The sequence below is a fragment of the Arvicola amphibius genome, chromosome 2 (assembly GCF_903992535.2).
Source record: "Arvicola amphibius chromosome 2, mArvAmp1.2, whole genome shotgun sequence".
In the NCBI taxonomy this organism is placed as follows: Eukaryota; Metazoa; Chordata; class Mammalia; order Rodentia; family Cricetidae; genus Arvicola; species Arvicola amphibius.
Window position 1 is genome coordinate 91,867,879 of NC_052048.2, and position 72,089 is coordinate 91,939,967.

Genomic DNA, 72,089 nt, shown 5'->3' on the forward strand with positions numbered 1-72,089 from the left:
CATTTACACAATGGAATATTACTTATCTCTTAAACAAATGAAGTCATGAAATTTGCAGATTGGAGCTAGAAAATTAAACATCCTGAATGAGGTAACCCAGACCCAAAAAGACAAATATGCTATATATTCACCTATATGTTAGTGTTACATATTAAGTCTTAAGTATCAGGATATTTATATAACCACAGAAGTTAGGTATAAAGCAAGGGACTAGGAAGAAGGGAAGGATATCCCTAGGAGAAGGCCATGTAGTAGATAGTTATAGGTGAATGGGACAGGCCAGGAGGAGACAAGAACAGAAGAATCAAATGGGAAATAGGAGTGAAGAGGAGAGTAGATGAAAGGATACAAAAGTGACAGCTAAACCTAGGAGCAATTTGGGGGTCTTATGGAAACCTACTACCATAGAAGTTTCTTAAAATATGTATTTGTATGAAAGGATATAAATAAAATCATCAGATAAAGGGGCATATGGAACCCCATTTAGATACTGTTCACTACCAAATGAAATGTCTAGTGAAATTGTTTGTATCTAATCCGGTCATTGGCCAAAGGGATTCCATGGCAACCGCCAAACAACTTGGGTATTACCAAGGTTATTGGTTGTTCCCTGAAAGCTGATGTTAAGGCCCAATTGTTGAAGACAGCACTTACACAACTCTGAACATGGAACAGTCAAATTGGTGCTTACCTACTATTTTCATCCCTACTGACCGGTGTTCAAGGTACTGGAAAGGACTCTCTGGTCCGAGCCCAAAATTTAACTATTGAAATGCATTAGAGGTGAAAATGTTTTGTCTATGTATCAGAACAACAAGTGTGTAAGTGTATGATACACATATAAACACAGTGTGTTGTCCAAACAGAAAAATGACTTTGTACTAGGATTGGGTCAGAATTTTTCTTCACTGTGAGATCCAAATTCCCCACTCTTTTATACAATGAGGAAAGAAAAGCTCAGCTTGAGAAGGTAAATCTATGAAGAATGAGTCCCTTTGTTATCCTTTCTGTTTTTGAGCTCTCGGTGTTCCTTGTCCTGTGTAAGGAGAAGCCTGTGTTGCACAGGCCACCAAGAAAGGGACTAAAAAACATTTCTGAAATAACACTTGTCCTTGTACAGTGCAAAGCTGGCAGCTTCTCAGATAATAAAAGATTTGTATGGACAAGTTTTCTACATGCTGTAGGTAAGTCTCTACTATGTGGGTATTAAGTTAGTAGAGCATTCTAGAACTCCCTAGAAATATTAGATACTATCCTATTACTTAGGCAGTAAGTTCTTCTGTTGGGAGTAGGGAGAAAAACATTTACACAATTGAGACTGAGGCTATTTAATAAGGGAGGCAGCTATATTTTTCCCAAATGAAGCATTTTAAATATTAAACAATATTTGAATAGAAAATAATTATTTTAAAAATAATTTGTACTGATGTAACTGGAATGAGCAGGCTGCTTGTTGTGCTGGCTAGCTTACACCCGAAATAATCACACAGAAATTGTATTAATTAAATCACTGCCTGGCCCATTAGCTCTAACATCTTATTGGCTAATTCTTATATCTTAATTTAACGCATCTCCATTAATCTGTGTATTGCCACATGACTGTGGCTTACCGGCAAGATTCTAACCAATAGCCATCTCAGGCAGGAGATCCATGGCATCTGCCACTCTGCTCTTCTTCCCAGCATTCAATTCTGTCTACTCTGCCTACCTAAGTTCTGCCCTATCAAAAGGCCAAGGCAGTTTCTTTATTCAACCAATGAGAGCAACACATAAACAGAAGGACCTCCTACACCATGCTGATGCCCAAGAAATCTTAAATATTAGCAAAGATGTGGTTCTTCTATGTGAATCTCCCTCCCTACTCAACAGTTATCTCGGTACCATCACTTGGGAGCATCTGGGAAGTGGACAGACAGGTGCCAGCTTGGCCTAGAATAGGAATCTGTCCTTTCTGGAGACTTTTCGGTAATCCCTATATGTGTTGAAGAACGAGAAGCACTGGTCTGTTTTAGGCTTTTGATTTTCCAGTTCTCCAGTAGACTAACAATTGGTACCAGCTGTAGCCTAGAAAAACATTATTTCTAAAGCCCTTCGAAGGTAGAGTGAGCCCATTTTTTCACACTGGAGTGAGTTGGTATTGAAAGAGGAAGGTTCACATAAATAAAATCCATAGCTTATTATTCGACTTGTTAAAATTTCCCATCTTATAAGAAATGTTATTTTATTAGGATCTTTAAAAAAGAACACTGTATTATACACACCCCCCCCAGTTCCAAGCTTACCCAAGAGGCTATACTTCTCCTATAAATTTAAGTTACGGTCATTGCAATCCCGAGTATATGTGAAACACCCTCATTCAATCTCTGCCTTGAATGTAAGAACCGAAAATGATTCATGGAAATTATGCAAGTATGAAAGAGTATAACTGGTCCCAACTTCTTCATGGGTTTAAACAGCATCAACATTAATCTCTTTGGCCCCTATGTCATAAAGAAATACATATTGAGATATTGTCTCAAAAAATCAGACTATATGCAAGCTGTGAGCATGAACCATGAATTATAGTTCCTGATGGGTATAATGCTGAATGAGATGCTTCATTTCATTGAGACTCTATGGAAATAATACCTTCTAGAAATACTATAATGATTAAACCACACAAATATACATAGTAGTAAACTTAGCTAATAATAAGTATTCCATAAGGAAGGTTAAAAAATACCACTGGTGATTATTAAATTAAAAGTGTGACTATTTATGAATTTTCCAATTTTCAGGAATTGAAGTGATAGGTAAGATATGAAAATAAAATGGCTTAGAGATATGCCTTTGGTTGCAATGTAAAGACACACCAGAGGAGTCTGACAGTCCTTCCTAACTCACTCCCTCTTTGAGCTTTGAACACTTTTTCTTCTATCCCAATATAGGTTACCCTGGGTTCCTGCAGGGCCTCCTCTGTTGCTAGCATCTGATACAAATAATGAAAATACAAATCCTAAAGGAAGAGAACTCTGAGTTTTGATTATTTTTTCTATAAGAAATCTCTACAAATGAATGAGAAAGAGAGCCTAGGTTTTGCTCTGGGACACATCCACACAAATACTGAGTTTGAAACAAGAGGTTGTGTACTTTTCTTTGCAAACACTCATTCTGTTCTTCACATATAAGCTGTTCTCCCCTTAGTATGTTTATTCTTGGCACCTGCCAGTCCAGCAGAAGGAGTTTGGGGATGGTATAATTCTGGAAAGGCAATGACAGTGTAAACCCCTCTGCGTGGGGCTTAGCTGGGTCCTTTTTGGTCTCCTCCTTCATGCCCTTAATTGATCAACAGCCATAGGATGTATCATCCTCATTCCCCCTCTCCCTCTCATGCCTCATTTAACAATGTTTTTCTTTTAAATCTCTGAACTCTTTCCTACTCTTTCCTGAGAACAGAAGAAACTTTCCCAAGATGACGATATTATATGATGTTTCAGATGAATCACGAGCTTCCCTTTCTAAAAGGAAATGGAGCTTTGAAAATTAATGAAGGAAGGAAACCTCAAACGAGCTGGAGCTGATCCCCACATTCATGCCCCGATGATCATGAGAGCTTGATATTCTCCATGTGCAGTGATGGGTGTTTGTAAAGATTCAGTGGCTTTGGAAGGATAGGAAGCTCAGAAATTTAATAGTGATTGTTGATAGGCACAGTGTGGCTCTGGCTACCTAGAAGTATTTGTGACAGTGATTTGTACATTGGAATATGAGAACTAAAAATGAAGGGCTCCTTCTATTTTTGAAGCTGTGCATAATTATGAAAAAATTTTAAATACTTAATTTTTTCTGAAAACAATAACCATGCTTAATTTCTTATAATCTTTTTTTCTAGAAAACTGGACATGGCTAGGAGACAAGGAAAGAGGGATGACTGAATATGACATATGAATTCCCTGGAGCAGCAAACTTAACAGTGGACATATCCTTACAAGGAAAAATTAGACAATGGCAGAAATAGAAATAGGTACACACATGAGTAACTAATTTTTCTAAGCTCTCAACTAGTTTTTAGAACATAAATTATTTTATAACACATGAAGGAAGGTGGGGAAGGAGAATTTGGCCTGGGAATAGAGAAGTGTGAAGGAAGCACAGGCATGAGGATTATTTATCGAGAAATTGACGGACTCTCATCCCAGAAAATACTTTATCAATCTTTTTTCCTGCTCAAAAAATATGTAAGCAGTTGCCAAGGATAAGATGTCAAGTGAGTTTCCTACAAGTGAAGAACTTTCCTAATAAATTATGCACTCGGTAAAAGGAATTGCATGTTACACGCCATGGTCTGACTTCACGGGTTTAAGATTCTTCTAATCCTGACTATATTTTCCCAGGTTTTATATGAGCTGCTGACACTGTGCACCAGTGAAACTACACTCACTTCATAGCTTTTCCATCGAGAATTCTTAGCTAGAGTGGATAGAGCAGGACTGCAAATACAGTGGTGGCTACTAATTTTATGGTTCCAAGTAAAAAATAATGATGATGTCTTGAAGCAGTTAGAGTCCCCTTTCTCATACTTCTTTAGAATTCCCTCTTCAAGGTATGAGTTTTCATTTTTTTTTAAGTGGAAGTGAGTCAGAATCACCTAGAAATTCAAAAGCAACTTTTAAAATGGATTGGAAAGCCCTTCAAGGAACCATACATGACTTGACTAAAGGCATCAGTGATGCCCAGAAAATGTTGAATATGGTGCTCAGGAATTCTAAAGCAGTTGGATGACAGATGATGCTTCCTAGGTGTTGAACACTGAGAAGATGTTTCAATTAATAAGCCCCAAAGGAAAAAGTAAATTTAGCGAGATAAATTCACTGTGGCTGTGCTGTCTCAAGGATACAAGGGTATTTTTTTCCAATATGAGCACCTAGTCACTAGGAGCCGAGAAGAAAATGAATATCTCAGACTCAAGTTCATGGCCACCATTGCTATGAGTAGATCAATCTAAGCAGCAGGAACAGGCTGAACTTTGATGGGTTCTACGATAGCCAAGCATGAAAATCAAAAGCTCACATTTAATATATCAGATGTGAAACTTTTGGGCATGATTTTGAACACCTGTTCTCTAGAATCAGTCCTCCATACTTCTTTGTGACGATGAAGGTCAAGGGCACAGAGCCAAGAAGCCCAAGTTCAGCCCTTTACTCAATTGATAAATGATTTCAAGCAAGTTTATTCCCAGTGGACCTTCTTTTCCATGTGTGGGATATAAGAGGATAAGCATGAATAATTTATAAATTCCTTCTAATTCTAAAATTACATGGCCAAAAATAATGTGTTTATCTTGAAATTCAAATCAATATGGTTCCATCTTTCCTAAGAACCAGAGTTAAAGAGTCTTTGAAAGTTAAAACTATAAAGAATCTTAGAAACATTCTAGCACAAATCCCCTCATCCTACTTGTAAAGAAACTGACCACTTGTGTTCATTGGCCTTCCTCCCAGATGCCATTGAAGTATGTTGTTGTTTCAAGTTAAGTGCAGACATGGAACTCCCTTTGAATCTGAGAAAATCCAGTTTCATGTTCTCTCACTTTGGAGTCATGTCATTTTAGTGTCAGTAAAAAATATAAATTCAAATTATAGTGGCAATAAGACATCCATGTAAAACTAAGATGGAGTTCAGCATCATAAAATTGAATAATCCCACTAATATCCCAGAGGCAGAACTTGGAGAGAAGCTAGAGTGTCTGGCTATGCACCTCATGTACAGTAGAGTACTGGTCTGTGGGATCCGTTGATACAGACATATCTGAAAAGGAATGCCAAAAGCAAAGACAGAAATAAAAAACCACAATCTGTGTTTCAAGAACAGAGCACATGAATTGGAGGACTTGGGATGGAAGGAAGAGTATGGAACAAGCAAGAACACAGCAGACAGTAAAACTGCTCCTGGAAGAAGGATGAAGGAGGCTAAGAAGCTTTTGTCCATTAATGGTTATCTGTCAGTCATTATCAGACCACCCAAAAAGGCCAAAGTAGGCATGGATGCTGCTGCTACATGTCTGCCTCCCCATCAGTCATTGTTATATTATTTATTTTTTAATTGATTTTTATTGAGCTCTACATTTTTTGCTGCTCCCCTCCCTGCCTCTCTTCTCCCCTTCAACCCTTCCCCAAGGTCTCCATGCTCCCAATTATTAATTTCTTATTGAGATTATAATTGTATCATTTCTCACTTACCTTTTCTCCCTCCCAGCATTTTTATATACCCCCTCTTGTTCTCTTCAAATTCATGGCCTCCTTTTTTTCATTAATTTTTGTAGCATTTATGTTTGTAGAAGCATGTATATCACTAAATATAACCTGCAAAGTTTGTGTAATATTACTTTAATGTTGTCAGGGCTAATCATTAGGTATTGGAAGTCTCACCAACATCACTACTGAAGCACAAACTGAATAAAGACAGCAACAACAGACACCCTAAACTGCACATGGAAACCCCATGAGACTTCAACCCGGCACAAAGAACTACACGCAATTAAGGAATGCTGAGATCAGGATAAATAGTCTTCTGCAAGGAAGAGCACACCAAGCGTTACAAGCCATTGTTTTAAATAGCTTATTTTTAGAAAGCACTCAACATAATGTCTATATTGTTGTAATATGGCTTTTAAAATATTTTATTGCCAAATAATTTTAAAGATGTTTGAGTCTTTCAGTAGCTGAAACATCAACAAGTTTGGGACGTTATTGATCATGTATCACTCAATAGGAATATATCTTGTTAAACAATAAGTGGACTCAGTGGACCATACTCAGTAATATTTTGGATCATGTTCCTGCTACGCAGTAATTATTCAGTTTAAAATAATAATACTGCCAAGCATGCTATTACAGTATTGATGTAATTTTACCACAAAAGTATACATATTTCTGATAAGTATTTTCCTTACAATCTGTAAACCCTCATAGGATTATTTTGGGGATTTGAAAGTATCAGAGATAGGTAAATATAGGATATTGAACAATTCTATACTTATCTTTATACTTATATAATATTTAGTTTAATGATATTGTTCAGATGAATAAGAAGTTTTTTCTATTTTTGTTATTTTTTAAAATTAAAGATTTTTTTATTTAACTGGTCTTCCTTTTTACATTATGATTATTTTTAATATTCTCATACATGTTTATAATATACTATGAACATATTCACCTTGTTACCCTTCCTTGTACCTCTCCAACTTTTACCAAACTTCTCCTTCTTCCCACCTAATGACCCTCCTATTTCCAAGTCTTTTTCTTTTCTACCAGTCTTCTGCAGGTAACATGACTGCTGTGTGTTCATGTTTCTATTAGCCATGTCACATCCAGCATTTTACAGAACTCCTCCCCATATTCTAGCTCTTCCAATCTTTCCATCTTCTTTTTCATGGTTTTAATTGTCTCAGAGAGTCCTGGCTAGAGATGAGAACTAAGTCATTCAGTTTTAGCATTTTAACCATCTATGAGTCACTGTATTGTTAATCACTTCAAAAAGACACTTCTCTAGGTAAAGTGGATAGTAGCGCTGATCTAAGTATATGAATGTAAATATCCAAGTTTGGATACATATCCATTTAGCTTAATATCAGTAGTATGCTCTACCTCAGAACTTGTGACACCCTCAGGTTTTGGTCCAGGTTTACAATACTAAGTATGTAATTCTTTTTTTCTTTTAGTAAAAAAGGACTGCAAATCTAATCAGAAAGCTGTTGGCTGTTGGTAGAGGCTGCTCACATTAATTAAAAACCTGCTTAGCCAATCCTTAAGCATATTGCTAGCTAGCTCTTATATTTTAAATTAGCCAATTTCTATTAGTTTATATTTTACCATGAAGTTCATGGTTTACCAGTAAAGTTCATGGGCATCTGTCTCCTTCAGCAGCTACATGGCTTCTCTTTGACTCTGGCTACCCTCTCCTCTTCTATCTGCTTGGAATTCCTGCTTTGCCCTATTCTTCTCTGCAACAGGCCCAAAGAGACTTCTTTATTAACCAATGGCATTCACAGCATACAGAGGGGAATTCCACAGCAGCTGGCTAACCCCAAACAATTGTACCATTATCTTACTAGTAGGACCATCTCCCTATTTACATACCTATTGAAATTGTGTAGCCAACTCCTGATCTATAAGACATTTTTATTCTTCAAGCTCTTCATTGAGAATTATGTGAAGAAAAATCTGATATCCTGAACAACCAAGATCCTCTACCACACCAAACATGTAGAGTGTCTGAGAAACTGCTTGATCTATTCCTTGAGGCCAACTGAGCAATAACTGCTTAAAATAGAAAGATATATTTTCTATCCTTTACGAGATGAGAGCCAGTCTCCCATTATTCATTTCTTCACCCTTCAACAATAATCTGTTACATGGTAGAAAAGATGGAATTAATTAGGGATTCAGAAAGAAGTTGGAAGTTTCATGACTTCAAGCCATTGGCATTCTAGAAGTGACACACAGATGAGTATATGATTATATATTTTTTGGTATTATCTCCAGAAACAAATATAAGTCTGTGTACTAATAGTAAAGATAGCACTGGTTGAATAAATATATAATTACAGTTGGAGTTGGAGTTGGAGGTAGTGGGCACATTTGGACAATAGGTCCAACATACATTGAGATCAAAAGAAAGTGTATTTCAGGTAAACAAACAAACAAATTGAGTTCTGCCTGATACATATATTTATACAAGTTTTATCATGAATGGGTTCAACTTGGCAATGAACATACTGTCTAGTATTTGGTGGCAATCTAAGTAAATCAAAGTAAACAAAACAACCAAAGGATAACCAAGAGGGATCCATTTCTAAAAGTAGTCTTGATAAAGCAAGGATCAAAGTAGAATACCAAGATCGCTACCATCTATTCATATTTACATTTTTCCAGTATCTCTTGTATTCTCTTATAGCATCAGACTCTTGGTGTCTCCCATATTTCTATTTTTCTCTTGCATTGAATCACAGAATTCTTGGTAGCCCAGATACTTCCTTTCTATTTGTGGATCATTCCCAGAGTTTTTTTCTAGTCTTCATTTCATATGACAGCACACTAATATCAGATTCTGATTCTGATGGCACTATCTGTTCTAGTCCACGTGAGCTGCACAGTCTGTAAGAATGTCTACTTTAGAGAAAGGGAGCACTTGATTGACAGGCCATTGATAGAGTGCATTAGAGAATACAAAAATCCCTACTTGGATATGACAGCCTAACAGAATTACAAAAGAGCACCAAACAGCAGAGGTACTAAATTTAAAAAGATAAACAAGTACCAAGAAAAGCAAAGATGAATCTACAGATTGTTTTGGCTGTAAGACATTCCTGGCCTTGGTGGAATGGATATCAGATCATGAGTATACAGATAAAATTGGCATTGGTGTCAGGTGAGAAACAAGGGGATACATGAGTGGAATCTTAGTTTTAGGCCTTAGCATATGCTCCATTTATCCCATATTTCCAACAGAACACACTGTAATTTAACCAATTCATGATTGAATAAGTTATATCCAGAGTGACATAACTTGTCAGTGTCAGGATTACCTATATGTACCATGAAATCATTTTTTCCAAGCTGCCTGGAATATTGACACATTAATTGTGTGGCCAAGAGAAAGGATACAAAGAGAACAATAAAGCAAAAATACAGGAGAACAATTCAAAGATCTTTTTCTATGCAAGTTTGAAGTGGCCACATCAAGCAAAGGAAAGATGTACCAGCAATTCCAGAGAGCATGGCTGTGCTTTCTCTGAGCTCAAGAAGAAACTATTCTGCAAATATATTAATAAATACCTATGTCTGAAAACTCATTTTCAACATTTAGTCATGTTGATATTTGCAGCACAGACATGGAGGTGAATACATAATGTACCGGTTGACATACTATTAGCACTTAAGAGCTGATGGGGAAGAAATGGTGTTTTTTTCTATTTTTTTTTTTATGTGACCACTGGTAGACTGACCCCATGCCATACAAGGCTCCAATTCCAAAACTAGCTTGGCAACACAAGCTGGAGTAAATGGGTCGAGAGGAGAAGCAATGATCTTAAAATTGGGTGGGAGAGGACATCAGCGTTGAGGGAGTAGTAAGAAGATGGGAGGGTGTTTAATGTGTTCCAAATTCTTTTTTTTCCCACACCAGGTATATATTTTTCTTTTAAAAACTTCCATTTATTCTAATGTGTTTTGTTAGAAGCCCATAGTGACCTAAATTTCTCTTGCTTGTTCCAGAAAATCCCAGGAATCCTTTGAAGGATCTCTTATAATGAACATTTAATTTGTGTTCTTTGCCTAATAACTGTTTCTACAGCCTATCTCTACCTCTGTCCCATCCTTTTGGAAAACTCTCCCGACTTACTTTCCTTCACCGTCTCTAGTTTACAAACTGTGAAACATTAAAATCAAAAGGCACCATTTTCTAAACCATAATCTTATCATGTGAGGACTTTGTTTGGAAACTTTGGAAAACTCTGGATAACATGAAGGAAATTATATTCTCTCTTAGCATGCCAGACTCCAAAGCCAGCCTTGCTGTCTTTCTTGTGATACCATCAACCTCCATTTTCATTGTTCCTCCCTGTTCCACAGATTCTTCTGCCTGCCTACCTTCTCACAACTTTGCTACTTGACTCAGCTACCATACCGCTTTCTCTGGAATTCCTATAATGTTCAAAAAAATCAGAACTATGTCAGCATAGTACACAACTTTCCATTGGAGAATTGCAATTTTAGTAGCATTATTTGGTAAATTAATGAAACCTTGCACAAACAAAACAGCCAAAGGAAATAAGAGATTAAGTGTGGGAACAACAGAAACCAAAGATTAAAAAACTAATAACAGACAAGAAATACCATAAGAAGAGGCTGACCCCAGTGGAGCTATGTTGGGAATAGTTCATGTTTCAGATGTGTGATCTGTAGACATAAACAAAACAGGCTGTGCCTTGACAAATTTTGCAATATTAAGATCTTTCTTCATGAGAAGAATTCTCTAGAAAAGTGTGAATAGTAGTTTTCAGGTAATTTTGATGATATGCAAAAAAAGATGCCCACAAAGACTGGAAAATATGCTGAACTTTTTTTTTCTATAAGAATTGGCCAATGGGCGATGACTTCATGGAAAGGGATGTAGCACTGGAGTTGAGATAAAAACAGTACAGTCCATGCACGAGACAAATTACCAGCAATTCTTCCATGACCAGGGTAACATAATTAACAACATACAACCTCCTTCACCATGGGCATTGAAGGTATTACTTTTGCCAGTGTTATAACCATTTGAGAAATATATATATTGTTAACAAGAATTCCAAGCCTTCAGCTCTCTAATGTTACTGGTTAAGGAATTTACAATCGTCATTATTTTAAATATGCATGAGTATTTGGGCACATAGACAGGTTCACTAGTGAAGTATTGGTATGTAAAGAGATGATTTAAAATCAGCACACAAAGGTGTGCATAATATACTCTCCTGTGTTCAGTATAAGTATGGTACATGCATTTCATTCAGGATGGAACACAACAGAGCTTCAAGACTGCCCAACTATTGCTTTTAAAGAGTGTTTATACTCTTATGACATAATGTTCCCTTGGCCTGTTAAACAATGAAATTCCCAGAAAGTTTTCCAATGCCACTGGTAGCTAAAATCTGAAATTTATGGGTGGTTTAATTTTAAACATTATTACTTGGTTACAAGATTACCACTGAACAGTGCCATGCTGACTTGTCCCATTTGCAATACGTTTCATTTTTTCCTTTTTCTTTGTTTAATAACTTTCAGTGTCAGTTGTACAAATAATCGGTTTAGTTATGATAGTTTCATGTATATAATATACTTTCTTAATATCCTTTCTTAAGCAAGAGAAAGCTCAGTTAGCACTCAGAAATCTGTATGTAGCTTCAGATGTATTCCACAGAAGTGCACATCCTCTGTAGTACGTATATTATGTGTAAGATACTTTTCAAAACAGTGGGTATAAGAAACAAAGAGCTTGGCTGTCCTTGTAATTATCTACATTTATATGACTTTAACACTCCGTGAGATGTAGGAATGCATGATAGAATATACTTTTTTTGGGGGGGGGAGCGTTCGAGACAGGGTTTCTCTGTGGTTTTTGGAGCCTGTCCTGGAACTAGCTCTTGTAGACAAGGCTGTCCTCGAACTCACAGAGATCTGCCTGTTTTTGCCTCTGGAGTGCTGGGATTAAAGGCGTGTGCCACCATCACCTGGCAAACATACTTTTAATATAAATCTTCCAGCAATCCATTCACAATGAAGTGGCTAAATATTTTTTCTGTTGAAAAGTATCTTGCAAAAAAATGGCTAGACTCTTAAGTTTTGTAAAACCATAAAAACCATCGAATTTCTAAAAAAAAAAAATATAAATACCCTAACACAGTGGTTCTCAACCTTGCTAATGCAGTGACCCTTTAAGACATGCAGCTCCTCGTGTTGTGCTGACCCCAGGCATAAAATTACTTTCATTGCTACTTCATAACTGCAATTTTGCTACTTTTATAAATTGCAAATCTTGGTGTTTTCTGATGGTCTTAGATGGTCCACCGGTGACCCACAGATTGAGGACCACTGTCCTAACACTTTGGAGTATGTGGCTAAGCTCATAAGTAGACCACTTCTACAAGCTTGTGACCCACAGATTGAGGACCACTGTCCTAACACTTTGGAGTATGTGGCTAAGCTCAGAAGTAGACCACTTCTACAAGCTTGTGGAAACTGAAATGTGAGCGTTTCCTCCGTAAAATCAATATGCAAATTTTACTTGGAAACAGGGAGATAAATGTATCTTTGCGTGTAGACATGATGGGAAGTGTAAAGCCCTTGTCCTTTTGGTTTAAGAATATACAAAGCGGACTATTGCTCCTCTTGATGAATAAACATAGGTATTGTTCTCAGAGAGAGCAAGAGCCATATTTCTAAGTGATGCTAGAGAGGCACAAAGCACCAGGCAATACAGAGTCATTTCCAATGTGTTTCTGCAAATTACAGATTATATTCTGTGGAATTACTTCCCAGGTTATATGAGAGGGGCCCCGTCATTCAAGCAGAAACGAGAAAGCTGATGTGACTTAGGGAGTTAGACAGAATGGGTTCCAAGCCTTGCTTCTGGGTAGGGATATCTCAAAGACTTGAGGAAGTCACTAACTTCAGAAAATGAATGGGATCCAAATACAAGACAAGGATAAGAAACAGGCAGAAAGAGTGGCTGGCTGGCTAGCTACAGAGAGGGTAGTCAAAAGCAGTTTCTTTCTTTCAAGCTGGAAGCACTTAACAATACTGCTGCCAGAAATAGTAAAGGATCTTAATTGGAGTAGATTACATATAAGATACAGAATTTGTGGTACTGGTGAATCTCAACATGGGGATTCAAGTTAGAACCGTTGAAACTAAATATTTTCAGTGAAATACCACAGTTAAAAATTCAAGGCAGTCAAGTCTTTACACACGTACTTAACTGACATTGGCCAAACAAACTCCACAATCACTTTGCTAGACGGTAAAATTCAAAAAGTAAAGTGTCCATCATTCCCTTCAGGGAACTCACCTTAGAACTAGAGATGTATTGAGACAGGTCTAGTCGTTTAGGTTTCAAGCGATTTGACTAGACTGTGTACAGTGAAGGTAAAATGCCTACCAGAGAACTGAGAAGAAAGGAATAAACATTGATCTCAGAGGAACTGAGCTAAATCTGTAAAAAAAAGTTTGAGAATCAAGGCTGTGGGGTGTGGTCTTACCATCTAGGGAGATGTAATCAATCAACTTTTACCAGTGTAATACAATAGGGGAATCAAGAATAGCATAACCTTATTTCTGGAAACCATTTGTCTCTTTTGACTTTTTGCGGGGTGGTCATTCCCTCATATGACCCCTTGTTACCTTACTCCTTTCTCAACTCCTTTGCGATAATCACTTTCCTAGGGAATTGCTTTCTTCCATCTACATCCTCTCCCTATGTGATTGTATGTTTGCCTGCACAAATTTTGTCCATGCACACAACTATTTAATAATGTCTAGATCATTATATCACTTCAATATCTCCACCAAATAATCATCTTCTAGAAAAAGAAAACCAGCAAAATAATCCTCACACTTTTTTTCCCAAACATGATGCATATCCAGCCTTCCATATACAGACAATACCATCCACTGATTATTTAAACAGAAAAGCTTCAGAATCATACATAAGTCTTCTCTTTTTCTAATTTCCTATGTCAGAAACTATTGTATCTTTGTAACTTTAGGTTAAGGTAAGAAGTGTTTAGTATTCTCCATTTCCATAGTTAATTCTCTAGCTTAAGCTGCCTGTATTCTTCACTAGTATTCCTACAGCAACATGCTAGGTAAGTCCTATTCCTCATATACCATGAGTGTCCTACCCAGTTGTGAGGGCAATGAAGGCTTTTATTAATATCTACTCATTCAATGTACAGAACCCAGATATTAACTTGGGAAGATTGCAAGTATTCATAAGAAGGGGAAACTGAATAAAGAAGAAATTTACCAGTAGGTGTTTTCTCTTTCTCTAGTTTCCCTCTGCACTCTGGGTGTGTGTGTGTGTGTGTGTGTGTGTGTGTGTGTGTGTGCAGTCATGCACGCGCGCAAGCATGTATGGTCTTACATATACATAAAGAATTTTAGGGCTTACCCTGAGATAGACCATGTGCTATTTTCCTTTCCATATCTGACTCATTTTACCTAATATGATCGTTTCTACTTATATCCATTTTCCAGCAAAACATATAATTTCCATTCTTTCAGCCTACAACAGTCCATTGTGTGTGTGTGCATGGATGTGTGCATGTGTGTGCGCACGCGCACACACACACACACACACATTTCTTTGTCCATTCATTTATTGGTGGGTAGATTTGACTATTATACATTGCATTGCCATAAACACAGATATGCAAATATCTTTACAGCATATTGCCTTCCTATCCTTTAGATATATACCCAGAAATTGTCAGATGCTATCTATGCCTCGGATTTTGACACATACAAATGATTCATTGGTATAAGCCTGTAAAGATAACACTGTCAGGGTTGGAGAGATAGCTCAGAGATTAAGGGCACTAGTGGCTCCCCTAGAGGTCCTGAGTTCAGTTCCTAGCAACATCATGGTGTCTCACAACCATCTGTAATAAGATTTGGTGCCCTTTCCTGGTATGCAGGCAACTGTGCAGGCAGAACATTGTATATATAATAAATAAATAAGTTAATCTTTAAAAAAGATAACACTGCTGCCTTTCAATCTTCCTTGCAAAATTAAAGCCAAGGTCATTTATTAGAAGTAAAATGAATGTCTTGGAAACTGAGTATTACCATCACTTCCTGAGTCTTTTGGCTAATAATATGTGTAAAAGCCAATGTTAAGTCACTCAAACTCTGTTTTCTAAATAGATGCACTAGGTTGCCTATAAATTCTTTATTTCTTGCAAATTCAAAGAGAAATGACACCAACCACCTAAAGAATCTCGTTTCCTCAAGAAAATCAGAGCAGAATAAAGTTATTTTATATACGTATATTGATGTACCTCCTTTACCAAAAACATACTTTGGACAACCAGTAAAACAAAAACAACAAACTCACCCTCCGAGTTCCCTTGTAACATGGTTGGGCAGAAATTGAAATTCCACAGAGAAAAAGACTAAAATATCCATCATCGTTAACTGCTACACTGTGGGTGGCTGAGAGAGAAATCTCTCCAGGGTCTAGGACCCTAAGCAGGCAACAATAAATTCATTTATTTTTATAGGGAATTTTAAAATAAAAATCTTTACTTTTAGGGGTCTCTTTTATCCCTAAAGTGCATCCTAAATATTTACTGTTCAGATTTCGTTAATAGAAGTACTATGTTTTTTTCACACGACACACAGCAATAACCCCAGATTGACCTGGAAGATCGGGTCCAGTGAGTGATAAATCCACTGGCCCTAGTTTGGAAAGAAAGTATTTTCTCAAGATCACAACACCAGACACACACACAATCCTACAGACACTTTCAGAAGTGCCCCCTAGTAAAACCAGGACAGGCACTTTGATCTTGGTCCCTCGCTTTTAGTAACATGTCAGCATACCTGGGATTAGAAGCCAGACAGAAGTTAGAGCAAAAATCAAACAAGCGGTGAAGAGGGAGTGGGCGGGGTCGTGTGTTTGCCTCCACACTTGCACACCAAGGTGAAAAGTGCAGCCTGCACTCCGGTCAAATATAGGATATAAACAGACATAAAAGCAGGATTATCTCTCTTCCATGGGACTATGCCCCGCCCCCAATCAATGGCTGATCTGTGACAAAAGAGCTAAGTCAATATTGAAACAAAAGATACTGGCTGCATTCAGCTCAACCCTAATCTCAGGTAAACTTGTACAAAGTTCAGTAAGTATTCATTCCTCTGGTTGCGATTCTCCCAGACCCGGAAGAACTACGGGTGGGGAGGGGCACGCAGGCCCACCCCTTGTTTCAAGCAGCAGAGTCCGTTCTTCTCCTTTCCCCTCTGGCTCTTGACAGATTGCTCTTTGCAGACCTTTTTTTGTTCTAACTCTAGGTCAGCCAGCAGAAGCTTCTAACTGGAAAGCTAGCAGTCAGGGAGCGGCTGTTCGTCTGTATCCTGCCTTCCTAAAGGAAACGGTCCCTAGGAACAGTGTCCTCTGCAAGTAAGAAAGAATGCTGTTGCTGAGCTGGCAGTTTTCCCTTGGCTAAAGCAATTGAAGCTGGGACACCAGTGAAGCCTTAGGCAACGTATACTGGCCTTAGAAGTGATGCGGTAACAGTCCTCCTTAAACAATATTTTACATCAGATCGAATACCCTCTTATCAAAGATTTTTTTGAAGTAGAGGTGTGAAGTAGATGAATTCTGTGAAACATGATTTCCACTTCTGAAATGTGTCGTGCTTCAAACGCAACGTCTTCAAATGACCTCTGTTCAGAAGAATTTGGTTTACTTTTCCAAAGAATATTAAAGGGGAAAAAAGAGATAAATCCTGAAAAAGTATGTGACTATTATCATCTCTGATATTATAGGTGTATTTAGAATCCACATTTCCACCATTTTTCTTCGAGGCTGGTTTGCATGCCTAGCACCTATGCTCTGCAATACTCCAGCATTGAGTGACATGAGCACCTGTTTCATCTCTTCAGCAAGTTCTTTCTTCATGAGAAGGTGGTTTAATATATACCTGCTGTCAATGGAATGTGTAAGTCAAACACTCAGTAAACTCTTGGAATACTGAAATCAATGAATGGCTTTCTTTGATATGGGAAACTAGACAGTCACATGTAGAAAATTAGAGCTAGATCACCATCACTTACCTTATTCCACAACAAACATAAATAAAAGTCAAAAAACCTAATGAAAACCCAGGAACATCGAAACTGCTAGAGGAAAAATATATGAAAAACACATGAGACATGGACAGGGTCTATTTAAAACACAGAAGCTTAGAAGATAATGATGATGACTGACAAACAGGCTAACATCAAATTAAAATTTTTCTGCATAGTTACAGAAGCCATTAACAGAGTAAAGAGACAGCCCACATATTAGAAGGCAATCTTAGGCAGTTATTCTTCTGATAGTGAGTAATCATGTAGAATATATAAAGAACCCCCAAAATTAAGTACCAGGAGAACAAATAATCAGATTATAAGTGATTTAAAGAACTGAACAGCTATTTGTCACACAAGTAAATGTCCAATAAATAAATGAAGAAATATTCAACATCTTTAACTATTAGTAAAATGCAAAACTACATTGAGGTTTAAACCACCCCACTCAGGATAGTGCCACCAAGAAAACAAACTACAACAAATGCTAATTAGAATGCAAAGAAATGAACTCTTTACACACTGTAGATAAAAATACATTAGTTTAGATGCTACAAAGTGAATAGAAAGAGTATTCAAAAAATTAAAAATGGAATCAGTATATGATCCAGTTTTACTACTCCTCTGTGTAAGTTTCATATCTCCAGGTACCTGAGCACTCTGTTTCTTGCAGTGCTACTCATAATAGCAAAACCATAGAAACGGACTGAAAAATATGGTGTTTGCACACTTTAGTACTGCTGGAAGAAAGGTGGGAAAGATTCTAAGAGCTGGAAAGATGTCTGCTCTGAGATACCTTCTACATACAACAGGAAAACTGCACCTATGAGCTCTAACAATAAGAGTGTCTGAGCAAGACCAGCATAATGACAACACCAGTTGGTGTGCTAAAATGACTACAGGCGGGATTCCATGTGGTCTCACCCTTAGATAAAGTAACACGTCATTTGTTTCTGCTGAAAGAAGGAGAAATAGTACCTTTTAGGGACAAGGTCCAACAGACTGTCCAATCTCAGTGGTTAGCCCTGGACACATGTACATAAAAGCAAAGTGAAATGGGTTCAGTAGGTTATATATCCATGTGCATATATGTGTGTGTGTATACGAATATATATATGTGTGTGTGTGTATGTATATATACATGTGTATATGTGCAACAATAATAATTTAAAAGAATACTAATTTGGGAATGAAAAGATAAGAAATTGAAAGAGGCTAGAAACCAATTATGAGTGAGTACATCCCATGTTCATCTTTTTGGGTCTGTGTTACCTCACTCAGAATAGTGTTTTCTATTTCCATCCATTTGCATGCAAAATTCAAGATGTCATTGTTTTTTACCGCTGAGTAGTATTCTAGCATGTATATATTCCACAGTTTCTTCATCCATTCTTCCACTGAAGGGCATCTAGGTTGTTTCCAGGATCTGGCTATTACAAATAATGCTGCTATGAACATAGTTGAGCATATGCTTTTGTAGTATGATTGGGCATTTCTTGGATAGATTACCAATAGTGGAATTGCTGGGTCCTGGGGTAGGTTGATCCCGAATTTCCTGAGAAACCGCCACACTGCTTTCCAAAGTGGTTGCACAAGTGTGCATTCCCACCAGTAATGGATGAGTGTACCCCTTACCCCACAACCTCTCCAGCAAAGGTTATCGGTGGTGTTTTGGATTTTAGCCAATCTGACAGGTGTAAGATGATATCTCAAAGTTGTTTTGATTTGCATTTCCCTAATAGCTAAGGAGGTTGAACATGACCTTAAGTGTCTTTTGGTACTCACTCATAATCGGTTTCTAGCCATAATTAAAGGACATCGAGCCTATAATTTGGGATCCTTGAGAAGATAATAAGGTGAACCCAAAAAAAAGATATAGTAATCCTCCTGGATATTGGAAGTAGACACGATCGCCAGGCAAAAATTGGGAACTTGAGGGTTGGGCGAGACGCGGCCAAGGGAAGATGGGGAGAGAAAAGCGTGAAGGGGAGAATGGGGGGAGCTCGGAGGAATGGGATGCTTGGGATACAGGAAGGGTGGATATGGGAGCAGGGAAGCATATATCTTAATTTAGGGAGCCATCTGAGGGTTGTCAAGAGACTTGACCCTAGAGGGGTTCCCAAGTTTCTAGGGAGACGCCCCCAGTTAGTTCCTTGGGCAACTGAGGAGAGGGAGCCTGAAAAGGCCAGTTCCTATAGCCATACTGATGAATTTCTTGCATATCACCATAGAACCTCCACCTGGCGAGAGATGAAGAAAATGACTGAGCCCCACATTGGAGCACCGGACTGAGCTCCCAAGGTCCTGATGAGGAGCAGAAAGAGAGAGAACATGAGAAAGAAAGTCAGGACCGTGAGGGAACCTCCACCTGGCGATAGATGAAGAAAATGACTGAGCCCCACATTGGAGCACTGGACTGAGCTCCCAAGGTCCTGATGAGGAGCAGAAAGAGAGAGAACATGAGAAAGAAAGTCAGGACCATGAGTGGTGCATTCACCCATGGAGACAGTGGGACAGAAATAATGGGAGATCACCAACTCCAGTTGGAATGGGACTGATGGAACATGCGACCAAACCGGACTCTCTGAATGTGGCCGACAGTGGGGGCTGACTGGGAAGCAAAGGACAGGGGCGCTGGGCTCTGATTCTTCTGCATGGACGGGCTCTGTGGGAGCCTTCTCAGTTTGATCGATCACCTTCCTGGACCTGGGGGGAGTTGGAAGGACCTTGGTCTTAACATAGAGTAGGGAACCCTGATGGCTCCTTGGCCTGGAGAGGGAGGGAGGGGGGTATGGGTGGAGGGGAGGGGAGGGAAGAGGGAGGAGGAGGGGAGGAGATGGAAATTTTAAATATAAAAAAATAAACCATGAAAAAGAAAAGAAATTGAAAGAGGGAGTGCGAAAGGAGTGGGAAGGACAGGAACGATGTGCTCATGTATGAAGTTCTCACAAAATAAAATTATTACATACAATATAATTTTAAAAGTCATGTTATTTGTAGAAAAGGGGAAAAGAACATCATAGTTTAAGTGACTGTCAGCTGAGGACCAGTAGCCCATGTTTTCTTTCATATGGGTTACTTTGACAATAATGTCTTATTAAAGACGAAGTATGAGTGTTAAGGGAAAGAAAGAAGATGAGGAAGAGGAGGATTAATTATGGTAATGAAGGCATGGCTACAATCAGCCAGAATTATCCATACATATAAAACTTTCATAATGAAGTCCATTGTTTTTGCAATTTGTAATTAATATATGCTGTTATCAAAGAAAAAGAGCTATATCTAGCTAATTTCTGATTTTCCTTATAAAAGTTCTAATTGGCACATATCAACTGTACATATCCCTGTAGTATATTGTGATGTTCAACATATGTATACAATAGTTAGTGGTCAAATCAGGGTGAGAAGTACACACATCACCATGAAAATGTATTAGTTCTTTGTGTTGGGAATGCTCAAATTCATTTCTCTTTTATTAACTGATGTAGAATTCCCCTCTGTATTCTGTGAATACCATTGGTTAATAAAGAAACTTTCTTGGGCCTGTACAGGAAATAGAGGTAGGTGGGGAAAACTAAACTGAATTCTGGGAGAAAGAAGGAGGAGTTAGTGAGAAGTCATGTAGCCCCACCCGAGACAGACACTGGATGGAACTTTACCCAGTAAGCCATAGCCATGTGGTGATACACAGATTAATGGAGATGTGTTAAATTAATATGTATGTGTTAGCAAATAAGAAGCTAAAGCTAATGGGCCAAGCAGTGATTTAAATAATATAGTTTTTGTGTGGTTATTTCTGAGCTGCCAGGTGGTGGGGAAAAAAACCAGCAACCTCCTTGCAACAAACTGGCACCAATGTGGCTAACTAAATCCACTTAAAACCTGAGAAAGTTTAAAAAGTAATTTTAGACACAGATAAAAGCAGAGTTAAACATAGCTTAATGCCGCGGTTCCTTTAAGAGAAGTTTTCCTGATTCAGCGGTAGCAGAACAAAAGCAGCACTGTTTTGAAATGCCAGCTTTCTGGGTCACGATGCCAGTGTGACCTCTGGCTCTTTTAGGAAGCACTTAAATGGGTTTTGTGAGCAGAGTGCTACAGCCTGCTTAATGGTGTGACATAGAACCCATTGTATACCTAGAACATGGGCAATATGCATGGCTTGCAGAGGTGGTGAACAGACTTCCACCATGTTGACTGGTTGGAGTGATGGAGGAGGGTCATCTGTCTATGTGTTACTCTCATTGGTTAATTAATAAAAAAAAAAAACTGCTTGGCCTGATAGGTCAGAACATAGGTAGGTGTGGAAGACAGAAAAGAATCCTGAGAGGAAGAAGACAGTGGGGCAGTCGTCATGACTCTCCTCTCCAAGACAGATGCAGGTTAGGATCCTTCCCGGTAAGCCACCACCTCATGGTGCTACACAGATTATTAGAAATGGGTTAATCAAGATGTGAGAATCAGCCAGAAAAGACTAGAGCAAATGGGCCAGGCAGTGTTTAAAAGAATACAATTTGTGTGTTGTTATTTTGGGGCATAAGCTTGCCAGGCAGCCAGGAGCCGGGTGGCAGAAAGTGGCCTGCAGCTCCTTCTACAGTGGAGGAAGCAGGCAAGGCCATGTTTGTCCTTGCAATTGCGCAGCCTAAGTTTTTAAGATTGCTTAGCATTTTAAGAAGCACTTCTTGTTATAAAATAATTACAGATATATAACAAATATAAATCCACATGGAAAAGACCTCTAAATGGGTCACAGTATTGGATAAATGTACATAGACTTGGGACAGAAAAGATAAAGGGTGTAGAGTCATAAAAAGAAGTAAATGGTATTTTTAAAAGGTAAAGTATTTAAGAGACAGTACAGACAGTCATAGATTAAATGAGTAAAAAAAAAATAAGCCATGTCAGCCGGGCGGTGGTGGCGCACGCCTTTAATCCCAGCACTCGGGAGGCAGAGGCAGGCAGATCTCTGTGAGTTCGAGGCCAGCCTGGTCTACAAGAGCTAGTTCCAGGACAGGCTCTAAAAAAGCTGCAGAGAAACCCTGTCTCGAAAAACCAAAAAAAAAAAAAAAAAAAAAAAAAAAATAAGCCATGTCAATATGAAAAATATACAAAGAGTCTAGATTATGTATATTATTATTATGTTTTCTTTGAATTTTTTGACTGTGAAGGAGATAAGTAACCAACATAAATACTTTAAAAATATCTTGACTTCAAAATTTGGGTCCAAGGATATGTGGCTTTGGAACATAGCAAAATAAGTTGTTCTTTTTTTTCCACAGAAGATGAGAACCTGTGGAATCCGTCCAGACTAATGTGGCTTGATGGACCAAGATCCCCTAAAGGTCACCTTGAACACCCCTCAAAAAATTACTTTGCCCATTAAACAGCAGGAAACAATTTGAAGAGAACTATGACCAAATTCCCAAATATTGTTTATAAAAGTTTGTTTACTGTTAAAGGGGGATATGCTATAGAGATTTGCATTGGTATCGATCTTTGTTTATTGATACAAATGTAAGGTCAATATTGTTATATGTATATTTCTGCTCTGGATTAAGGTATTGTGTTTGTGCATCTCATTTAAAAATGTAATGTACAATTGGGAAATAAAGGTTAATAGATAATCATCTATAATAGTCATGTTAGTTAGGTTTTCTTGCTGTAGAAAGATGTATTTCAGATAGAAAGGCATTCTTCAAATCTTTAAAAGACTACAGAATATGGCATTTAAAAATGTTTTAAGAATTTAGGACTTTTCATGACAGTGAGACACATCTGCTCCTGGCAGCACCAATTACTTCAAGAGAAAGATTGGCATTGAAGAGGTGCTAGTCATTTGGGCAAATAGCTGCCCTTTCCTGGACTGCTTGAAAAACTAGACATGCAGCACCCACAGAGAAATGACTGCTGAATTTGCCTAAAGGTGAGATGGTACTTTGGGGTTTCTGCTTCATGAATGAGTCTACCAGACATTCTGCAGGACACAAAAGAAAGTGACTGACAAACTTCCAATATAGGTAGCACTGTCTGTGAAATTTCCTGCTTCATGGAAAAGCTTGCCAGATACCATGAGTCTGTAGACTGAAGACGGATGCCCCAACAATACAGAAGAACTTTGAGTGATTGTCCAGGTAGTGAGATGACTCTGTCAATTCTAGAGTTTTGGAAGTTGCTCACAATGAACTTATTGTTTACTTAGGTAATATTATATCCTTCTGGAGTCTTTGATGGAGTTGAAGAATTTATAATTATATAGTTTTCCTTAGTTATGATAAAAGATTGAGTAGATATAAATATTGTAACTGTAATTCTTCCTTGATACCTGTTTTGTTATATGTAATTTTACTATGTTAAAATTAAAACCTTCCTTCTTATTCAAAAAGAAAAGGGGAGGTGATATGGGATTCCCCTCTGTATGCTATGAATATCATTGGTTAATAAAGAAACTGTCTTGGGCCTGCACAGGGAATAGAGGTAGGCAGGAAAAACTAAACTGAATGCTGGGAGAAAGAAGGAGGAGTTAGTGAGAAGCCATGTAGCCCCACCAGAGACAGACATTGGATGGAACTTTACCCAGTAAGCCGCAGCCATGTGGCTATACACAGATTAATGGAGATAGGTTAAACTAATATGTAAGAGGTAGCAAAGAAGAATCTAGAGCAAATGGGCCAAGCAGTGAATTAAATAATATAGTTTCTGTGTGATTATTTCTGAGCTAGTGGGCAGGCAGGAAACAAACCAGCGGTCTCCTTGCAACAATTAACTATAGATATCCTACATGGTTAAAATAGCACAATGTGCTTCTTTCAAAATGTGTTGCTGCTATTATTGTCTACATTTCTCTATCAATCAAAAACATCAAGCACACACACACACACACACCATACAAACAAACACCCAAGCAGTTTTTTAAATCTCTGGTAAAGGAAGCTATTTTCTTTCCTGTACATTAATACACTAAGATTTGATCTTGTTTAGTTTACTTCTGAGTACTTGGGAAACTGAGACAGGATGACTGAATTCAATGGCTACCTAGACTGGAGGGCTATAGAGGGAGTCCAATGTAAGTTTATTCAATTCTGTGAGACTTTGTGTCAAAAAATAAACATTTTAAAGAATATTTTTCAGTAGTGGAGAGCTTGCTCAGTGAGTGCAATGCTCTAGATTACATCATTGTACTGTAAGAAAATTAGAAATGAAGGTTAAGTGACTTATCTAAATAAAACATTACTGGATCAAAATTTAAATTTAGGCAGTCTCAACTCAACATAAATGGCAAGCATTATACCAAACAGACAAACAAACACAGAAGTAAGCACTGCTTATCGAATGCCTGAAGCTTGTCTGGACTTACATATAAATAAGTACATACCTATTTTTACTAGACATGAGTCTCATGTTCTTCATAGATGATAATTATCTAATGAGAAATCAGTGCCAGGACTGGAGCACATATATCTAATTCTTGAATCATACAATTTCCACACTATCGTATGGCGTCTTCCTATTTTTCACTCCTAACTTCTGAGAACTTTTATTTAAAATATTGAATAATTATTACTGATCTCTGACTATACATCAGGCGCTGTTGAAATCTAAGTTCTAATAGTCCTATAAGAAGAAATAAAGCTTAATCTCAGTCTTAGATTCTACACAATTAGATTTATATTGCCCATAAGAAGAAAAAGGAAAAAATAACATAATGCTAAAATAGTCATGATATTAATAATAGTGATTAAATAATAGAGCAAAAATAGTTATACATTCAGCCAACAATATAAGAAAATAGCCAGGAATAAGAAGCCAATTACAGCCTTTATTTCTATTTTCCCTGGACCTTCACAGAGAGAACACTAAGCTAGTAGACAAAAAGTCTAGTTCTTTAACTGTCTTAGATCGAGTTTACATTGCTGTGATAAAACACTATAACCAAACTCAATTTTGGACGGAAAGGATTTATTTAAATCCTACAGATCCACATTATAGTACATCATGGATAGAAATCAGGGAAGGAACTCAAAATAGGGACCTGGAGACAGAAACTGAAGCAGAAGCTGTGGAGGAATGCTCGTTACTACTGACTTGCTACTCATGACTTGCTCAACCTGCTTTCTCAGCACCCGGGACCACTAGTCTAGGTTAGAGAATACCAACAGTGGGCTGGAATTTCCAACAGCAGTCATAAATCCAGAACAATGCGCTGCAGACTTGACTACAGCCGTCTTACGAAGTTTTTTTTTTATCAATTACAATTCCATCTTCCCAGATGCTTCTACTTTTATCACACTGACCAACCAACAAACAAAAACTAGCCAGCATAATATCCATAGTGATTTGGGGATCACTTCTATCCATCTTCCATACCCTGTTTGCACAGACTAACACCATGGGCAAAGTGAAGGGTGACGAGAATCAAGAATAGCCTAAATTCACTGCTGAGAATAAGCTGGGGGTAAATCTTTCACAAAAAGTTTGTTTTACTTGAGCATCTTCCCTCTCTTCCTATTAGCCCATTTTCCATTTTCTGGGTCAATCTGACAGTTGAAATCAACAAATATATTACTTCCCTACCACTAAAGTATAAGTTAAATTCAAGGTTTAGTGTAATGAGCTCAATGTATTGAGGCTGGGGCAGTAAGGAGGATTCCTGGCAAAGACAGATAGTTTTATTTTTAAAAATTCCATTCAGGTAATAATTAGATGACATAAAGTTTTCAAGCAATGAGAAAGGAATGGGAATTTTTTTCTTTCTTTCAAAAAATTTTAATCACCAGTTCTAATATTTTGTTAAAATCCTGAATGCCAATATATTGTATGCATTGTGGATAGTTTCTTAAAAGAAAAGTATAAAACTAGTTTATTACCCACTGTTGCCTCATATTTACTGTAAAGTAAATAGCAGTCATAGGTAACAGCTCCTTTTCTCCTAAATTACTACTTCCCCATACTCTCCAGAGACATAGCTAACTCCAGTTTGACAAAGATTGATCCTCAGTCCAGACAGAAGAAGTTGTGCTTTTCACAATGCCCCCACCCAGCCCACCCACTCTACAGTGCTCGGTGGCTGAGTTCCAAATCATACCCAAACTGCTCCGGGCTCAGAGTCTGTCACTAGCCCCAGCAAAATCAGTTTGTTTCTAACTGGCTCTCCTTGTTCAGATGAGCTTTTGAATTTTGTCTTTCCATGAGCTAACAACAGGCTGAGAGTTTATGTCCAAACGAATCAGAAACATATGGCAGGCATTTCTCCTAACGCTGCACCGAGATTTTATAATTCAAGAACAGTCCACTTTGGAGGCAAAGTGCACTTTGGGAAGCTGTTGGAAGGCTGGTGGCGTGGGACTGAAGAGACTCCACAAATGCAGAAGACAAGCTCATTTGTCCTTGATTTTGTCATCCAGAGTTATGAGGGAGAACACCAAGTCCTCATGGGAATCACTGGGAGAACTTTCCATTTGCCGACTTTCTCCACATCTCCTTCCCTCCCTTGATTCGTTTCTGACACCCTCGCCTTTACCCAGCACTTCTGCTTTCTTAAACCAAGACTTATTGGCCTAAGACCTACATGAAACATAGATACAGGCTCAAACACTGAATATGACTAAATTCTGGCCCAAGACTACCGTTCATTACTGTCACTGCTCACGGGGACCTTAGGACAATTTCTAAGGCTTCTTCACGTCATCTTCCCTACCTTTGTGTGCTGATGTGGAAAAGTGAAGCACAAATGTAGAAATCCAGGGCTCTAAGTTCTTTCTGACAAATTGACTCCTGTCACTTTGTTTTCCTAAACTTCGGTTTTGAGCAATCCCAAGACGGGACTGATGACCTTGCTAAAATAGGACTGTGGTAAGAAGGAGCTAAAGCAGTGCATTAAACAATTTTGTCAACTGTCCTTAAGATAATTAGAATCTGAGTTAAAAATCAGCTCCCTTAGAGGTGCCAGGTATCTTAACATCAGCACGCTCTCCACCAGGCTTCCCTATCATTCTGAAATCTCATTCACTCTATCACAGAGACAAGCTGGATGAAGCAGATATCAACAGGGATTCCTTTTCACCTAAATTCCCAGAAGAAATGACCAGAGGTCCTCTACTATTGTCAGACTCTACACCAAGCTGTTGGGTATCAAGAGTCAAGTAACCTGAGCTCACCAAAAGCTCTTACGTAAGCCAGAAAGAGACACCCCAGTCCTCAGTGTTCAGTCTTTACCTTCAAATCACCTTTGAGAAGGGGTTCAGTCTGACATTTACCTAGGCCCCCTGGAGGTCTGAGCGGAAGACGCCCTTTCAACTGTGTCAGCTCATAGCATTTCATCTCCTGCAGACCTCAACTAGATAAACAGGGATTGAGTCAGACTAGACCTCATCCAGGGATGGTAAGGAAGACCCCAGAAGCTTGAATGGTTTAAAACCCAGGCAGGAGATCGGGACTACATGACAGGACCATCCCCTGACCTGCGCAAGGCTGATACTCCCTGGTGCCCATCCTCTCAAGATCACTTGAATGACACAGAGCAGCCAGGACTTTGGGGTGGCCTGTGAGCGAGCAGTCCATTTCCATTGCTTTTGGCCAAAAGAATCTAAGCTGCTGAGGCCTGCATGGGGGATTGTCCTTTCAAAAGCTGATGCAACACTGTCCTGTGGAATAAAGCAGGCACCGCAGCACTGGAAGCCGGATTCAAATCTTTATCACCTCTGCCGACATAAGTGGCCTTAGTAAATTACTATCACGAACCTCATTTTTTTTCATCTGTCAAATGGGCGCTCTTAGACCATCCCACCTCACATGTAGTAAGAGCTACCTGGAATTTGAAATAACCAACTAAGAATTCCTTGCGATGTTGCACAGATGCAGTTACTTGTTGTTCCAGGGGTGCAGAAATTCCTTGGTTATCCTAATGTGATGGGTAAAGGATATTGCTAAAGAAACCTCGGAGCATCTTCTCTTCCACACCTTTTCCTAGGTCATTAAGTGAAAACTGTGGCCCTTTCTACGTTCTTGACTCCTCCTGGCTACTGTTGGTTTCTAGCAAAAGAATTCTCATGGGGATGCTCTACAGAAGCCAGGGTGTCTCAGAACCACCTTCCAGGGTGCTACAGGCACTGCCTCATCTCACAGCCTGGTTGCATCCTCACAGCACATAGACTGGCAAGAAGAAAGAGGGCAATAGTCATCTGGAGACACTGGGAATCTGGAGGGACAGACATGAAATACAGCCAGGTGTGGTCACCAGAGAAACCACCAAAGGCTTCCCTTGGACGGAGTCACAGTTGCCCACAGACGGGGACTAGGAGGAAGCTCGGCCCTGCAGTTTTCACTCACCAATGCTCACAATTAGGAAGGATGCAGTAGGATCGTGTTTAGAGGATTTGGGGCATTACTACAGAGAGTATACTGCAGAGGAGGAGGACAGGGCAAGAAGAAAGAAAAAGAGGGAAAAGAATACTTCGAAGGCTAAAGAGATTTCAATGGAATAGAGGGTGGGTAAATCTCTAGGGTGCAGTTGCCTGCATTTTGTAGAATGACTTTCAAGCTATGCCCTTTGACTATCATTCTAAAGAAAAATGTATGATCCCATATCCACCCTTCCTATATCCCAACCATCCTATTCCCCCAAGCTCTCCCCATCCTCCACTTCACACTTTTCTCCCCCCATACCCCCATTCCCCCATCCCACCCCACCCCCATGTTTCCATTTTTGTCCAACAAGGAATTATATATCTTAATTAAGGGAGCCATTCTAGGGTTAGCAGAGACTTGACTCTAGAGGGGTTCCCAGGTGTCCAGGAAGATGCCCCCAGCTAGTTCCTTGGGCAGCTGAGGAGAGGGAGCCAGAAATGTCCAGATCCTATTGCCATACTCATGAATATCTTGCATATCACCATAGAACCTTCACCTGGCATTGGATGGAGAAAATGACAGAGGCCCACATTGGAGCACCGGACTGAGCTCCCAAGGTCCTGATGAGGAGCAAAAGGAGGGAGATCATGAACAAGGAAGTCAGGACCGTGAGGGGTGCGTTCACCCATTGAGACGGTGGGACAGAACTAACGGGAGACCACCAAATCCAGTTGGAATAGGACTGATGGAACAGGCGACCAAACCGGACTCTCTGAATGTGGCTGACGGTGGAGGAGGACTGAGAAACCAGGGACAACGGCGATGGGCTTGGACTCTTCAGCATGGATGGGCTCACTGTGAGCCTTGTCAGTTTGGTTGCTCACCTTCCTGGACTTACGGGGGTTGGGAGGACCTTGGACTTAACATAGTGAAGGGAACCCTGATGGCTCTTTGGCCTGGAGAGGGAGGGAGTGGGGGTATGGGTGGAAGGGAGGGGAGGGAAGGGGGAGGAGGAGGGGAGGAGATGGAAATCTTTAATAAAAAAATGAGAAAAAGAAAAATCTATGACCTCTGTTTAGAGAAAACAAATTGCAATAGCATGATCTATTTATTCTGTCACTTTCCTCAAAGTCTAATGGACATCAAACTCAGGCATACTTCTATGGCTGCAATATCTGCCCTTTGGAAAATACTATAGAAAATAAAAGGGAAAGGCAAGCATGTGGGTATGTGCCTGTACATGCATGCATAAGTGTGTATGTATGTGGTGTATGTACAGGTGGGAATGTGGTGTATGTGTTTGGGGGTGTGGTGTGTGTGATGTTTGTGTGTACTTATGGTATATGTGGTATGTGTGTTGTGTGTGTGTGGTGTGTGTGTAATGTTTGTGTGTGTTTATGGTATATGTGCTTGATGTGTGGTGTGTGTGTGGTGTGTGTGTGTGATGTTTGTGTGTGCTTATGGTATATGTAGTGGGTGTGTGGTGTGTGCATGTGTGTGTGTGCATGTGTGTGGTGTGTGCATGTGTGTGGTGTATGTTTATGGTATATGTGGTATATGTGTGCTGTGTATATGTGTGGGGTGTGTGTGTGTGTGTGGCATCTGTGTCTCTGTGTGTGGGTGTGTGGTGTGTGCGTAATGTTTGTGTGTGTTATGGTATATGTGGTGGATGTGTGGTGTGTGGATGTGTGGTGTATGTATGGGTGTGATGTTTGTGTATGTTTATGGTATGCGTGGTATGTGTGTGATGTGTGGTGTGTGTGTCGATGTGTGTCCGCGTGTACACACATGTGTGCACATGTGCATGTGTCAGGTGGGTAGAATGGCTTTTCTCTAGGGTCTGGGCACATTTCACTTCAGAGGTCCTTCCAGCAGAGGCTGAGAGAAACAAGCTCAGCTTGGGTTTCACAAGCTTCACCCTGTCTACAAGCTGGTCACAGAGTAAAGCTGGGTATATTTCAGCGGCTGATTACAGTTCTCACAAATGCCACATTTTATCACTCCAATGACTATTAGTTTAGGGGTAGTAATTGCCAGTAAGAGTAAAACAGAAAGAAAAACACAGTCCGCTATGCCCATGCTCTCCCTGAGAGAACCTTCTTCTCATCTGGTCGTTTCCTTTGTCCCAAAATAGACAAGTCCACCTTGGCCTAACGTTCCATGGTGGAGCAATTTGGCAAACATACACCACATTCTTCTAATTAGGCAACTGTACACAGACCTTTGCCATGGTGATGGTAGAAACTACTGTTCAGACCCCATTCCCACTGTTCAAGTGATAAATGAGCCCAGGACTATATTCCCTAGAGCCAAGCAGGCTCTGTCTCTGGACAAAGGCCAGGGAAAACATAACAAGATTTATAAGAGCCAGAGGCAGGGGGAAGAAGAGTCGCGGAGTATGGGGAAAAGGACCACAGGAGGAAATGGGGTGAAGCTTAGCAGTTCCTTGTCACTATACAGCAGCAGGGTAAGGACGGGGGGGGGGGGGGGACAGAGGGAGGGCCTCTGAAAGAATGAGTGGCCCTGGTCAAAGAGCCTGGCTAAGAAGCCCTCCACAGATCCTGTCTTTGGAAAGAATGAGAGCTGGTCCCGGAATCCCAGCCTGGTTTTGTCATTCATCCCATTTCCTACTAAAGAGACACAGTGAAAGGAACACATTTAAAACTGGGGAGACAAATGGAGACAGGGAAGGAGCCATCATGTGCTGTTGAGAAGAAAAGGCATGATGGTACAATTAAAGATATTTACCAGAGACATTTGAGCCCCATTACATGCTGGCCTACAGTATTTGAGGAAGAGCTGTTTTATATCATTAAAGACAAAAGCCAGGTCTATAGGTAAGCTTTAAGAACAATAAACATCCTGAATTCAAGAATAAGTCTGTCAAATGAAGGGATATTGATTTTGGAGCAAGGAATATTATGTCAAACAACATTAGTTTAATTGATCTGAATTTAGTTTAAGTACTAAAAGCATTTATATACAAACAGCAAATGAAAATTAACTGCAGCTGAGCCCCACTGCTGATTCTCAAGGGCCCCCGCTTTTGGAGGGGAACCTGGCACTGGATGGACCTGGTTACAGACCTGTGCTTGCTCGCTTGCTTGGAGCGGCTGGGGTTTCTTCCCAGCACCACAATGAGGAAGGCAATGTGCTTTGTCTCAGAGTAGGAACATTTAACACCGCCCCTGACTTTTCAAAATACACAAATGGCTGTTTCATGTTCTGAAGGAATTCATTTAAAAAAAAAAAGTCAGGGGTGAGGCCAGGAACAAGTCAGTCCCCAAGCTGGAGAAAGGCTCTGTCCTAAGGTGCATAGAGAAGGACAAGAGATGCTAAGGCAGTGGTTCTCAACCTGAGGCTCACAACTCTTTTTAGGGAGTCAAATGATCCTTTTGTAGTGCTTACCTAAGACCTTTGGAAAACTCAAGCATTATTATTTATAACAGTAGCAAAATTAGAGTTATGAAGAAACAATAAAAATAATTTTATGGTTGGGGAATCACCAGAAAATGAGAAATTGTATTAAAAGGGCACAACATTCAGAACATTCAGAACCACTGCTCTAAAGGCTTGCTGAGGCTCAAGCTCATATGAACGATAGCCTACATATCTAATTAGGACATTCCCTCCTCTCTTATAGCTAAAGGTAGGACCTGGAAGGTGCAGGAAGCCCCTGAACTTGCCTAGGACAGAACAGTACTAGTAAGTAAAACTAGCTTATGTCCCTACAAAGGAATAACATGGAAGAATACATCAAAATGCTCTAAATCTATTCTATGCCTATATTCATGTTTTATACTTAAAAACAAAGAAACAAACAAAAAAGAAAAATGGGATCCACCACAGTTTTCTCCCTAATCTCCCTACACCAGCATCTCAGAGAAGCCAGGGAAGTGATCCTATTGTCTCTTTAGTTATCAAAGCCACATGGGGAAGAGGAAATATGGTTCTGTTGAAGGGGAAAACACTGGCCCCTTAAAAAGTATGCTGTTCCCAGCACCCTGGTCCTGTCATAGGGCCCTATGGTAAGGGTGTGAAGACTCCACTATGTGTTGGTCTGATATTTAATGCCTGGGTCCATGCTGACACTTGGTTTTTGGAAGGCCTGACAAAAGGCGGAAGGCGTTGTTCTGTTTACGTCTTGCCCTTCGGACATTCTTTCTCTGAGAGCCATTTTGACACTCCAAAGACAAAGGACAGTCAAGTCTTATATTATATGTAGACCTGAAAAAATTCTCTCCAACTGTAGGCTTCCACTTTGATTACAGGACTCTGAATATGTTTGGATTCATATCTTCTGGGAGAGCATGGCCACAGCACCTCAAATGGCCTAACTCCTTAAAGTTCTACCTATGCACTGAAACACATGCATGGAGTTCACACCCAGAATTTTAGCTCGAGGGGACTTTTGCCTGTGTTCTCAAGGGATGAGGCTCATCCCATCTCTATCCCAGTTTCTCCTTCCTGAGACCTTTCCTTATGCCAACCATCAATGGAAGCATTTGCTCTTGTTTTTTTCTTCCTCATGGAATCTCCTGTCTTGCCACTCACATGTTCCAGCTGCGAGGCTCCTGGGATAAGATATTGAAAACAATTTTTTTGCCACATTCCTGGATTTAAGGAACAAGCCATCTACTGCATGAACATGAGCAAATAATTCCAATAAAACACCCTAAATGATAAAACAGATGTAAGAAAGACTACATTGAGAGCAGAGAAGAGGATCATTGAACCAATCTGGGAATTCAGAAACGAATTGCTTGGTTGTGATAAAAATCAGCTCATGGTGCTGAGGTACTCTGTGTGCTTGTGCAAGGGAGACTGGCAAGAGCCTGTCAACAGGACCCTAGACCATCACGTGAGTGGCTTCCTATCCTCTCTATTGGTTTCTTTCCCCTTGTGAGAGGCAGATGGTCTTTTGTTTGACCCCGTCTCCTCTGTTTCTTAGATATGTGAGATTGTATGAGCCACTTAACCTCCCCAGACCTGTTTCCTCCTGTGAATATATAGAAAATACAAGTTGTTCTATCTCCCAACACAGAATGGGAAAGGGAGTTTGAGCAGAGAGGATGTGGCAATGAGCCTCTACAAATAAAAGGACAAAGATTTAGGTTTTTAGCCCTAGGATACTTAGGAAACCAGGAAGAAAAATGGAAGGCAGACAGTGGTGAGGCTTTCTGTGTATTCAACTTAGAAAAAAAATAATCTCTAATGATCCTTTCAATAAGACACTAAATAAGTCTCATCACTTTCCCGTGCCCGATCCTCCCCCTCAGTATAAGAGAAGAAGATTGGTATCAGTTTCTGAGGTCTCTTCCAATTTTCATTTCTAAGAGCAGAGTTGTAAGTTCACTGGGGAAATCTACAAATTCCTGAAGACCTTATTTAAATCTACCTCCTGGCATGTAACTAGTAACTGTATGGATATTACATATTATGAAATATTAAATAAATATAAACACATATACATAAACACATGAGAGTAAATGGAGAGACTCAGTACATATGTATATATAGTGCAATATCAGCCCAATGCCTGGAGTTTCTCTTTCCTTCAGTATTCACAGTATTGAGCTCAGTACCAAAATTTTCCTCCAAGTTTCTGAATCTTGTTCCTACAAAGATCTGTCTTCTCTTTCTCTGATTAAAATAAGTGAATGTTGGGTCCTGTGCCAAAGACTTGGAGGCTGCCTAACAATGAGCTATGACATTTGGGGTGTGCCCCTTTCTCTATGACAACTCCGTGGGGGTGAAGCAAGGCTTGCAATGACCGCATTGGATTTAAATATTGAGGGTCTAGGCATGAACTCGACTCTCCCACTCTGTATCTTCATCATTCCTGCCACTGGATCCTGCTGCATCAGTGCCTGAGGCTAAAGAGAAGGACCCACTTTCAAAGAGTCACCATCATTAGTGCTATTTCTGTCCCTGAAGGAACCTTTTGTGTTTACAGAACACTAGGAACCTTAGCGTGATGTAAGATGGAGAAAAGAGCTAGAGAATGGTATCATGAACATAGGTACTGTCACATTATCTAGAGAGATCCTAGCTATCTCTTGTTATTGTGACAGAAAATGGTTCAGGAGAAAGCCCCAGGAAATGGAGCCTGTTTCTGTAGACGTAGCTCAGCTACTTCGGTTTGTTGAACCCAAGAGTGGGAGGTGCATAAAGATAAGTTTTCCATAGCTCCTGGATTTCAGAAACAAATTATCTACTAGGAAAAATATGAAAAATGAAGAGATAAGTAAAAAAAATATATGTAAGAAAGGATGCTTTGAGAGCACAGGAAAATGAACATTAATTAACCGATGTAGAAATACAGGAAAAATATTTTTTGGTTGTGATAAAAATCTGCTCATGGTGAAGTTCAAGGGTGCTTCTTATTGGTCACAGTGTGTTCTTGCCTTTAATTCACAATAAATAAATTCACTCCAACTCTGTTAGTGAGCCAGGGAAGTGACCTTTACCTCAACTGGCATGTGGCAACACTCTGGAGGAAATAAAACAGACAAAAGTTACATAAAAAGGGCAAACTTGGGTATAGATCTTGTGAATTTGAGAAAAAGTATAATAAAGAGAGAGAACAAGGGTGCAATTTTTGGAATATTTGTCCTGTTAGAATCTTGATACAATGTGGGGCAGAGTCTGAAGATTTTCATAGTCTGGGATGTTAAAAACCATTTCATTTGTGCTGACCACAGCTATCTGGTATAGCAGTGTCCACTGTATCTTTTAGCATATCACCCTACTTGCAGATCAGAAGCACGTGCTTTGGGCCAGGCAGATTTTGTTCTCTTTTCTATCAAAGCAGTTTTCCTTTGCCTAGCAGACGTACTTTAGCTTAGTCCATGCCCCACCTTCTTGCTATTTTTGTGGCACAGCATCAAGCTGCTTAGACTGCCTCTCAATCTTGCTATGTACTAGACCTGGAATTGAACTAACTGGTCCTTCAACTTTCAGCTGCCAACTAATAGGTATGCCTCCTACAGTTAGGAGTAGGTATAAACCTCCACACTTGACTCTCATCCTTAAGAACACATCTCAAAAGCTTTACCCACCTATCAGTCCCTAGCACATTTAACTCTGTCCTTAGGTCTTGTTCTAGACTAAATTGTTATCATTTGTGACATATTGTTTTCTCTACCAGTCAAAAAGGTTGGTGAAATAATAATGTTAGTTAATTTAATCATATATCCCTAGACCCTACCAGATGGTAATTGCTTCAGAAACGTTTGAGCAATTGTATGGGCAAAGAGAAAAATGACCAAAGGTTAACAGTCTTAAAAATACTGTAAGTGGCTGATCCTTAGCTTCATGCTTGAGGGAATATACAGATCTGGAAAATCGTATCAGAATTCTGTCAATGAAAAGAAGCCTATCTAACTATAAATTTGTGGTATTCTGTAAACCAAGCGAAATACAGCAATTTAAAGCTGACTAAAAATTTAAAGAGACAGCATTTATTTGGAGAAAAAACACATGAATATATGAGTATTTACTCACCTTATTGATTATATATGTGTGTACAAATACATCATGTGTTTATTTAGTATATATTAAAGATATATCAGTTTTATTTCATATATGTGTATATATACAATCATTAAGTATTTGAACTAGAATATTTGACAAATTAGCAAAGATTACATGAAGACAAGCAAGACTTGAAAATCTATGGGCATCATAGAAGGAAGAGAAGTTCACAATATTTTTCAAGCTTGTTCATCTTCAGCAAACAGATCAGAAAGAGCCTAAGAAGAGTCAAGCACAGAGCAAAGCAGGAGAGAAACAGGAGCCTAGCAGAAAGAATAAGAACATCTGTTGCACCCTATACTTATAACCCCACATGAAATGGGGGCCTGTGTCTGAGCCATAAGTGCTGGGAAAACTCTCAGTACCTGTGGAGAAAGGAAAAAGGTGGTGTGGAGTACTCTGTTCCTGGGGAGAAAGAGAAGTATATGTGTATCTCACAAATATGCTGGAGTGGGACAGAGGGCAGAGAAAGCAAACCCTACTGATCCAGCCCAAGCATACAATCTCCAAACAAGACCATACTTTAAGAAGTGACACTCCACTGGGCTAAGAAACTTGAAGCAACAAACAGTGTAGACACTTCTAGAGAGATAGGATGGCAAGCTCAAAAAGGGAGCCCACGTATGTCTCAGAATCCTTAGGTTGTTCTGGTTATTTTCCCACACCCGGATACAAATGACCTCTAAGTCAATAAAAGCATCTGAACCACTGACAACATTTTTTTTACTTCATGAACAGATGGTTATGTAAATGAATATACACATACAAAATAGCTACGAGTTTCTGGGTACAGATTTTATTGTAGACATACTGCAGATCTAAACAATTATGAAGTTCATGAAGACAAACCAATAGAGGTGCCACTTAGAATGATAGATATTATACATGGAAGACTACTATGTGATTTTTATTACATTCCCCTTCATGTGTTATTTCTGATGTAGCCACTGAAATTATGTAAATACAATTATCCTCAACTGCATCATGAGGACCCCAGAGTTGAGAAAAGTCATTTTTCATGTGTAAAATCATACTTGTTGAACATGGTCATGCTGACATTTATAACCAGTTTTGTTCAGCACCAGAGATTTTGCTCAAAAACACAGCAAAACTGAGACATGAACATTCTAAAGTTCAATAGCAACATTAAAGTGCTGGTCAGGTAGCTTGATTTTGCAGCTCTATTACAAAATATTAAAAGAGTAATATTTACTTAAGCAGTTCATAATAGAATTTAGAAGTAAGTATATATATACATATATGTATATATAAGATATATATGGACTTCATTAAGGAACTATATCCTCTAGAAGGCAAATTTCCCTCCAATGATGAGCTTAGCCTTTTGCCTTTACTGTGGACACTCTCAGTAAGAGAACATAGCAGTCTCACTGTTTATGTTTCTTTAAATGAATGTCATGCATTTTCCTGTAGTGTGACCAAGTCATAAAAATACTGTTATGATTTAGTTAGGAAGTGGATGCTGTCCCTTCAGTCTGCTTTCCTTCCTGTTCATCCTTTGGATTCAAATGAAACAACAGCCTGGTGTCTGAAAGCCAAATGTGTGAAAACAATGGCCAAGGTGAGTGAAAATTCCTGCTGCTGAAAATACCACAAAGGAAAGGAAATAGACGAGGCCAAGTGCACACACAACATGGAAAAGGTCACCCAGCCTAGATATAGCAATGTCATCCTCAGCTGGAGACTGCAGCCGTCAGGAGATTTCCATGGTCAGGACTGACACAGAGGATACCCAATGGTGAGTGTAAAGCTAGTACTTTTCACAGAGCTGAGAAGACTATGTGGAGCCATTCTTTGGGGGTTTTGTTTGACCTTACTCTCTGACATCCAACAGAGCGGCCTGTTTGGTTTTCAAAGGTATTTGTTGATCGTGGAGAAGAGTTAGAACTTGAGTTGGAAGGAAACACATAGGAAGCCAAGGTCAGTGCACTGTCTCTTTTGCTATTCCCATTTGGCTCTTTGTCAATATCAGCTGAGCTTTGGACCACAGAAGAAAGCTCTGATGGGGCAGAGAACACAATGGAGAACTAAAAATGCTTAAGGTGTTTTAACAGAAGGTAGGACTTACTTTGTAACTTTAGAAAGTTATATCTGTTTATATGTGTGTGTGCATAACCTGTATATGTTTGTTTATACATGTATATGTCTAAACATGGTATTTTATATTCTTTTCAATTCTTTAAATACTTGGAGAATATCTACCATTGTATCTAAAAGAATCATTGTCTCTACCCACAGGGTATTAAGAAAGAGAATTAAGTTAAATAATGATACAATCATTATCTGTAATTATTAACTGTAATTTTAAATACAAAAATGCTGTTAAGACTCTGAACCCTTAGTATTAATGCAGAAAGCATCTTGAATTTCCATGTGTGATGTGCAAATCCCACAAATTTCTAAACCTCACATATGCCACATTATTAGCCACAGCCTTGTAACATAAAGTGTCACATGATATTCTCCAAAATATACTGGTGCTAGAAAAATGAAAAAAGCATTTGCTCAAACTCTACTGTAGGTCCTGGTTGATTATTAGACTTCTAAAAAAATTCTACTAAAACATATGAATTTTCTCATAAAAAAAATCGTTTCTCAAAGCTACCAGGCATGTCAGTCCCACCATAAGTTTATTTTTAATGAACGCTTTCTCGCGCTGTTTTTTCAAAACCAGCTCTCTTGTCCCTCCTTTCACCTGAGCCAACATGGTAAACACACATTAATGATACCCCTTAGTTTTGTTTCTAATGACATCAAATTGATGAGCAGACATACCACATCCTTCGTTAGGTGGGTCATAAGCTGAAAGAGCCCTTTGATTGTAATATGATGAAAGATTTATTAACAAACGTAGATTCAGCTAAATTGTGGTATTGGCAGGTTTATGAGATTGTCTGTCCCCAGCTGGCAGGTGGGGCTTGCAGACTGCTGTGGGAATGAAAACATCAGATCCTTTAGTGTAGTAACGAATGATCTAATGACTGCCTGTCCAAGGGCTGCTCGGGGGCCAGGATGTCACAACATTTCCTTGGAACTGCCAGATCCTAACGGCCAGAAAGATACATGTGACACACTTTGTAAAACGAAGATAAAGTCTGGTAAGTAAGATGAAATAAACTTAGTATCTAATAGAAGTAACATGGTCAAGTGATGTTCATAAAAAACACTAGAAAGAAAAAAAGGGAGGATGAAGGGAAAGTCCTAGAAAACACCAGGTTACTTGAAGGTAGCATGGGATCCCTATGATCCTCTTGTAGACAGTCAACAGAGAAGCTTTCTGTTATTAATAACTTTTGATTATTGCAGTTACATAAATATATATAATGTATTCTAATTATTCTTATTGCCATAACCTCTTCTATATTTTGCCTAGGCCTGTCAGCCTTGATTTTCCCTGCCAATCTCTTTCCTATGCTTATGACATTTTGTTCTGTTTTGTGTCCCACTGAGCTTAACTAGGGCCTCTGTGTGACCACGGGTTTAGAACCATCCATTAGGTCCTGATGGGTAAACTAGTAGGTACGCAACTGGATAGTATGTCTTCCTTTCTCCAGAATCAGTCAGTTTACAATAGTTTAGCAGGAAGTGAGCCACCTTCTCCATCCTTAGCTGATTGTTGCGTGATACTGACAATTATACCCCAGTGTCAGCAGGGTGTGCTGCTGAGGTTTCCTGACTGTCATAGCTGTGCCCTGCATGGAAGGTGGCACTTTAGAGTCCTTCTCGTTATGTCCAAGTCTGACTTTCAGTGGACCTCTTCTTCCTCAATACTTCCTGAGCCTGAATGGATGGTAACAATGTGTACTTGAGGTTTGAATCATCAACTATTTATTCTCAGCATCTTGTACAATGAGTGGTCTCTTTAACATGTTAGGACTATTAAAAGTTTAGAATAAAAAATAAATTCCTCAGACAGCTGATTTAGTTCACACCACATGATGGAAAATCTGTTCATAAAACAATAAATTGGTAGATTTTTACTTGGAAGTTAAAAATTTGGATATATATTTTTACAACATAGGCAACGTCATATTTATAATATTTTAGACATTGAATTTCCCAGTGAAAATTAGTTTTATTAGCATCCCGCACATCAACGCAGAAGTGTGCACCTAAAACGCCCTAAAATCATGCTGAGATATCTATTAAGTTACTAATACTGTCTTAGCAGTTCCTAAAATCCTGAAGTTAATTTGCATTACAAAGATTAAACAACAATCTAAGCATATTAAGTAATGGTTAATGGATTCAGATTTTACAAGATTATTTCCTGAATTTTTTTTCTCCTAAAAGCATATATTCTTTGGTCATCATGTACTTAAGACCACACAGTTCTTTTCTGATTTGGGACTTATTGGCTGTATGAAACAGAGGTGTTTCCTATGCGAATGATTATGAATGAAATTTACAATCTATGCTTTAAGTGAGTGGTATTAAATTATTTTATCTGAATGTGTTGGTGTTCACCTATTATCTCAGCCCATGGAAGGCCAAGGAAGGAACCCAAGGTCATTCTGGGTACACAGTGAGACCAGCTTCAAAGGGGTCTAGAGGGAGAGGAGAAGAATGAGGAGGCAGGAAAGAGAGAGAAAATGTAGGGAGCCTAGAGAGAAGAATTGCTAAAGACAGGAGAGGAGGATTGATAAAAAGGGAAGAAAAAAGGGTACACTATATCTATATTTATAATATACATACACACACTGACATATGTATGTGTGTATGACTGAATGCAGGAAGGCACAGGATTAAGCCCTTAGCATTGGAAAGAATTCAGTACCATTTGCATCTCACTGTGGCTATAGTTAGGAAATGTAAATAGATCACTCAAACAGTAATTTGCAAACATAGTTTTCCTTTTAACTCATATTTACTTACATGGAATTACAAAAGATTTTGAAGCAATTGTCAATTTTCAAGTGCTAATAAGGATATCTGTCATCATTAACTTAACGAGAAAAGTGTGACCCTGAAGAGGTACTTGACATCAAATAATATAGATGTTTTCTTGGAGTGTATTTGTATATGTAAGAAGAAATCCAGGTGCAGATCTATGATTAATGTGGTTCCCTCCTCCTCACAGTGTACTATACAGCTACTGTACTGAGCCAGGTTCCATGTAGCCTTTATACAAATGCAGCATCGCATATTTGAAGAATATAATAACAGTAATTTCCAAATAAATTGCATTAGCTCATCATTTTACCAGTTCGAATGATCAGAAGGAAGCAGTTACTGACATGTAGACATGTTGCTAGTAGGCCTCAGGATTGAAGCGTATTCTCTGCATTCAGTTATTACATGAAAATAATAGTTGGTCTGACTGGGTGGCTGAGTAAAATGTTTGCCAAAACCTTGATGCTCTGAGTAGAATCTCCCAGGCTCACAAGGTGGAAGGGAGAAAGGAATACTCAAGTTGTTCTCTGATTCTGCAGGCATATTGTGACACACACACATACATGCTCACTCACACAAAGACATGAATAAAGGTAAATTTAAAATCAATAGCAATTTTACTCCTGTCATAGGCTCAAATACAGAAGCATATGAAAGACAAACAAACTGTAGAACAGGCTCTCTGGATTGGACCACAGGGAGAGCAGCATGGCTTTAATAGATAACATTTTGCTGAAATAATAAAGTTGGTGACAGAAAAGGAACTGATGAAAAAAGGATTTTCTTTATTTTTGAGATGATGCAACTTACTGAATTGCACTTGAAGAATAAGTTCTATTTCTAGGGGTGAGAAAGTTGTAGAAACTTTCCTAAGTGGAAAGAGCTCAGATGAAGGCTGTTGGTGGGTAGGAAAATGAGGAAGGAGTTTGGAGTGGGTGGAAAATGGCAGTCCCTGGAAGAATGCAGAGAGACTTCAGAAAAGTCATTCTAGACCTCGGGGGAGAAGTACAGACAAGACCTTTTATGTGCGGTTGTGTGGGAAATTAGGGGTCTTGTGGAGGATTTTTAATGGCTCAGTGTCAAGCATAGAACTGAATTTTGAAGAACTCTTCAACAACAGACTGGATAATGAAACAGTTAACTGATTACCATTCACCAGAAGGGCTAAGAGCTAACTAAAATCATATTTTTCAGCACGGAATGAACAAACCATGTCATTACACTCCCTATAACCTAAACTATGATTAAATCACCAAAAGTGTCATAACTTAATAATGCTTCACAGTACCTATAAATCCCTTTAATTCACGTATTTATTGGAAGGAAATGTCAAGAGTGTTTTGCTCCAACTGTTTGCATGGCGTGTTTCTTTTAAACAATAGTATTGAATTTCCAGAAAATAAGCCAGGATTTGTATGTCTAAATTAGTACCACAAGCACTCTCTTCCAATGCTACACACTTACTCTGCTCTGGAAAGTGCCTACAGATAAACCAAACTCCTACTCTCTCCCCTCCACCTCTCTCTTCACCACTGATTTTTGCAAAAAAAAAAAAAATGATTATGCAATGGGATCTTGGGTTGCTGAGGAGATAAAGCACGTTTGAAATGATAGAGAATAAAAGGCTGCAGAATGCACAACTCAATCTAAATGGGATGTCTATGTCACATCCTATCCTCCCAAGTCTCAGGAATCATTGCAGAAGAGGGAGCTGGAAGATGAAAAGACCCAGGAGTATTGGGTGAGTACAAGGAAGTGTTTTCTGGATACGGCAGGGCAGCTGCACATAGGAACTCACAGCAGTTGAGATACAGGATACACAAGACCTGTGCTAGCTCAAGCCAGATGAAATCCCAAGATGGAGAGGGGAGGTGAGCATGAAGTGCCACCTCTAATTGAGGAGCTATTGATGACTGACAGCTGCTTCAAGGGACCATTTTCCTTAAGCATTTATGTCCTGCTAGATCAGGCACACTCCAGCGAAAGGCTACAAGTCCAAGAATATATAGGTAACATAAATTGGACTACATGTATTTAAAAAATAGGACCACAGTTAGGTGGATAGAGAAGGGTAAGTTGATCTGAGAGGAATTAGCATGGGGGGTTAGTAAATATGATCAAAAGATATTGTATAAGATTATCAAAGAACAATTCTTAAAAGCAAAACAAATACCAAAATATGGTGACAAGAATTTTGGAGAAAGAAAATCCTTATATGCTGTATAAATGCAAATTAGTCAGCAATCATAGAAATCAATTTAGAAGCTCCTGAGAGAAGTCAAAATATAATTAACATGTGATTCAGTTATATTATCATGAAAAGTTCCTGGAAGGAATCCAAGGCAGCATTATACATACCTGCATATCAATGTTTTTTGGTTGGTGGTGTTGTGCGTAGAATCATCCTTGGTGTGATTCAGTAGATGAAAGGGTAAATAAGTTGTGGTATGTGTATCCTTCGAGTTTTGTTCATACAAAAGAGTGGAAATATGACATTTTTTAAGAATATGAATATTACTGTAAACCATACCAAGTGAAATAAGTCAGACTTGGGTAGAAAAATATCACAGGCTTTCTTTCATAGCATCTGTTGTCCTGTATAAAACGGTTTCTATGTGTACAAAAAAAGTTAAGTTTCATTGGATTTGTCACGTCTTGCAAACATCCGAGAATCTTCTGAGAGCATTCCTTAGGAGACACACATACAAATGTCGGGTGCAACAGCAACCTCGATTGTAAATGTACCTGCTATAAACTCTCCCAGTTCCTTAAGTCTCTTTCTAAGAAAAAAGAAAGCTTGTTAAATAGACTCCTCTGGCTTGACTCCTAAGTCCCTAAACTAGTTAAGAGTCCTGTTAACTGATTAGCGCAGTTGGGTGCCACTTAGCAGCCTAGCCTCTCACTCTGAGCCCACATTCTCTGCTTGACCTTAGGACAACTGCCATCTTCAGTCAAATGTTTGATTCCTACAATGAAGGCCTGAGGACACCAGATAAGAGGGAAGGATTTTCATTTCTGAAAACAAAACGCCCAGGTCAATTTGTCCCAATCGTGTCTGCACGAGTCTTATTATACGGGCTGTGATTTTGAGGGGATGAAAGCTGTGAACCCCCAGGTCACTTGTAAACTGATCACTCCCCTGCTTCTCCTCCTCTCGCTTTTAAGTGGTCTGAGGCCAGTAAATTGAAACCTGAAGAAACACAGAGCTCAGATCCCAGAGCAAACCTGCACTTTGGCTGATTTGCTATAGGAAGTAACTGCTTACTGACCCCGTAATTAACACCACAAGCTAATCCATGGAAGATAAAGAACAGAAGAAATTCAGACATAAAGTCACCTATAGGAGAATTCTTACCCAAGTATTACATTTTAGTAGCGCTTGTGGCTACTTCGTCCTTGAAACAATTGGGCATAATTTCTAAAAATATGTTTTCCTCATAGACAAAGAAGAAGAGCTGGGCAACATGCCACATAGGGTGATCCCAGCAAATACCCCATTATTTCATAAAGTCACAGCACAAACCTACTCAAAATTGTATTGGGATGCAAAACTCACAGTTCATTTGATGGCATTAACTTCAACAGTCTTAACTGTGTTTTACTATTCAGTGTAGAAAGTAGGCTTCATGCTTTGGCTACAGGACTTTACTTTTTATCAATTAAGGTACAATCCGCCCTCTCTTTTTAGTATTTGAAAATACCTTGCATACAGATTATATTTTATTCAAAGCCACTCCCCATTTCCTATCCTCCTTTTCCTTCCCCATCCCCCTCAGCTTTCCTTCCCAATTTCATGGGCTCTTTCAAAAATTTACTGAGTCCTCTATATACTTCGGTGTAGGGCCATCTACTGGAACATGGTTAGCTTCTCAGAGTCCATAACTCTGAAATGAATGTGTTGACTCCCATCCAGAAGCCATTAACTGCCAATAGCTCCTTTTCTAGGGGTAGGACTTCATGTGCCTCTCCCTAGTCCTCAACGACATTTTGTCTGCCTTGATATTGTGTAGTTTTTAAACACAGTCACAGTGGTTTGTCTTTGTCTTGTTCACCAGATGCCATTTTGCTGTGGGCATCCTTCACCCTTATTTCTTATACTACTTCCTCTTTTGAGATGATCCCTGAGCCTTGAGGAGAGGATTGTGCTATAGGTACCACAATTAGAGTTGAGAATCCCATATTTTCTTATTCTCTATACAATGCACAATTTTCAGTCTTAATATTGGCTACCGCCTACTGCAAAACAGAGGTTCTTCAATAGGGGTTGAAAGAGGCACTTATCTAGAGAATAAATATAGGAACTTGGAGGATGGTTTAATACCATGTTGGTTTAGCAGAATAACAATATTGGTTTCTCCCTTAGGGTCTATGACCTAGGCAGTCACCCAGATTTCAAACTGTACTACAAAGCTACAGTAATAAGAAGAGCATGGTACTGGAATAAAGACAGACATGTTGATCAATAGAACAGAATTTAGGGCATATATAAGCCTACACTTCTACAATCATTTAGTTTTTGACAAGAAAGCAAAAAATAAACACTGGAGAAAAGATAGCAACTTCAACAAATTGTCCTGATCAAACTTGTGCAGTACAGACTTGTGTAGCCTGTATGTAAATCAGTGTGTAGATTCTTCATAAAGCTAGAAATATATTACCATATGATCTAACTATACCACTCCTGGGCATGCATATATATATAAATTTATCTCTTACTACAGATATTCTTGATTATCCATGCTTATCGCTGTTTTATTAACAATGAATAAATGGAAACACCCTTGATGCCTAGCAACTACTGAACAGATAATAAACATATTATTTAGGTGTTCAATTGACAGACCCAGAAATAATCATTCTGTGTGAATTTATTCAGACTAAGAAAGCCAGATGTTTTACATTCTCCCTCAAATGAATGTGGATGCTAGGTTGAATCTTTAGACATGTATGCTTAAATTGGAGTACCCATAGAAGGCAGGAAAATGGAAAGGGTCCATGTAGAGGAAATTTCAAAAAAAAAGAGAGAATACAGTTAGTACAAAGAAGAAAAGGGGGAATGAAAGTTAAGTGGATAGAGAATAAGAGGGCAGGGTAAAAGTAAGTATAAAGGAAATCATAAATAGCACTGAATACCTTTGGGAATGCCGTATGGAAATCTACTGCAGAAATGTCCTGAAATACATACAAATGTATAGACAAAAGTTTAGGTGGAGTTAATCTATAACTGAGGGACAATGTCTCCCCCAGACACTATTGGTTAATCATGGGAAAGCAAAACAAAACAAACAATGGAGGGGAAAAATACCATGTGTGGGTTACTTCACTTAGTTGCTGCCTAGTGAGATCAGAAAGACCTCCCTCCTGAAATATCACAGCCAATTGCCATTGCTCCAGAACTTGATGGTAAGGTCCTGTTGCTGAAAACACCACATACTTGAGTCATAGGAATTGAAGAAATCAAGCTGGTACCAAACTGGAAGCTTCAGCTCCAGGGGCCAGTTCATGGTGCTGGAAGGTTCTATGCATTCTATTTGGGAAGAAAACAATTATCAATCTTACCCAACTTTGAGGTCAATGAGCTACAAAAATGACTGACATTGCATGAAATGCATGCTGGTAGAACAGTGGTATAAAGGTTATTGGAATAGGCAAGTCCTCTTTGACTGAAATCAAAGCTCACTCCACAAGGTAGAATTCAAGCCAGGTGCTTCTTTGAAAGTCAAATCCAAACACCCTTCGGAGATTGCAGTCCTGACCACCTTTGTAGATGACTTGTTCTTTCTCGCTGTTATTCTCTCAGCCATACTTAACCTATACGGGTGTATACAGTCCTATGGATACTAGCAAATGTGATGAACCTGTACAGATTTTTTTTTTCCTCTGACTGGAAACCTTATTTTCTTATTTATGAGGCAAGTAATTCCTTTTCTTCAAGAGTCAATGATACTTAAGGATCGCTTTAGTCAAGTTCTCCCCTGCTGCACTTGTGAAACCCCCTTCTCTGTATTCCCAAAGGGGAAAGTATTAAAACATTCGACACACCTATGGAGATAAATAAGATAATAAGGAATGGAGGAAGGTGTTGACCGAGGTTTCTGTCCTGCCCAGTCCTGAAACACACAAAACTCTACATTAATTATCAACTGATTGGCCTATTAGCTCAGGCTTCTTATTAACTCTTATACCTTATAATAACCCATAATTCTTGTCTGTGTTAGCCACATGGTTTGGTAACTTTTTTGGCGAGGCAGACACATCTTGCTTGCTCTGTGTCTGGCTTCCTTTGTGTCTGGATAATGACTACAGACTCTTTCCTCTTCCCAGAATTCTTATAGCCCAACCTCTACTTCCTGTCTGGTTGCCCTGCCTATACTTCCTGCCTGGCTACTGGTCAATCAGCATTTATTTAAAATACAAATGACAGGGTGCAGACTATTGTTCCACAGCAGGAAGGATGAGGCGACAACCACAGAGATTTTGTTCCTATGCTCGTTTGTAATTTTGCTTCCAAAACAAACTACAGTCAAAGTCTATGTTCACTCCTGTTAGTGTATATATAGAAGTCAATGTAGGTGGAGGGCTGAAAATTTGTGATGGAGTATATGAAGATTATTTGGGCTCAATCTGTCTCCAATGAAATCACTCATCAGTCATGTGTAGTCTTGGGTAAAATGTTTTACCCAGAAATCAGAAGTGTATATAATCCAACCTCTAGCTCTGAAATGGCACATGGGATGCTCTTCTCACATTCCCTTACATAATCTCATATACAGAGTATTAAAGACAGACAAGCAATGAGGGTATAGTTTTGTACAAGATTTTGTGATCCTATAAATTAAATTATTCAGATAACCTGAGTAGATATAGTATGCACAAATAAACTCTACTCTTTGAAAGTATAGATAATTAACCTCTTTATCGTAATCCTAGTACTAATAGAAAATAATGACAAAAAATGGGCCCTATAGGACTATTAATGTGGACATAAGGCAAGCTTAATGTTTTCCAGACAAAACTGCACCCATAATTCAATTTCCTTCAAGGTATTTTCCATGGACCATAAAGGATCCCAGTTGTGACTGTTCAGATCACATTTACCAAAATCATTAGGAGGTCTTTTAAATGTGGTGACAATCTCAAGTTATCCTCATAGATAAGAAATCAGACCCTTTAATCTGACATCTCTTCTCTGGAATATTTGGTGATAACCTTCAAAATCTGATACAGACTAATTCTAACAAAATTTTCATAACAGAATATATAAATGCAATTTCAATGAATTAATAAAGAAACATGAAAGTCCAAATGACCTAGAGAAATACTTTTTTTATAATGAAATGCACTTTCAAGGAATTAAATAAAGAGACTCAGACAATCATATATGCATGATGAAATGACTTTTTGTTTACAGTTCTTTTCATTGGAAGGCAAGTGGGTTTATTTACACTGATTAGAAAACTGAGCATCGGACTAGAGAGATGGCTCAGCAGTTAAGAGCACTGGCTGTTCTTCCAGAGATCTTGAGTTCAATTCCCAACAACCACATGGTGGCTCACAGGCATCTGTAATGAGATCTAGTGCTCTCTTCTGGCCTGCAGACAGAACACTGTATAATAAATAAATAAATCTTTAAAAAGAAAGAAAACAGAGCATCATAATTTCAGATATATATTCTGAATTGTAAGAGATGTTAGTTACAATATGAAAGATTCCAACAGCCTCTTTTTTTTTTTGCTAAATTTAGGTTTAGTGAGGCCAGACTATATAAGGGATATTTATTGAATTCCTACGGTTAAATAAAACTGCTATCTAAATTTTTTAATCTTAAAATATCTCATACAATTCTATAAACAGTCACAGACATGGAACGTGCAAAATGGCAAAAAAAGTTTTAATTGTCGGGTGGTGGTGGCGCACGCCTTTAATCCCAGCACTCGGGAGGCAGAGGCAGGTGGATCTCTGTGAGTTCGAGACCAGCCTGGTCTACAAGAGCTAGCTCCAGGACAGGCTCTAAAGCTGTAGAGAAACCCTGTCTCGAAAAAAAAAAAAACAAAAAAAGTTTTAATTCATTAGAGATGACTTTATATAGTTTTACTACTTAGGAGTTATTAGGACATCTGTAACTTGTGAAAATGATTTTTAAAATTTATTGTCAAATATTATGTTTTTTCTTTATTTAAAACAACATGAATTTTCAACTCAGCAAGATCATGGCACTACACAACATATTTTCCAAGCTTTTATTGAACTTAAACTTTCAAGTTTTCTAAGGTCTATAATTCAATAGATATGGCAGAAATATACCGAAGAAAGAAATTTAGCCATCAAGCATTTAGAAATAGAAAGAAGGAAAAAAACACACAAATATAAATATTCAGAGTTGGAGGAACAGAAAAACGGGAGGGAAGAAAATAAAGACCCCTGAGTGTGTGTTTGGGAAGGAATTTCAGGATGAAAACGTATACGGCGTCTAATATGAACATTATGGACAGACCTGAACTGCCAAAGTGCTCCGTACTCATCCCTACTCCATGGGGCTCTAGACATAGCACCTGAATGTCTTCTGGATGTGGTCAACTTTGAAGCCATGTCATTACTTATCATCAAGAAAAATAGATGTCAAATAAACACTGTGTAGAAGCTGAACAAATAGCATAAGTGGTAATGCCACAGTTATCTCAGTGTTAACTTTAGCTCATCCCAAGTTCACATCCTCACTCAAGGAACTGCAGACTCAAAGCCGGCCAACTGAGCAAATCCCCATACTTGTTGCTTATTTCAGAACTCTGTGCTTCAATTCTGGCACCTGTGTATGCCTCGACTTTAAAGCTAGAGATACTGCTAACTCCCTCTAGCATCCCATCAATATCTATTGTTAAGTATTAATCTATTCATTACTATCTCTGGAGCCAAATTTTTAATAATCTTGATCATCTGGTTTTCATAAACATCTTTCTAACTACTACTGACTCTAGTATCCCTCTGTAACATTTAACTGCTCCATCGCTACTATACAGCTTCCTAAAATGAAGCCCTAACAAAACCATACCTCATTGCTGAATTTCCTCTAAAATGAGTCAAGGTTATTAGAACAAACTAGTCACCACCTTTGATGTAAATTTCCCAAGTCTCTTAAAAAGGATATTTTTCTCTTGTGCATGTAGGTATTAATCCATTCTGGTTTTATAATTTCTGATTTGGCACACTCTATTGTGATTACGTATTCTGGTGTCTTTGCCTTCACAGAAATATGAGGCCCTTGGAAACATAGATCTGATAGGCAGAGTTTTCTAGATTCCTTAAGTTTGTTGTTCTTAACAAACAAATACTTGGCAAGCAAATTAAATGAATAAAATAATCTAAGAGTATATGACATAAAAGTTAGCTATTATAAATAAATGCTTATATTGGTTGCTATGTCAATTTTTGTGTGTTAATATTTAAAAATCATATGCAAAATCCAGCTGCATTCCCTAGATTGAGTTTCTATTAGTCAAGAAAAGTTCTGTTTTTTGAATCATTTAAAGGTGTTTATTACACATAAATCTTTGAATTCATCACTGTTCTTTGTGTTTCTGGGCATATACAGTAACCCACAATGACTCAAGAGAATATGAAAATAATTGAAACAGTAAACTAAGCATACAATCTTGAAGTGGATTGCTTCAGTCAAGAATTAAACAAATGACAAATAAAAATGGAGAAATGCTTGTTTTCTTCTATACAACTCTTTCTTTTTTATCTTTCTTCTTCATTTTTTAAAACAATCTGTTTTTATTTTATGAAACCATTCCCAGTTCCCTTTCCCTCTCCTCCTCCTACTTACCCCATCTTCCCTCCACTCCCCCATCCATTCCTCAGAAAGGGTAAAACCTCCCATGGGAAGACAGGACCAAGACCCTCTCTGTATCTAGGCTGAGCAAGGTATTCTTCCATAGGGAATGGGATCCAAAAGAAGCTAAAATCAAAAATCACTGATGACAGCTTATGCTGGAGAGGATGTGGGGTAAGGGACACACTTCTTCAGTGTTGGTGAGGGTGAAAATTTGTACAGCTATTTTGGTAATAGGTATAGTGTTTTCTCAGAATATCTGGAATCAATTTACTTCAAGATCCAGAAATACCACTTATGGGCATATACCCAAAAGATGTATACTCATACCACAGGGACATTTGCTTACTACTCAGTAGTAAAAGTAAAGACATCTTGAAATTTACACTACATTTTCTAACCATTTTTCTGTGGCATGTAAAACTTATTCTATGCTAGAAACTTTGAGAGATCATTTCCCATTTCCTGCTAAACTACCTTGTTTTACTGTAAGAAGGTCCAAATACACCATATGAGATCTATTCTTTACTTACTCTGTCACAAACTTTTCTTCTTAAATTCATTGCTATAATCTAGATGCTGAATAGCACAGAGATAAAAGGCTTGTTCTCCAGTCTGGAGAGATTTAGAGGTGTTGGAAGCTTTAGAAATTGGAGCCTAGTAGAAGTATTCCAGTCACTGAGAGATATATCTTCCAAAGGAAGTATGGGATCCTAGCCACCTTGTCTTTCTCCTTTGTTTTGAGGCCAGAATATGACTCTGTTCTGTACTTCCTACCATTATCATTCTTCAGTCCCCACACTAGAAATTTAAAGGCAACAAGCATTCAAGAACTAGAGGCTCCAAACCCACATACTAAGTTATACATTTACTCTTGATAAGCTAATTATCTCAGGTTTTTTATTATAGTAACAAAAATCTGATAACAAAGTTCATTGACATTTGTAAACCAATGCTATTATACTGTATGAGAGCAAGCCTTAATATAAATGTATCTGATGCAATATCATGAATTTGTTAGGCAAGGACTATCTTCCTTGATACCTTTTTGTTGATCCTTGGAACTCTAAGGAATGTTTTCCCAGTAAGAACTATTTTAGACAAATAAACTAAAGATAGCAATACATTGTAACACTTGAGATAATTTCCATATAATCATAATGGGAAGATATGGATATAGTTCAGTTGTACAGTATTTATCACAAGGCCTTGGGTTTGATCTCCAGAATCACATGAAAAGAAAAGAAAGAAATCTATAAAGTGAATGAAGGTCAAAGTACTTCCATATTGAAAAGGTAACTAAAGCTTAATTTAGACAACACGAGTCTCTCTGCAGAGAACTGTTATATGGTTATAAAGTTGAAATGAACATATATAGGCAACCACTCCTTGATAATCACTATACCCCCACTCTGTGCTCATTCCTGGGTCAAGGGCTGAAATATATTAAATACAACATAGTAAGCAACTTCCAATTCCAGTGATCAAGAGTAGCCTTGGTGGGGTGGGAAGTCCTTTTGTATATGTGTTATTTGTATTGGTTAATGAATAGAGAAGCAGGTTGGGCCTGTGACTGGGAAGAATAGAGTTAAGCGGGAATAACTAAAGTGAATGCTGGGAGAAAGAGGCAGAATCAAAGGAAGATACCATGTAGCAGCGGCCAAAAAAGACAGACTCCCAGAAACTTTACCAGTAAACCATGAGCCTTGTGGTGATGCACAAATTAATAGAAATTTAAGATATAAGAGCTAGCTAAAAAGATGCTTAAGCTATTGGCCAAGCAGTGTGTTAATTAATATAGTCTGTGTGATTATTTTGGGTCTGGACAGCTGGGAACGAACAGTCTCTACCAACACCTTGATACAAATGATGAGCACCCAAAATGTCAAGAGCTTCCCAGACCAGCTTTATAGATGCATTTCTGGTGCTCCAATAAGTGGAATACCTTGTAAGCTTCAATGGTCTAAGCATTTCCGGAACAAACATAAATGACAATTTTGGCTACTCTGATCCAAAAGATAGAACATAAACAAAGATAGTGATGCCTATGCAATGAAGATAAATGAATCAACATACATGGATTAAAAATGCTATAAACTATGTAACATTACAGATTGGGAAAATGATACTCAGGCCAAATTCCAAATGGCCTTCTCCCCTCTGTACACAGAGGTCACTTTTATCAAGTTTATTTAACTTCTAAAAATAGCACTGAGATGATTTTTCAATATAGAGTAACATTCTCTAGACCTGTTACTCCAGAAAGACAATAATTTTACTGACAAAAAGACAATTAAAATACTTATTACAGTCTCTTGAAATTGTCCTAACAGCGTGTAGGAAATAGAAAAATGTTTACTCATGAGTTCACTAAATTTCCCAAAGAATCCTGAATGCACTGTGCTTTCTTCAGGCAACATAGGGTAAAATTCTGTTAATACAGAGATTAGCATATTCCCATCATAAAGATGGCATGTAAGTTGTTGGCACATTAAGTATTTAAGTATTATAGTATTGTTTAAAAGAAAAGAAAATGTATGGCTTTAAAAATAATTTTCATTTTTTGTCCAGCAATCTTGTCTACTTCCAGTATCCAGGAGGATGACTATATGTTTTTCTTTGGGTTCACCTTCTTATATAGCTTCTCTAGGATTTTTTTACGAATTATAGGCTCGATGTCCTTTATTTATGGCTAGAACCCAATTATAAGTGAGTACATCCCATGTTCATCTTTTTGGGCCTGGGTTACCTCACTCAGGATGGTGTTTTCTATTTCCCTCCATTTGCATGCAAAATTCAAGATGTCATTGTTTTTTACCGCCGAGTAGCCCCCAGCTAGGTCCTTGGGCAGCTGAGGAGAGGGTGCCAGAAATGTCCAGATCCTATTGCCATACTCATGAATATCTTGCATATCACCATAGAACCTTCACCTGGCATTGGATGGAGAAAATGACAGAGCCCCACATAGGAGCACTGGACTGAGCTCCCAAGGTCCCGATGAGGAGCAAAAGGAGGGAGATCATGAACAAGGAAGTCAGGACCGTGAGGAGTGCGTTTACCCATTGAGACGGTGGGCCATATCTAATGGGAGACCACCAAGTCCAGTTGGAATGGGACTGATGGAACAGGGGACCAAACCGGACTCTCTGAATGTGGCTGATGGTGGAGGAGGACTGAGAAACCAAGGACAACGGCAATGAACATGAACTCTACAGCATGGATGGGCTCACTGTGAGCCTTGTCAGTTTGGTTGCTCACCTTCCTGGACATAGGGGGAGCTGGGAGGACCTTGGACTTAACATAGTGAAGGGAACCCTGATGGCTCTTTGTCTTGGAGAGGGGTGGAGAGGGGGTATGGTTGGAAGGGAGGGGAGGGAAGGGGGAGGAGGAGGGAAGGAGATGGAAATCTTTAATAAAAAAAAATGAGGAAAAAAAAATTTCACCATCATTGTCCCCCAACATGTGGATGCCTCTAGTTGTGATGGAGCTAATATTTCACTCCAGGAAGCAGCATGTTGAAATTCTTATTCTCTCAGCTCTGCATAACAGAAACTCCATGTCAGTCCAGTAGACAAGTGTAGTAGATCCTCAATTGTCTTTGTCTCAGTGAACTTACTGAATAGAGTCTACCTCAGGATGATCTATTCCAAAAGGCCTTCACATGTTCCTACTGTCCACTCCTCTTCCCACAATCCTACTTGTAGATCTAGGTTACTTCAGGGGCTTCTCACCACTGACAATCCATGATGAGATATCTATCTCCTTCCCTTCATGATCGGCTTCCTTTCTAGAGATAATTGGCTGTGTGTGAAGGCACACCAGACACAACATAATGAAAATGATTGAGAGAAAACAATTGAAAATGCAAGAGCAAAGAGAAAATGGTTTATATACACAGGGAACCATGGTAAAATTGGCCATTGACATTTCCTTAGAAACATTCTAGCCAGGAGACAATGAGATGGCATATGAAAAATAATGAAAATTCCAGTATCAACTACGAATATTACATCTAAAAAACTAAATGAAAAATTAAGGCAATCTGAAAACACCCTAGGTAAAAGACAGTTGAAATTGTTTATTACTCACAGAGGTTTCATATATGAACTAATACAAGAAAGATCTTCAGGTCCAAAGCAAATGCTATAAACAATATTTGCATAACAAAACAATATAAACATGGATTTGCTGACTCTGTCTAAAATTACATAAGACATCATAAATGTTTCTTTTTCTTTCTTTTTTAGCTTGTTGAAAAGGCAGTTTCACAAAGCAATCTGTGAATAATTATATTGTTATGTTCATATTATATAGCAATCTCACTGTTCATAATAACAAACACCGGAATGAGGGAAATGGCCTTAGAAAGGCAAGTAAGACAGTCATTATAACAAACACTATGAATATATATAAACACTATACTCTTTCTTTAGTCAGCTTAAAGAGTCTAATATTTTATATAATGATCTTTACAAAAATTCACCATTGAGACTGCAATATATACTACATAAGATATAGAAGAATAAGACATAAAAGAGAATTGGATAATATCAATTTTATTAGTCTGAGAATAGTCAGTAAGAAAATAACTCAAGAATCTGGGTATAGAGTACATGCCTTTAATCCCAGTATTTGGGAGGCAGAAGCAGGTGGATCTTTTAGTTTAAGCCAGGCTAGTCTACATAACAAGTTCTAGGACAGTTAGGGATGCTGAGAAAGAGCCTGTCTCAGAAAGAAAGAAAGAAAGAAAGAAAGAAAGAAAGAAAGAAAGAAAGAAAGAAAGAAAGACTGACTCAAAAAAGTAATTAAAATCATTATAAGAATCAAATTATTATACTAAAGTGGCTAATTACAAAAAAAAGTGGCTGATATAGAAAGAAAATCAACTGGCATATATGAATATCACCTATATCACCAATTTAGGCTCCTACCTAAATCACAAAATAGCTCAAAACAGATTATCGACCAGGCCATCAAACTGCTATTAACTATATACATTTATATAAAAGAACAATAGCTGCTATTGAAGGTTTATTATTCTAATCCTTTCATGGCTCTATAGAAGCAATTTGGCTTTGTGTCTCTATCTTTCTGGACCTTTACACACACACACACACACACACAGAGAGAGAGAGAGAGAGAGAGAGAGAGAGAGAGAGAGAGAGAGAGAGAGAGAGAGAGAGAGAGATCCTAAGACAGACCCTCCTATGTTCAGTCTCATGTTTCAGTCCTTTCTGTACTGAGGTTCTCCATTCTTCAAACAAAACATAAAGCACTCAGGTTAAGCAAAAATTAGATATATAAAACGGGGAAATAAGTACTTGACAAGAAACTATCTGGCAATCATCAGTGTCCTTTTAATTCTCACACTGAGAATTTAATTCTCAAGGTTGTGCAAGCAGCGGGAGGGAGAGCAGTGGTGGTGACGGCTTCGGCCACTCTTCTTAGCTTTGCTCTGTTTTCTCACAGGGTGTCTTCAGCCTACCAAGTTAGCAGGTGTGAGGCTAGAAATGTAAACATCACTCTAACATCATGTCAGCTCCAGGCAGAAAGACAGTAAGCATGCTAGCCTGTTGCATTCTGGGGGTGGTAGGCAGCATCCCCACTGGGCTCTCCTAGATCTCCATGCTGACCCTAATGTGATGCTGTTGGTTAATTAAACTGAACATATGCACTCCATGAACATTCTAAATCAACAGGATACTCGTATGAGTACTGTAGGGGATTCATGTTTAGATGGAACCAGAATTCCTACAAAATTTTAAAAAAAATCCCAGGGTAATCATAGTTTATGTCAAAACCAGTTATAATATTCTATGCCCTTTTTATATGTTCATTTTGTTCTCTAATAGTTTAATAATTATGTTTTTATTATGGATGTATGCATGTATTTTCACAAACAGCTTTATACATATTTATTATTTTCAAATATCCATTTAGAAAGTATTAATATTAAAAAGAATGCAGAAATATGATGTCATGAAAGCATAACTGCCCCAGGTGAGACGTTTTGGATCCCATGTATTTGTAAATATGTATTTACGTGTTTATCTTATATCTATTTGTGTATGCTTACCATGCATTAGGCATCTATATGCACGGCAAACAGCAAGATCCACACACTCATAAAGCTTTTCATTCCACTGGAGGAATAATACGTGGGAAAAGGAGATCGCTGTATGTGCTGTGTTGAGCAATAAAGCATGATGACATGATTTAGTAGGCATCAACATAGCCCTGCCTACTCAAGAACGACGCTCTAAAGAGGTGGCAGTTAGATTGGGACTGAGGGCCTGAGTGATGGGAAAACACCTGAAGAGGCACCCTTCCAGGCTGAGAAAGAGCACTGCAAATCCATACAGATGGGAAAGCCCATAGAGCCTTGGAGCATCTACCCCAGGACCAAGAAGAAGGCCAGTGTAGCAGAGGCAGAGGGAATAAAAAGGAAAGCAGGTGAGAAGAGGTCAGCCTATTTAAGCAGCTTGGATTTTAGCTGCATTTTAATACATTATTGCTGACACTGTAGTCTGAGAATCAAGATTTTGGAGGATTTTAGTCAGTGTCTAACATTACCTGACCATATGACTCAGGAAAACGTATATCCTTTCTCTTGGCCTCAGAGCGACCTCACAATGAAACAAAGAGATTATGTAGAAAGTAGATGATCTATGAATTCCTTTGGAGTGCTAACATGCTATGATTCTAATCTTTGCCCTCAAAGATGAAGTTGAACACTCCCTTCACTTAAAAGTCCTGAGGCTTCTGTGAACGAGAGGAGTATAACTCAGGGTATGCCGGTCATGTGCCCTACATTGTAAACCTGCCAAGCCTGAAGACAGGATGAGAGCCAAAGACTGTGTTTCCCTGTGTTGTTGACATTACTTCCAAGACATATTTGCTGTGGTTTCTCTTATTTTGTTCCTGCCTTCTATACTTTTCCAGTTTTTTCTGAGTTCCTGAATAAAGCATTTTCTCTTTTCTAATCTATCACTGTACTTAAAAAAAAAAAAGAAGAGTAAAAATAGAACCTATTAACCACCACTCAACTGCCTCAGAAACCTTGGTTTTCAATTTCCTAGTATTTGTCAGAGAATAAGATACACTTGTTTTTCTTTGTAGAAAGGAGCTTGAACAGCTAACTTTGATGGAAGTCTGATCACATTTTACAGATTAACACTTGGCAATACAATCAATCAATGTAGGGATTCCCAACACCAAACATCCACTCTGACCAAAGATTAGTTTTCTCTCGCCATAAATAATTTAGAAAGCCTACTAAATAAACACTTCAATAGACTCATAAGGTTGCTAAACAAACAAGCAGTACACACACAAGATAAACCTTTTAATGGAATGGCTAAGAGATTGAACTTTTAAAAAATATTTACCTTGGAACTGAGATAAAAACCCAAGACTGAGTTTAAAGAGACAAATAGAACACAGAATGCACAAGGTCCTCTGGAAGTGAAGAGAGCAAGAACACTACCCATGATCTGTGGGATGTTGGGCTTTAGGGATCCCATTCTAGCAAAGAAAAAGAAAATTGCTCTCACTTTTGAATAATATAGAGAATTGTGAATCTGCCATTATATGATTGCTTTGTGTTGAAGGGGCCAAAAACACATCATGTGGGGAATAATTTTTTATGGAAAATAATATCTGACACACAGAAATCCTATTTGTGAGAAATGCATATCTTATAAAGTGGTTGTGAGCTAAGCTAAACAAACACTAAAGTTGCTAACAAAGTGAGTCATTTGCAAAGCATTGCTGTAACTCCAACCAAGAACTGCCTGCGCTTGATGACTCGGTTTTGACCCTGCTCCTTTGGAAATCAGCAAAGTCAACTTGGAGAAATGCCCCAGCTTCTTTGAATGTCACCTTCAACTGCCAAAGATGGTGGTTGGATTAAATGTTCTCAAATTGTAATTCAATGCTGAAATGCTGAGAGAATATTTTAATGCTACATATTCCATTTGCATGCTTCCATGCTACGTGCTTGAACAGTTCAACAATTAAAAAAAAAAAAAAAAAAAACCTAAACCAGTGAAACAGCATTAGCATTTTGCTAACCAGGAAAGGCCATGATTTATCTCAGTAATACAGTAGACAGGGCCTTCAAGTTGTAACAAAATTCTAGCTGCCTTTCCATGCTAACCATCAGTGAAAGAATGTATCACCTCTCTTGGCCATAATGTCCTCATTTATGACATAGGTAATAAGACTATTTTCATAGCAATTGTAAGTAGTGTAGAACTTAGATCATGGGATAAGTCACCTGTCAAACTCTAATTCTGCCAGCTAAGGAGTCTGTGGCCTGAAGATAATCTGCTTACCTTCGAAAGGCCCCCATATTTTCATATGTAAAACGAAGGCAACAGGGCAAGATGGTTGAAAGGGTTCTTACCAGGGTAAAGTAAAATGTGTCTTGCAGCATTTAGAATGGCGCTTAACACCTGCAAACGTTAGTGTGTGTTTGCCATGTTTGACTGGAAAGAGTAGCGACTGTGAGCTTGTCGTGTGAAAAATCCAGGCATGAGGCAGGGAAACTCGTCAGGCTGTTCAGGCTGAGGAAATTAGAGTCCCGAGGACAGGCCTGTTAAGGAATGCTGGGAGATGAAACCGTGATATGGTGAGACTGCAGCGGGGACAAAGGGAAGAAGAAGGTGGAACGAATGGGAAGACAGACTAAAGGGGAAAACCGTGAGATACAAGAGGAACACGAATCAGCTCTTCACAGGAAGATGGGAAAACAGTGACACAAAAGAAAAATTGGTTAAGTCCTAAAGTAATACAAAACCAAAACCAAAACAAAACACATGACATAGGGAAATGACAAAACGTTGGGATCAGGAAAGTAGTTGGATGTGCGGATCGTGACATGGGAGACTGGAAAGAAAGGAATTGCAAGGTTTCAGTGGGATTTAATCTGTGACTGCATTTAGGGCAAAACAAACCCAAGCCACTTGGGAATTATTCAGCAGCTTGAAAAGTGGCAGTGAAAGCTCGGTTAATGAGAGGAGAATTTGTTGAGGATTGTCCCCAGATTCCCCTACCCAGAAAGAAATTGTGGGACCATCTGTTTACTACTGATGGTATCCTAAAAATTTTAACTGACCATCTCTTGCCACCAAACAAAACGTCCAATATTAGTATTGGGTTACTTCTAATTGAATTGTTGGCTCAAAGGGTCCCATGGGAATACCCAAATAACTAGACTGTTGCCAAGGTTATAAGTTGTCCTCCACAAACTGATGGCAAGGCCGCATTGCGGAAACCAGCACCTACACAACTAATTTACCACGGAGAGGTCAGACTGGTATCTTTCTCAAGCTTCCACCCCACATGCTAGCATCTTTGGCCCAGGGAAGTACTCAGCATGTTACTAAAGGAGAAAGGAAAACACCAACCAAGCCACAAACCCTTTGATCTACAAAGGTATCATGCCTGCAAGATATGCTAGAGCGATAGCGGCACATGGCTTTGTAGGAGTAACAAACACTATCTGATTTGATGTAAGCCCACTACATGAGCTGGAACCCATACTGCTTGGTAACCAAGAACCTAAGAATAGATAGCCCAGGGACCTATGATGAAACCAAACACTAATGTTCTAAAGAACAAACAAAAGACTGGCAATAAAATGACTGCTAATAACATTCTTCTATATTACACTTATAGATCGGTGCCTTGCTCAGCTATCATCAGAGAAGCTTCCTCCTGCAGCAGATGAGAATATAGACTCACAGCCAGACACTATGCAGAGTGAATGACCGTGGAACCTTCAGTCATAACAGAATGTCTCTACCAAATCCCTCCCTGAGAGCTCAGAAAACCCACAAAGAGGAGATATAAAGAGTGTTACAAGCCAAAGGAAATGGAAGATACCCAGTAAACAAGACTCTCTGACTTAATATGATAGATTCACATAGGAACTCACTGAGACTGAGGTAGCTTGCACAGGGCCTGCATGGGTCAGCACCAGATGGGGGTTCAGGAACTGAAAAGAGAAGGGGACACATGCTTCTTATTCCTAACCAAGAAGCAATCTCCAATTGATAACCATTCTCAAATGAAATATAGTTTTCTTGAAGGGACTCTTCCTGGGGAAACATGCCCACTAATAGAATGGTACCAGAAAAAAAGAACTCAAAGACATCTTTGTAGGGTCCTTGTCTTATAATGTCATACCAGGGATTTTCCTTTTTTATTTGATCTTATCATTTTCTTTTCTTTCTTTTTATCCTATTAGTTCATATTATATAATATGGCTTCCAGTTTAGAGTTTTTATGGGATTCCTAAGTTTGTGAATGAGTGGGTCTCTGCTACTTTTGCCTGTTCTTGGGCTCTTTTCCTTCTGTTTTTTTTCCCAAATCAGATGTATTAATTTTTGTCTTGTTTTAGTATTATATTGTATTACATTATATTATAAAATAATATGCTGCAAATTTAAAAAAGAAAGGAAGAAAGTTCTTGAAATCAAATACATTTGGAAGAGACAGGAACGAAAGCTACCTAGCCCTAGTGGGCAGACACAGAGTTACAGCCCTGAGGTTTCCTCCATCATCAACCCATTGAAACCATCCATATAAATCGTGGCTGTGATCATTCCCACCACAGTGCTTAGTAATTTACTGCAGCCATTAGAACATCACTGCCAAAATGATGTGAGGCTAACCATTAAAAATCTGATTTTACCAGTAAAAATGGGGACCTGGACACAACAGAAGAAAAAATGGTACCTGAAAATAGAAACGGTGCAGTGAAAAAGTCAACTAAGATGTTATTAATGGAAGATATTTGTAAAATAAGTACTCGGTACTGTCTGCCCAAAACAACACACTGATAGTTTGGGAAAGGTCTTAGAAATAAGCATGCAAGCAGAAATGAAAACTGCACTAGAAAAGATAAAATAGGGGAAATTTCCCAAAAGACATAATGTCTAGACAACAGAAAGTAGGACAGAACAGTAAGAAAACAGTCTAGAATATTTAATATCCAAATAGAAATTTCAGAAAGAACGCCTTGATGAAAATAAAGGAAGTCACCAGGGAAAGAAGCTGGAGAGATGTGTCAGTGATTAAGAGCACTGGATAATCTTCTAGAGCCCTAGATTGGATTCCCGACATGCACTTGGCAGTTTGCAAATTCCAGATGATCCAATGCCTTCTCTGGAGTCCACAAGCACCAGCCATACATGTGGCACATACACATAGACGCAAACAAAACACCCATACAATAAATAAATAAATTGATTAAAAAATAATGTTCCAAATTAAACAACATAAGTTACCACATATCTGGCATACTGAAGGAAACAGATTCATGGAAAGATAATCCTGAGGAGTCTCACTGTACCATATGCACTTACAGAACGAGACTTCAAACATTGAGATTCAAACAAACTTTCAATTTCACAGTGATTAAACTAAGAGCTAAAAGATAATACAACTTTCACAATCGTGGAGAAACTGAGTTAGTTCCCTAAAATTCTACATCCAACCAAGCTTTCCAAAAAGGACAACACTAAAATAAAGAATATACAGGTAGACCATAGTCTAAAGGAAATATAATTTCCTGTCACATTTTCGTACAAAATTCCCATGGGATGGATTCCACCTAAACAAAAGATGATCAAAAGAGAAAGGCATCGCAAAAAGAAAGAAAATACAGGAACGAAAGGAAAGTTCTTAACAGAAGGAGTTGTCTCCCAAGGGAGAGGTGTGCATCAGCCCAGGAGACAATAGACTCCAATAAGAGAAAATGCTGAAAATTAGAAGATAATCCCTTCTGGGCTAAGATATTCGAAGAACATTGGAAGAATTAGATAACTGGTGAAGGATTTGGGTTGAATTAGCGCTAAGTACAAAATGAACTAAACAGAAAAACAAAATAAATGTTTAGAAAAAATCTTCAAAAAGAAGGCAATTTGAAATATTATTTCTGAATTACCTATTCTTAATATAGGAAATATTGATTTCTATTCTAAATACCTATTCTAAATATAGGTAGACTTTTGACAACTATATAGGCATGGGAGATGTAAGAACCCTCTGTGTGTGTGTGTGTGTGTGTGTGTGTGCGCGCGCGCGCGCAAGCATGTGTATGGAGTCAGAACATAATGCCTATACCAAAACATCTGTAAGTAGCACTATATTTAGTAATTCTTCCCAACATTGTTCGAGACATGGCACACATGCATAAATATTTATAAGGCCCACCGGAATAAATGGAAAAGTCTGATTAAGATTGGAGACAACCAGACAGAGGCTTATGCCACCCCAGGTTCCACCTGACCACCCTGGGGGCAAGAAGGGATCAATATCTCCCCACACCTGCAATCTATTTTCTGCTTACTGATTGAGAATCTCTGATTTAGAGATGAGAGGCAGGTAGGAAAGAACAGAGAAGAAGTGATTTTCTCTTGGGAGAGGAAGGAGTAGAAACGACATACAAGGGACAGAATTCTGCTGTGTTTCATAGAAAATCTTCTCAAGCCACTGGTTCTTCAAACTGTATGCATACATCACTTTAGCTATAAGAAGGAAAAAGTAAATAAAAACACATTATTTTATGAAAGTAAAGGCTGAACTGAGAATGGTGGCTAACACTGGGCATTTTGAAATGCTAAGTGTACACATATCTCCTGCTTGATTTCCATAACAATAGGAAATTAAGCAGTAGTAATTGCTACATTTGCTGATATGAAGAAGCACAGAACAGGAGAAAGGAAGTACACAGCTCGCATGAACACAGCCAATAGACACAATATCAATATCCAGAAAGACCTTTGTCCACATAGCCCCAAAACAATATTGTTGCATTGCCTCTGAGTGAGACCAGGACTGGAGTGTCCCGATGATGGAACTTATATACCAGGTTAGAGGAAGTTCCTCAGCGAGGGATTTTGAGAAATGGAGCGTATTTTGACCAACAAGAAAATGGGATATAATTGCCTACACAAGTCAGAAAAGTAAAGAGTATTAAACTAATTTCCATTGCCTCCCTAGCCTTCTACATTAATAAACCCCCATGACATGCCCTGGCTTCCTCTTATCATCCTTATTCCATCAAGTGCCCTGTTATTTTAGAGGTTAGCATCCCTGTTCTGTGGGTCTACATTATTTAACATGAAGTTTGAACCCAGGGAAGCCAACCTCAGAGGGTGTAATCACAGTTTCTCACATTGCCACTTAATCAGTTTAATGAGATTGCCACTGTGGTTTGAATCCTTATATGCCTCCAAATTCAAGTCAGAACTCAACCTTCAAGAGATAGTCTTAGGAAAGGAGGCCTCTAAGAATGGACATAGTCCCCTTACAATGGGCTCGAGAGAATCTTTCAACTCCTTTTCCTTCTTCCACCATATGAGGATACAGTGTCCCCCATTCCCTACATCAAGATATAGCAAGAGACATGACCAATGAAACCGAAAACGGGCCTTCACAAGACACTACATTTGCTAGTTCTGTGATTTTGGACTTCACAGATGGCAGACCTGTGAGAAATTAATTTTTATTTAGAAATTATTAAGTCTAATGTATGTCATTAAAGTGCCAAAATAGACCGTGTCACTCTTGGCTACCATGATTTCCAATATGAATTCTGTTTCATACAAACCACTTTCAAATATATTCAATGCAATGTTTTATGATTTAAAGCTTAGGGGGGAGATGTTGGAAGACCATTCTATATGTAAAGTTCATAAGTAAGGTTATTTTAGCAACCAATGCAATTAAGACGTTTTCTGGCATTTTTAAATTATAAAACTTTCTAAAATATTTACCTTCAGAAAATCTCAAAGTATAAGTCCAGACACTTGTGTGAGCAGAAAAACATGAAGTTTTAAATAGATACTTCAAAGGGAACAACAACACTTATTTCTAATAATACCACTTTAAATCTCAGAGACCACACAGTTAATTTAAGTTAACCTATCAATGACAGTAAATTGAGTGATATTGGAAATGTCTTCCTACAGTATCTCCATCTCTCCCTTTCTGGAAACCAGTCATGCAGGTATTTATAGACCTTTCTACAATGCTCAGCCCACACATGATCCTCTACATATACATATACACAACCCTAGCCTGATAATATAGTATTTATCATTATCTACAACTAGATCCCACTCAGAGTAACTTCCAATTCCAAAGCAAGAAATATACTGTGCTCTCAGTAATCTGAGGTTAGATCTGGAGTTGTTCACATAGAAATATATCCCCACTTGCCTTCTCTCCCCTAACTCCTCTCTACCAGTGCTCTACACAAATAATTTATCTCCACAGCAAGAGACAACTCTCTTCTGTGACAGGAATCAAAGGCGAAAAGAACTGCCCTTCTTGGACTATAAAAGCAATTGTATGTGTGTTTCATTCATAACTACTGTATTTTTAATGAATGAAAACATTTCATTATTTAAATATCTTGGTCTCAGTTCACACAAATTTGTATAAAGCTTATCTGCTCCTTTCCAGTCCTCACAAAATTCTTTTTAGGGAACTCATCCCTTAATATCCCTTATATGCAACTGATCATTCAACTTAAATACTCTTTGGAGAGTGCTCGCCAAACTGAGGAATGATGGTACATTTATACTAATCTAGAAGATGTATTTTAAAACTTAAACCCAGAAAAGAAAATCTGAATGTTATATTCTGTTTACTGCAGTATCTGACACAGTCAGTAACTGGCTTTCTATTACATATCATTGTATACAGGTATTCAGTCACCTGTAAGATAATCAGATCTACATTGACTTGGAGTAGCTGTTCCTTTTCATGACTAGCGAACTGTCCCAAGCACTGTTGCTGGGAAACTTTAGTCTCTTTACTCTTGATTAAAAACTGATAGTAGTCAACCTGCCCAGTCACCAGGAAAATGGATGGCCGATGTCAACAAGGCAGCAGGTGATCCAGAAAAACCATTAACTAAAGTTAAGTTCTTCCGATGTATACTTGAAGTAGATAGAGCAGAAAGATGGCAGGAGCTGGCTTTCTTAGCAACAAGGATGATAATTAAAAAAAAAAAGTTTTCTCTTAAACTAAGACTATTTCTCAAGAAAAAGAGCACTTGATGATGTCTATTTGAAAAAAGTCATTTTCTCTTCCCGTAGACACTTATCTGCTCCATATTCAGTGCTAGGGAAATATTTTCTTCACAGAAAGTCTTTTAGTGTGTTTAAAGGACAATGTCACTACAGAATTCTGGTGGAGTAGCATGGCTGTCAGTCACGCACTGCTGTTGCTGTAACACACTCAGCGGGTAGAACCTTTCCAGATTCCCACGTGCTGTCTCTTCTACACAGGCTTGCAGTTTGGTTATGATTTGCATTAGCCAATAAGGATCAAGAAAGGGAACAAGTGGAGGCTTAGCAAAACTGTATACTATAAGAATGGTTGGTTCTCTTGGTATTCTTTCCTGGGATCTTCAGCTATGAAGAAGTCTAGGGCAAAGATGGAGTAGAAATGAATGTCTCAGATACTGAGGAGTGCCCTGCTTTGGCCAATAGTTCTGGTGAACATCAGGAGCAGCGATGAGATTGCACCAATCCAGGAGAGTGACAAACAATGAACTGTCATTCAAAGTCATTAAATTTTAGGGTGATTTGCTTGGAAAGTACAGGTAACTATATCAAGATACACCGGAAGCCCAAGATTATCCATTGAGCTCTATTCTGAATGCATTCATCGCCTGTTTGCTTGTGTGTAAAAATAGGAACTCTGAATAAAGTTTAGCAATCCTTTCTGTTATATTGGTTATTAATTTTCTGTGTTTTATTGTATTTTATTTAGTTTCATACAGGGCTGTAATTTTGTAATTTGGTATAAACTCTTCCAGTTATTAGATTCCTGATCATCTTTACATTTATTTATTATATGCTTTCTACCATAATCCTCTATTATACCCTCTTAACTGTTTTCCTCTCCCAAATCCTTCTTCCTAAGAACCCCTCCCTCCTCCTATTTTCAGGGCTTTTGTTTGTTTGTTTAATACAAAAAAAGGATGTATTCTGTTCAAGTGTTCTGTTATTTTTGCGATAGTTTCATGAAAAATGATGAAACCGGAGTTTACCAGATATCTCATAAAAGTAATGAAGACAGTTATTCCTAACAAGAGGCAAATGTGACAGCCTCCAAAGCTAACTTGGCCCCACTGTTGGAGTGTAAGAGATGGGAGTATGATCCCTTGCTAAATAGAAGGTGAGGTGAGTCAGTGATCCATGGGTCACAGACTTCTGGCCTCCTCACTTTCTTGAGCTCCCTGCATCTGTCAACAGCACCATGACCCTGAGCCTGTGGACAGATGTGTTTGTGTTTAGAGCACCCTGGACAGAAGAACAGCAACCACCCCAACTCCCAGCCATGCTCACTGGCTGTCCAGGAGGAATGGGAGCATGGGATCTCACACTGTTTATTTGCGGTTCTTTTAAGTAATGTCCAGAGACCTACATTTCATGCTTGTTTGAAAGTGTATACGTAACAGGGGAAGCTGTTAAACAGCAGTTGGCCTTCGCTCCAGTTATTTACTTATTTAGTTACATGTCAGCGTGAAGTTCATTTAGTCATAAGTCTTCTCAGTTTGTAAAATGACCAGGATTTGAGGGTATAGAAAGGAAATTTGCATCTTATATTTATAAATATTTCAAAACTATCATATTTGGCTGCTAATAGTTAAATTAAAAAGAAGAGATTTCTTTCTTTTAAAAATGTTTTCTTTGTTTAATAATATGATTTCTTAAATAGGAAGAGATAAATGAACATAAATAATCCATTTCTGGGTGTGAAAAAACTTACAAGTTTTCCTAAAATAAACTGAGTCAAATTCCTTGAAAGTGCTGAAAACTATTTCAAGATAAGCAGATTCAAGCAAATCGGAATCAAGCAGTTCTTTGTAAGCTATGCATTTTGCTACAAAAACTCTTTTACACAGAAAAGACTTGTTCATGAGGAGGAAAAAAAATCACATCCAAAACAAACAAACAAACAAACAAACAAACATTTTTGTGCTGTTTCTCATTGTGTGCATGGGCAACATAAACAGTATTGTTTAGGAAAAATAAAATTCTAGATCAAGAGGACACAATGGGAAGAGAGCTAGATGAAAAAAAATCTTTCAAATTAGTAATGCCACCTCTGTCACTGGCCAGTACGCTCTGTCATGCTGAACATTTTCTCCCTGGTACTTCATTCTGCACACCAATCACCATGGTATTACTAACAAGACAGTTCACCAAGAGAAGAGGTATTTTTCTTTGGCTTTTGGAAGTTTTTCTATGCAGGACAAAAAGGAAAGGGCAGGATGATTGGCTTCTACAGATACTCCCAATCTGCCCTCTCAGGCCTCCTTCGTGTTCCCCTTGGTATCCCAGGGAAGAAGGAGGAGTGGTTGGAAAGGCAGAATGAACCCCTAAAGGAAGCTGAGTGACACTCTGAACTGGTGACACACAGCTGCCTCCTCCTGGCTTCTCGGAAAATGCCCCTTAGAACAGAGAGGAGAAACCACTTTGCTGAATCTAAAGGGATAGATTCCCCAGCCACCTTCTCACACTCGTTTTTAAAACTATCACCAAGCAATGAGTTTTAAGAGATAAAAGTTTGTTTGGAAATTCCATTCTCCTGTGAACTGTGGTTAAAAGCAAATGGCTCCCCCTTCTCTCATTTTGGCTAGAGATTTATACACTTTCCAAGGCAGCCCAACTCTTCTTTCTGTGACTGGCCTAGAGAAAAGTTTAATCTTACCCCTGACAGTAACAAGCTCCATTTCTGCCTTGTGGGGCTGGGTTCAGGCAGGTCAAGAAAATCAGATCAAATCCAATACCTAAAAAGTGGGGTCAGACAGCTTTGGGAGGTTTATACTAAATCAACTTGAGCATTAACATCAGTCTGTTCTCAAAGCTATGTGCTCTGAAGATCCCCTGAGTTATGAGTGGTTTCAGGTGTCAGGTCCCCTGATATTCAGGCACAGCCTTAATACGAAACAACTAATAATGTCAGCACACAGAAAACACTTGTTTTTATTGTTATTACTGCTTATTCAAAGAAGCCCCCCTTCTCCCAGTCTTTGAAAAGTATATCCACACATATACATATGCACACAATCAAATATGCACACATACATAAACACCCATTCTGCTTTCACATTGATAAACTTCAAGAACACATAGTTATCAACTTTTGCTATTCTCCATTATCAACATTCTTAGTTTTTATAAACTTACTTGACAGTTACAGTGATAATAATTAGCACTCTGCACCGATTTACAGAGATGCAGGCAAGATTCTTAGCTTCATCCTCTGTTCACATGTCAAATGTTAAGTACACGGAAAGCTCAGTGTGGAGTATCAGATAGTTTGATTCTTCCAGTTTCAGCTGGAAAAATCCAAGCTCTTTCTACACCTAGAGAAACGCCACAAGCTGTTCAATAGCGCCCCCTTCCTGTCAGAGGTGAAATTGATGCAGAATGAAAACAGCTTTGCGTCGTACAATGGGAAATTAAGAGTTGTTATCCTACATGGACCCTCTGTCAGACAAGTAAGAACGTGCAGGGGTGAGAGTGTGGAAGAATCTCCTTAAAACCATCTTTACACTGGAGCTGGAGGGAAACAGGAGTCCTAAAACTTGGGAACACAAAATCTCAAAGACTGTCTAAAAGCATGCCCATGGTTACAACGTAGTCTAAAAGTGCATCAAGTGTCATCACCTAAATAACCTATTTAGAGTAGTGTGACGGGTGATAATGACAGGGGTATCATTAAATCATGAGCTAGCAACTGTGTGTTCAAACACCGACAAGACACGAAATGCCAAAAGTGACTCCTGGACCACTAAGATGAAAATTTAAAATTCTCCAAGATTAGCAGACTTACAGTAGAACAGGGATATATTTGTCCAGATAGGTAGCTGCAAAAAAAAAAAAAAAAAAAAGCTGTGGGCAAAAGAAACAACTGAGCTTGTATGCACGATGAAGTGGGTGCAGACTTCAGTCTGAAGCTTGCAAGCAGGCTCAAAAATAGTATAGAACTCACTAGTATATACACAGTTAAATATCAGTGTTGTCTATTTTCTCCATTCAATGAAACTTCTAACAACACTTGAGAATATAATTCTGCACTGAGTCCCACAGTACAAGAAAAGGCTTTGAGAATCATTTCTTTCTCTACAGAGCCAAAGCACTCAAGAATTAAAACCTACAGTAACAACGAGATAGAGAATATTAATATTCTGGGTCTTTGTAAAACAATAGTGAAAAACAAACAAAACAAAATAACAGACCATGCTGTTATATAAGATAAGGAGGAAATGATAAGATTGTTGCAAACATGGCTTATTGGGCATAACAAAAGATGTGGAGAATTAAAATAAACTAAATGAAGTTAATCTACTTTTGAACATATGATTTTGTAGTTGGGATTCTTCAGAGACCTAATCATCTATAAATTTAAAGATAAAATGTGCAAAGATGATGAGAAAAACCTCAAAATAAAAGCAAAAGAAGTAAATCCAAATTTATTAAGAGTAAATGAAATAATACTGATATAAATATGCAATTTCTTATTTTTACTTAATACAGTTTCAAATTAAAATAGAATCACATCACTCTTCCCTTCTTTAACCCTTTAGCTCCTTTCATGCCCTGTTCCATCTCCTCTTCAAATTGATGGTCTTTTTTCTTTGATTATTATTGCTACACATGTGTGTATATGTTGCATACGTACACGAACATGACTGCAACCTGCTGAGTGTACTTTTTGTACCTACATTATTTCAAGGTTGACAATTTTATGCTGTATAAACAGTTAGGGGACTCTTTCCTGAGAAAGGCTAATTCCCCATCTCTTGTAGTCATTAATTACCTATAGTTCTTTGTCTAAGGCATGGACCCCATGTGATTTACCACCTCCTGCCTTAGCATGTCTACTGATACTTGTAGCATGAGTAATAAAAACACAGAGACAGATATTGGGTTCAAGCTGAAGATCAGAAAAGCAAAACAGCTAAGCCACTAGAAAAGGCTTGCCTCTACCAAGGCTGGGTGACAGCAGATTGAGCCCTGAGCCTATGTCTCTTTCCATTTTATATTCCCCTTTAGTGCTGCGATTAAAGGCGTGTGACTCCCTAGTACTGGGATTAAAGGTGTGAGCCACTACCACCCAGATCTGTTTCTGAACTGATCTTGTGTAGCACAGGGTGGCCTTGAATTCACAAAGATCTATCTGCCTCTGTCTCCCAACATGTGATTAAAGGTATGTGCCACCACTGACTGACCTCTAGTGGCTTAGTTTTGCCATCTGATTTTCAGGTAAACTTTATTAAAGCATAAATAAAATATCACTATATTTCCCCTTTTGTCTACAATAAAAAGAAAGCTATAAGTAATATAAGAAAGCTATATACAATAAGAACAACAACTATATACAATATATACAGGCAATAAATACATTGAAAATGTCTAGTCCATTTGCATTTGACAAATTCAGAGAAAGTACTCCATATCTATCCTATCTTGTGAATCCAAAGTCTTGTACCTAATTTACTTTCTATCGTAGCTTGCTTTCTGCTTCTGGTAGACAAGGAAAACTTTAACTATAACTATCTAGTTTTCAACTCCTTCAGAGACCCAAGAATAAAACAATATTAACTGAGTAAACAGGAAGTATGAGCAAGCAACTTCTGAAAATTGTGAGAAATGACAGAAAAAGCTGGCTGCCTGAACAGTCACCCAAAGTTTCTTTGTAATATTGGGGCAACCATTTTTGACCTACAGGCCTAGAATATCTGACAGACTTTTCTATGAAAAGTGGGGTTTTTAATGTACTGTCCCACCTTGTCTGGGTAAGGTTTGGCAGTCACTCTCTTTTGTGGCCTGCTTGTCCCACTAGAATAACATACTGACAACAGTTGAGGCAAGGGCACTTTCATCATTATTAAAAGGTACTATAATTTCTGCTAAGTCCATTCCTGCTAATTGATAAAGTCTCAATTTTCCTTTTAGAATTAACTCAGAGACCTTTTCAATATAAGTTTTTAATTTTTTTACCAAGTTTATGTGGTAAAATATTAATTATAAGATAATATCTTCCCTCTGCATTAAAAT